At 35.7% G+C, this 67392-nt stretch overlaps 3 protein-coding genes across 4 annotated transcripts; 1 reads left to right on the top strand and 2 right to left on the bottom strand.

Annotated features, from left to right (window-relative positions):
* Window positions 1-7350: 7350 nt before the first annotated feature.
* Window positions 7351-10019, bottom strand: LOC127842593 (heavy metal-binding protein HIP-like). 2 transcript variants are annotated; one of them, XM_052372184.1, is made up of 3 exons: window positions 9761-10010; window positions 8248-8301; window positions 7351-7798 (listed from the first exon to the last, which is right to left on the bottom strand). In XM_052372184.1, the coding sequence occupies exons 1-3, from the start codon at window positions 9927-9929 to the stop codon at window positions 7395-7397; spliced, it is 627 nt and encodes a 208-aa protein (XP_052228144.1). In that variant the 5' UTR covers window positions 9930-10010; the 3' UTR covers window positions 7351-7394. The 2 variants fall into 2 exon arrangements, with proteins under 2 accessions (XP_052228144.1, XP_052228146.1); XM_052372186.1 differs by lacking the exon at window positions 8248-8301 and having other exon boundaries at window positions 9761-10019.
* Window positions 10020-14834: 4815 nt separating this feature from the next.
* On the bottom strand, window positions 14835-21119 carry LOC127842504 (uncharacterized). Its single transcript, XM_052372034.1, has 2 exons — window positions 20898-21119; window positions 14835-16097 (listed from the first exon to the last, which is right to left on the bottom strand). The coding sequence occupies exon 2, from the start codon at window positions 15651-15653 to the stop codon at window positions 14955-14957; it is 699 nt and encodes a 232-aa protein (XP_052227994.1). The 5' UTR covers window positions 15654-16097; window positions 20898-21119; the 3' UTR covers window positions 14835-14954.
* An 11072-nt stretch (window positions 21120-32191) lies between these two features.
* Window positions 32192-60495, top strand: LOC127842942 (multiple epidermal growth factor-like domains protein 10). The gene is made up of 13 exons (XM_052372741.1): window positions 32192-32374; window positions 38970-39185; window positions 39435-39632; window positions 40277-40411; window positions 41278-41415; window positions 43322-43459; window positions 44803-44940; window positions 53557-53691; window positions 54816-54929; window positions 55460-55496; window positions 55664-55695; window positions 55967-56067; window positions 56653-60495. Exons 1-13 carry the CDS (start codon window positions 32305-32307, stop codon window positions 56944-56946), a joined length of 1746 nt encoding a protein of 581 aa, XP_052228701.1. The 5' UTR covers window positions 32192-32304; the 3' UTR covers window positions 56947-60495.
* Window positions 60496-67392: the final 6897 nt, after the last annotated feature.

Consider the following 67392-nt stretch of genomic DNA (forward strand, 5'->3'; position numbering starts at 1 on the left):
CCGCCTTTTCACCCGCACGCATGCGCAGAGTGCTAGCATCCCTATTCAGCCCTAATAACCCCAAATAACCCCATAAAATCCCTAAAAACCCCTAGACGGGATTGTTAGAGGTTAACCCCTAAAAAAAACCGGATTGTAAGAGATTAACCTAAAAAAATATTCGACCCTAAACAACCCCTTATTTGCGGAACAAAATCCCTAACCCCACTGTATATCGCATGATAATAATTTTCTTCCGCCAGTATTGTCGCCAAGTTAAAAATGCTTGCCCCTTTTAAACAGTAAAGCAAAGTTTATCGCGACTAAAATAACAGGTCGTCGTGTTGTAATGGATATGGTGTCCGCCTAACGACCGGGAGGTGACGGGTTTGATCTCCACTGTAGGGGCGTTTTTTAGTCCCCCAAATACATCAATAACTTGTTCTAGGCCCAGAAACAGACTCGAGAGTGTTTCAAATAAGTAGTAAGCTTTTGTTTAAATGCAATCGAGCTAAAATAAATAGGTTTAAACTTAAACTAAAACAAACCAACTAAAACAAGCCGTTCGGCAGCATTTTAAAAATCAGTCTACACAGTATACACTTGGATTTTATTTGTATAAATACAATGTGAATGCAAGAAAACATAATGTTATACTATCATATTAAAATCACAGTCTACACTGCATTCACTTAGTTCGTATCTGTATAGTAAAACGTTGAATGCAAGAATACATAATGTTATGCAATAAAATCACAGTCTACACTACATACACTCAGTTCGTATCTGTATAGTAAAACTTTGAATGCAAGAATACATAATGTTATGCAATAAAATCACAGTCTACACTACATACACTCAGTTCGTATCTGTATAGTTAAAAGTTTAAAGCAAAGAAGCCATAATGTTATGCCATAAAATCACAGTCTACACTGCATACACATAGTTCGTATCTGTATAGTTAAAAGTGCAAGAATACATAATGTTATGCCATAAAATCACAGTCTACACTGCATTCACTTTGTTTGTATCTGTATAGTTACAATTTGAATGCAAGAATACATTATCTAATACCAACCAATGCGAAAGACATCGGACCTCGGACAAATCCGATAAAATTCGACGAGGTCCGATAATATTTCCCAAATTGTCGGACCTCGTGTCCGACAAGAAAAAAAAAAAAAACAATATGTAAAACTTTGATTAAAAATGAACACGAAACTAGGAATATTAAAAAAAGGTCTAATTCATGTTTATTTTACTTCGATAGATTATTTAACTTTAAAATCAATTTTCCAACCAGTCGAACTGGCTGTCTTTGCTGGTGACGTAACAAACTCCAAGCGCGATTCTTAGAACCAGTTAAATATTGCACATTGTTTCGTGACGTAGGCGACGCATCAATGACATCATGGTTGAATTAAATTTTACTGGTTTCGAGCATTGTGATGATCGTAAATAGAAAGCGGGGAACCACACGACCGTTGCCTGTCCCGTGTCAAGATTTGATGAAGAAGTAGATTAGCGTTTAATTCGTACTAATATTCGCTCTATATATCGACTTTACTTGCTACGGAATTTCTTAGCTGGATCACAAAATTACAGCTCCCGCGAATAAAATTCGTAGCGAGTCAAGTCGAGATATGAAACTAATATTAATACAAAATAAACGCTAATCACTTTCTTACTGATATCATGATATGGCTGGAAAGTGAGCGGCATTTAAAATTTAACAACTTTTAATAAAACGGCGAAACATACTTGTCTCGGCACGGACGAAAAACGAGGTCCGATAAAATCTGGCGAGGTCCGACAAATTTTAAAAGTTATCGGACCTCGTGTCCGACAAGATTTTTGCGTCTTTCGCATTGGTTGCTAATACCATCATCTTATAATCACAGTCGACACAGGATACACCTAGTTCGTATCTGTATAGTTAAAAGTTGAATGCAATAATACATAATGTAATGCCATAAAATCACAGTCTACACTGCATACACATAGTTCTGTATAGTTAAAAGTGCAAGAATACATAATGTAATGCCATAAAATCACAGTCTACACTGCATTCACTTAGTTCGTATCTGTATAGCAACAATTTGAATGCACGAATACATAATGTTATGCCATCATCTCATAATCACAGTCGACACTGGATACACTTAATTTGTATCTGTATAGATAAAAGTTGAATGCAAGAATACATAATGATAACCTATCATATTAAAATCACAGTCTACACTGCATTCACTTATTTTGTATCTGTATAGTTACAATTTGAATGCAAAAATATATAATGTTATGCAATCATATTAAATTCATAGTCTACATTACATACAATAAGTTTGTATCTGTACAGTAACAAGAAAACATAATGACATGCCATCATCCTAAAATACCCAGTCGACACTGCATACACTTAGTTTGTATCTGTATAGTTACAATTCAAATGCAGGCATACATAATGTTATGTCATCATATTAAAATCACAGTATACACTTAGCTTGTATCTGTATAGTTACAATTTAAATGCAAGAATAAATAATGTTATGCCATAAAATCGCAGTCTACACTGCATACACTTAGTTTGTATCTGTATAGTTAAAATTTGAATGCAAGAATACAAATGATCACCCATCATATTAAATTACAGTCTACGCGGCATTCACTTAGTTTGTATCTGTATAGTTACAATTTGAATGCACGAATACATAATGTTATGCCATAAAATCACATTCTACAATGCATACACTTAGTTTGTTTCTGTATAGTTACAATTTAATGCAAGCATACATAATGTTATGTCATCATATTAAAATCACAGTCAACACAGTATACATTTAGTTTGTATCTGTTTTGTTACAATTGGAATGCAAGAATGCATAATGTTATGCCATAAAATCACCGTCTACACTGCATACACTATTTTTGTATCTGTATAGTTAGAAGTTGAGTGCAAGAATACATAATGTTATGCCATCATATTAAAATCACCGTCTACACTGCATACACTATTTTTGTATCTGTATAGTTAAAAGTTGAATGCAAGAATACATAATGTTATGCCATCATATTAAAATCAGCGTCTACACTGCATACACTTAGTTTGTACCTGTATAGTTACAATTTGAATGCAAGAACACATAATGTTATGCCATCATATTTAAACCACAGTCTACACTGCATACACTTAGTTTGTATCTGTATAGTTACAATTGAATGCAAAAAAAGATAATGTTATGCCATAAAATCACAGTCAACACTGCATACACTTAGTTTGTATCTGTATAGTTACAATCTGAATGCAAGAAAACATAATGTCATGCCATCATATTAAAATCACAGTCTACACTGCATACACTTAGTTTGTATCTGTTTAGTTAGAATTTGAATGCAAGAAAAGATAATGTTATGCCATAAAATCACAGTCTACACTACATGCACTTAGTTTGTATATATAAAGTTACAATTTGAATGCAAGAAAAGATAACGTTATGCCATAATATTAAAATCACAGTCTACACTGCATAAACTTAGTTTGAAGCTGTAGAGCAACAACTTGAATTCAAACAAACATAATGTAATGCCATTCATATTTCTTCAAAAATACATTATAGTAACACATGCAACGAATCATATGAGATTATATATATAAGTCAATCATCGTCTTCCTACGCTTAGACGCTAGCACAGGCATGTTTATGATGTATGTATGGCGAAAAAAATGCTTGACATAATTTATTTGCAAATAAAAGAATTGTAACACAATAAATATTACTAAGTAAAGATAACACTGTCATAAACTTAACAAAACATGAACATACATAAAAACAACTATGGGATTATTTATTTATGTGTCATAGACGGTTTAATGCATGAAAAAAAAAGTATAAATCAGTATCGTTTTCAGTTTTTGCGGAAAGATATCTTATAAGAAACTCAATTTATATGTTTAATAAATCATGCTTTTTTACAAGCGTATAAAAACATTTATCATAGAACAACAAGTAACAGCCAATTTAATAATTACACAATAACAAAGACAGCATATTCATGTAAAAACGGAACAAGCTAGTTGCAACAGTTAAGAATCGCACTGTCTTACTCAAAATAATCAAAATACAGTGGTCTAGGAACTGAGTGATTTTACGTACTTATGGTTATTTTTATATCAAGTTTTACATTTATTTTCATGCGCTGACCGACATACACACTCAATTTACATGGTTACTATCATATTTATTCACTTTGTTAATTGCTTTTAGATTGTTCATTTTCCTTCTTTTTTCAATTTTACACATCTGATTTCTGGTATGCAATAGCTGATTGTTTACATATCGACAGTGATAGAATCTTCATAGATCACTTATCAATTAATCTATGTTCCATCCAATTAAATCAACACAGCCGATTAAAAAGATCGCAATAATTTTAATAAAGAAGAAATGTGATAAAAAAGACAAAATCACTTATTGGATCAGATTAGAAAAAATCACTTCGAAGGTGACATTAAATATAAAGAGATTATCCACTGTATACGCAGGTACGACATAATATATTGGCCTGGTATGTCACCTTTGAGGAACAGACTGCGTCGCCGTTAGATGATCCCTAATCCTTTTTTCTTCTTCAGGTTTTTACCAAATGTTTAAAGATTATCGCAAAAAGCATTTTGAGTGCTGACCAAGTATCCTCAAGACTGAGTCATAAATGGTGCCTAACGGATGGAAATATGGGTTTTTCAAGATAAAATGTTGTGACCTTATTTTTGGAAACACGCTAGCAAGATTTAAACTCGTCTAGAGATTGTCGCGATAAAGATTCTGGTCAAGTTTCATCGAGATTGAGTAAACATGGCAAAAAGTTTGTTTTAAGATTTGACCTGGTGACCTCGTCTTTTACTCGCGTAAATCTAGCTTCAAACCCGGCGAAGATATTTTCAAAATAATCAATCTGAATAACTTTCAAACAGATTGAGTGATAACTGTTGCTGTCGCACAATACCCAATTCAACCTCGGCCGAGATATTACAAAAAAAAAAGTTCATACCAGGGTTCAGCACGATTGACACATAAATGGGGCGTCATTTAGCCGTTGTTCTGAGCACTCTGGTTTAGCGGGAACCATTAAGCGGGACTTGAGGACAATTTCATTACCTCAAAAACGTGTTTTCGTCTGCAATAAAATTCAGCATCTCTCGAGTCATTATTATGTTCTTTATTTTGTGTTTGATTTGTATCGAATGTTTAGGGCGAAAACATATATATTTTGCATCTTACAATACATAAATCTAATAAAATAGGCAGGCTAAATCATAATATTTTTTAGCATTTTGTTATAACCATGTAGACACACCTGATTGTTTAGATAAATATATACCTGAAGTATTAACATATCTATTAACATACTTTAAATGAACTCTTGGCAAACAATTGCCGTTGCTACTTTGATCCTTAAATGTGATACACAATTTAATTGTTCCTGTGAAAATATTCAACCTTAAAATATATTATGGTACATTTATTATCTTTGAAAATTATTCAATCTTTAAGAGTTTTCAATACCTCTCAAAATTGGTTTCCCTTCCCCAATGACTTCTTTTGCGTTATAATATATATTAAATATATTTAGTGATAGCATTCTTTGATCAAAGATAGTAGTGAAAAAATAACCATTGAACCTTTTATTCTTTCAACTTTTAACACATGTATTCGCAGCCCTTATAAAACGTCTGTTTCATTTTAAAAGAGCTGCGTTTAGTGATAGCATCTCTTTACGTACATAACATAAGACACCACCGCTTGTCATCTTCAAATATTAAAACGATCACAAACCATTGCTTATTTAAACTTCGAGGATGCCATGCCAGATAAATAGTGCGCAACACGCACTACATGCATTTAAAAATATCTTATGGGTGGTCATCTGATAAAAAAATTGTCTTTGATAGAGATATCAGTGATTCAATTTGTTTTTAAAAACAAAGTAACTTAGGTAATGACCTGGTCGGGATTAATCCACTTTCTGTCATGAAATGTGTTGATTGCTCTTGTTTTATTTATTGTTAATGTCAATGACCTGCGTCGATAAATAAAACAGTGTAAATGTCAAGTTGATACTAGTTTTGTATACATGATCATTTCATAATAGGCGTGGGAAAGCCAACTCAATACCTAGCATAAGATACCATATAACTAACAGTTTATACACGAGAGACAAAACAGTTCATACAACACAAGTTATATGGCGTCATGTTTGTTTGTGGCAAAATATTTTGTCGAATCTTCTTTCTTAAATAAAGTGAAATGTTTTTACTTATTTAAAAGGTGTGTAGAATTTAAAGTATTTCTATACTAACGTGTATTTACTCTGTATATTACACGTTTAATTTACATTATATCCATTTTAAAAAGTAGACCTAAACGATGACGGTGTTTGTTTCGCAAACGCCATCTATGACATTAAAGGAAATCTATCCGTGCTATTTATATGTACGAGTATATACTGACATTATTACTATTTATAACACTGGAGCATGTAATAAGGCGCATGTGGACATTCGCTTGGAGCTAATATCCCAAATCTTACCTGTTGTAATCTTTCCTTGCATAATATAAGCAATACAAATATTCCTAAAGTTTAGTAAACACTGAGATAAAAAAAAATGTCGGGATATTACAGCTTTCAAGAAATGTTAATATATCGTTAACAAAGAACATTGTCAGCAAGTTTCAACAAACGTTTAACATGTCGATATAGTGTGTCGCAATCATGCACCTAGAGGTCAATCGTAAAATTTGACAACATGCAAATTACTCGTCACAATTTCTTTGCAATAGTACTTTTTCGAATTACTTGTCTTTATAATGTACACATGGCGTTTAGCGGAACGTAAGACATGTATCTCCAGCCTTTAAGGTCCAGTTCACACGTAAGAGGTCAAATTAATATATACCCATGATGCTGTAACTTCGTCCGTGATCAGGGTACGTAACAATAGCCTGTCGAACATATTTATCGGTTGCTTTATTCGTCAGACACTGCCGAAAGATATGCTCCAAATGATATTCGTGTGATACTGATCTTTTTTGCAACGCATATGTCTCTAGTTCAGATATACGAGATAATAACCTTCAAAATATAGACGTTGAGACATAATGGCTGAAGACCGGAACTTTATCATTCAACCAGCATTTTTTAAAACATGCCTCACATGTGAACCCTGTTGAATAGAGTTATTGCAAAAATGCAAGGGTCCTATGTCCAAAGGTCAAGTTAACATTGAACTGAATAATTACTCAATTAATAGCATTTTTAAACGAAAACGACATATTGCAGAGAGCCATTAGGAAATAATGAATTAAAGCCACGGACTGTTTGAGAGTTTAATCAAGTTGTTGTGCCTCCAATAAAAGCTACAGTATTTGTAAAAGTACACCGGTAAAGCTGTTAAGTATATTTTGATGAGCATTAACATAATCTCCACTTGACGCATGATGCTGAACATACACTTCGTCCCCTGCATTCAGTTCCACAATTGAAGTATCCGAGGAGCAGTCGTTGTAGACAGAATCCCCTGCTAGTACCCTCCCAATAAGGCCGGCGTTTTTCATCAAATCAAGTACTATATAATGACCATTGTCCGAGCAGACAGAAACCGAAAACAGGTAGGTGCCATTCAAAGGTGCAAGGAATCCGCCTAGGTGTCGATGATAGGCGTTACCGGTGTTCAGTTGTACGTCATCAAAAATGATGCGCTGGTTTGCACCTGGACTGATAGGGGAAGTTAGGTGTGCTTTAAATGCCACCGGCGGATGATCTGAATGAATAGGCATGACATGAATTACTTATAGAAAATGTTTCATTCAATATATCATATCGATAAATAGGTTACACTTAAATTTACTACATTTTTCGAATATAACGTACATATGTGTTCAATGTATGTGCAATTATACCTTTTAATAACGCTTAAATGATTATAAGCATGACGTAAGTGCACGCAAATTACCTAACTATCAATTCTGCACTTATCCAATTGATTTGCTTTGCCCGACCAATAAAACTGTCGCTCATCCCATTTTTAAGCAGACAGTTTTTACAAAATATACATTGTAGTTATTACGTATGTTTACACATGACGTGAAGCCCTTGAACCTTTCTTGAGATCTGCATATAAGAAATGTGGTGTTTCCTGGATGAAAAAAGCATTATTTGTTATCACCCTTTCACCGCTTTCGGTCAATTTGTGTTAAAACTATCACTTACTGCATTTGACTTGCAAGTAATCATATTTCCGTAGAAGGTCTGCATTCTGCAATTCTGTCATAAAATCAAAATAAAAAAATAACACAATGTATAACCAAAATGAAGCCAGTGTGTTGAGCTGTAATAATATATTCATTTAGACATGGAACGCAGATAGAGTTATGCATGTATAAATGTTAGCAATATAAGTATGTATAAATATAAATATATAATATATCATTTCAATGTCGCCGTGGTGTAATGGATATGGTGTTCGCCTAGCGTTCTAAAGATCTCCCTCAAACACACTAAGTACTGGCCCCGGAAAGCGTTACAATAAGCCTGAGGCTTTTGATTCAATCGAGCTAAAATAAAAAGGTTTAGACTGAATATAAGCCACAAACACTGTAAAAAGCTAATTAAATGCATGTAATGACAAAATGTCAATAACAGTTGGCAAATGCGATGCACACCAGTTTAATCCACTGCAATAAAGACATAAATGTGTTTTTGTTTATGACAGTTAACTATCGACGGCCAACGGCAACGGTCACGGATAAACAATGGGTAGGAATTACATCAGTGGCACAAGAAATTAATAGCTATGCTCCACCCATCGACGAAAATTTGCATTCAATCAGGCGTATAAATGAAGTCATCTTAAAGGGACCGTCAACCACAAATGACCAAACAGAAAAGTTCTAAAATATTGTATTTGTTTACAATTATTAGTTTATATTAATTAAAATATCACGACTGGTATATTACATTACTTGAAAAAAAAATCATATTTTCAGTATATACGGTAATAAAATTTCGCGATGTGAAATCGAAAGTACATCACGAAAGTAGGTGACATAACGATATTCACACTATACATAACGCAAGTAGATTGATCATTATATATATATATGATATAAACAATTCAATACGCATGCACATTTTGCATTCCTTGACTTACCACGCGACGATGATGATCTACTTGCGTTATTTATAGTTACCTGGTATTTGTACCCAATAAAATTTATTACCGAATATACTAAACATATGAAAACTTAACAACTTTCTTCAAGTAATGCAATATACCAGTCGTGATAGTTTAATCAATATAAACTAATAATTGTAAAAAAATACAGTATTTTAGAACTTTTCTTTTTTCGTCATTCGTGGTTGACGGTCCCTTTAACATGAAACAATACAACATCAATATTATTCATCAAAATCTATCGCAAGATGTCAAATTTATTTGTTAACATCAAATTATATAAAATAAAACTAATAACATAATCAACAATTTACCACAAAAAAAATGGAAATAGAAAGCGGTTCTTATTTATTTACACACACTACATTTAATGGACACGAGAAAGAAAATAAAAAGAATAAAACTGGATTGAACGCATTGGAACGGTTAAAACAACGCATGGTGTGTTAAAACAGGTTCTATAAGTCAACAAATCTTACACTTGCCTCGGCGTTATTTGTGAAAGAGCGTTATTAAAAAACACATATATACTAGAAGTGCATTACTTACTTAAATCATTCACTGTACTTGTCAAACCATCCAATCGCTGCAAAAGTTCCGGAAGATCGACCTCTACAATAAACCGTTTGCTCGGCACGGTGCAGTCAACAGCCAACACAAGCAGGAAATAGACAGCGACGTTCAGCATAATGATTTGCAAATTAGCATAACGTAACATCTTTCTCTTTAAATACTCTTCGTTTGTGGAATCGATTCCCGCTACCTGTTGCGTTCACAGACACGTGCGTGTTTTATCTTGACTTTCATCGTTTTTGTTCTTTGGGGTTAAACGAAGTCAAACATAGTTGGACTGCTAGGTCCTCAACTGTTTGTCGAATATTTAAAGGTACATTGTTTCCTGTGTGCAAAATAACACTATTCATTTTAAAATGCACACAACATTCACGTATTGATATGTCTGCCCGTCTCCTAGCCGTCAGACCGACCAACACCACAAAAACACCGAAAGCTTAAAGGGGCCTTTTCACAGATTTTGGCATTTTTTTAACTTATTCATTAAATGCTTTATATTGATAAATGTAAACATTGGATCGTAAAAGCTCCAGTAAAAAATCAAGAAAAAAATTAAAAAAAGGAAAAGAACATTGCCCGGAGCAGGTTTCGAACCAGTGACCCCTGGAGTCCTGCCAGAGTCCTGAAGTAAAAACGCTTTAGCCTACTGAGCTATTCCGCCGAGTACACATCGTTCACGTATTTTATACCTTATATAAGCAATCTTCGTAGTTTCACAAAATTTAACGACAAAAACAGAACTCTCCAAATTATTCAATCGTTTCGCGTTGCAACGCTTTATATTTCTAAGGTTTTAAAATCGTCAAAAGATGCATATACTGGCTATATTAGAGCATGGTTAATGTTTAGTATTACTATTTCCTCACAAATATCATAACTAAAACGAAAACTTACGAATCGGAAACAACTTTTTTCAATTTTGTCAATTTACCAAAGCGTGAAAAGATCCCTTTAATACATGAAAGATCTCTATAAACCAAAAATTAACACGTTTACAATTTAAAAAAAAATTGAAAAGGACAGAGGTGGCTATTTTGTCAAAAGAGTACTTTCAAAGTGCAAATTGTGTCAAAATGGCACTTTCGAGTGCACAGTCGTATCTGGAATGATCCTCGTTGCATATTAATTTTTATGTTATAAATAATTGTTAGGATATATTATTTCCATTATTATTAAACCATGCAAATAAAATGTCTAAAATGAGGAATACTTTAATTACAATGTAACAAGAGATTTATAAACAATAAATATGTCTTTAAAATATATTTATATACTATGTATATTATTTTTTATGAAAAGGCAGGGCGGAGCATCAGAAGGGCAGGGCGGGGCTTCGGAAGGGCAGGGCGGGGCGCCCTTCCATGTAGGCCTAGCTGGAGCACTGCAGTGTCTATGTAATGCCATTATCGTTTATGGGGAAATATCAATGAAAAATAAATCATTCTTCATTTAACCAGACCTAATAATTTCTGTTGCAGCTTTCCTTGTGATAATATTCAACTCTCGGCGTTATAGAAATCCGTTAATTTGTAAATGTGTGTGCTTCTTGTTAGAATGTAGCAATCTTTCTTGTTTTTCAACGTGCCTTAACGTTACAAAAATTCCTAAAATAAAACAATATTTCTAAACAATAAAGTAAACACATATACAGCCAATGTCCCTTATAGAAATAGCCAAAGTTTTAACGCTAGATGTGGCCTGGTAACATAGATTTAAAGAGATACATAATGCTCGTTCTAATTTGTGTGCGGAGCACTTTATTCCATTTTAATTTTCGGCACCGATATCTATTCATACGACACACGAAAACTAACTTGTTAAATGAACATTTGTTTAATATATCATCCCGCAAAAAAGAGCATTTTATATCTTGTAAATTCTATGTTACCAGACCACATCTAGCGTTGAAATCTTTGCTATTTCTATAAGGAACATTGATTTGTTATGTGTTAATTTTATTTTTTCGAAATATTGTACACAATTTTCGTTGATTTTGAGGGTTTGTGGGCTTTCAATGTATTTAACAACAGATTCCATCAAACTGCTTTGTTCTATATCGCTTGATAACATGGTGAATATTACATCCGTCAATTTTTTTAAACGCATTGTTCGATATTAATCGTTGAATTCTAGCATATAAAACATGGCGAGTTTAGAACACAAATACATGGTGTCAAACAATTTATAAAAATCTGTCGAAGAAAGGAACGGCAAATGAGATAAGACTGGTTTATAGGTGGTGCCATTGCAAGGGCATAGCTAGCATTTAAACATGGTGACGGAAAACATTTTTGATGCTAAAAAGTACACACACAATCACAAAGCAAAGGTGAATTGCTTTGAATAAGATATTTTGTTGTATTTGCGACATTTTTCGCTTAATCTAAGAAGTGAGTCTATTTAAACATTCAAAATATATAAAGCACCATGACTAAACGATTTGCTGACAAGGCTGTCCGGTTAGCCCTGTGGTGGGCCAATGTGCTACTCACCTAGGCGACCCGGGTTCAATCCCATAAGCATATTAACTCTTTAAGAGCTGGAACCGAATTTTAAAGGCCTTTGCAAACAGTTTGGACCCAGATGAGACGCCACAGAACGTGGCGGCTCATCAGGATCCCAACTGTTTGCTGTTCTTATAGTATTCTTTGCACAAAAAAAATCGAAGAAAATGCTAATTTAAGGAATTCAGCAGACGACATTTTAGCAGACGAAAAATTTTCCAGCATGCAAAGGGTTAATTTGGTTGGTGGTCACCGTACCTGACAGGTGGGGTTTCCTCAAGGTGATCCGGCTTCTCCCAAACAACACAAAATCGCACCAAACACTAAAATCCGTTAAGGAAGGTGTAAAAAGCTAGCAATGGCAGCTATAATTCAACATTCACCCAAACTTGTGTGCGTCTGATAAATTAATTTGCTTGGAGTGCTGAGTCAGCTTCCACACATAATGCATCCTCGAGCGCAGAAATACATATATACACATCAATATGGCAAAACAACATGAGCACAAGTGTTTACAAACTCTTCCTAAATATTCTCAATTGCGATTCAAAGACCCTAAAAACATATTTACATGGGCTTTAAATATATATATATATCTATGTAAATGGACTGTGGACTGCTTCTAAGTGATGGACGCCCGAAGATAAGTCTGAAGTCGTTTAAGAGTTTAAGGCGATATCTTCCTCGATGTGTGATAGCCTTCTAGACCGTCATTACCTGATTTTTACGGAGTATGAATATGACATCTTTTTATCTACGCATAATTAATTAGGTCAATGTATAGTTATCTAATATAAGGGCACAACATGTGCCAATTAATCGCCAATAATAATAATTGTTATATATCAGAGATGCGTATAAATAAGAAACAAATGTGTATAAGACCAACCTCTTATTGTGAAAGCAATTGCTTAATTGGCAATTTTTACTCGGTTCAATTATATGTTTAACCAATTTGTACATTTAAGTGACTTTTTGAGGTATGGACGATTCAGCATCTTTGTTTGAGTCTCGCTCGGGGAAAAACCCGTACTTAAAAGGCCTTTTTAAAGATTTTGGCATGCACTACAGGTTGTCAGTAAATGCTTCATATTGATAAATGTAAACATTGGATTTCAAACGCTCTAATAAATACAAGAATAAAATTAAAAAAAGAAAAAAGTAACCCTCAACTGGGCTCGAACCACTGACCCCTGGAGTAAAAGTCTATCGCTTAGACCACTCGACCATCCTTCATCATACTATAATAGTTGTATTTTATATTTTATATAAACAATCCTCGTAGTGTCACAACATTTAACAACATAACTCCCCAAATTATTAAATCGTTTCGCGTTGCAACGCTTTATAATTTCAGGTTTTTAAATCGTCAAAAGAGGCATATATTAAAAGGGTATTTTAGATCATGGTAAATGTTCAGTATTACTGTTTCCTCACAAATCTATTCTGCAAAGAAAATTTGCGAATCTGAAACATTTTTTTTTAATTTTGTCAATTTAACATAACGCGAAAAGGCCCCTGTAATGCATGTGACTAAAGTGTGGTCACAGATTAGCCTGTGCAGTCCTCACATTTTAATTATGGACGATATTTTCGGTCTATACTGGATTTTCGGTAAGACGAGACTTGTTTTAAATGAAACATTCCATAAAAGCGGAAAGTGTCTAACCTGATGATCCTGTGCGGTCGATACGGCACGCGCATGAATTATATAATATAATATTATGATACATTAAATAGTACACGCTCGCTTTAAATAAACATCCATACACATATTCAGAAAACAGTATGATATAATACATATTTTTACAATTATATATCTAGTGTTCCGGAACGAGTTTATTTGAAACTAACCTTTCAAAGCAAAGATTTTTTGTCATAAAAATTCAACATTTAATTCGAAATGTTTTACGTAAGCTTCTCAGAGCATGTGCCCTTAGCCTTCAAGTAGTTTAATTTGATCCCATGTGTCATTTGCGACTTTAAATCGTAAAATAAAGTCGTTGTTATTACGACCTTCTTCTGTAGTTGACTCACCCCTCCCCCACATTGCTACAGTCGTTGGTTTTGAAAAACTTGTTCATCAGTAGAGTTTTTCATGTTTGTATCCAAGCAACATGAAAACACAAAACCAGTATCATAACATGTTAAATCAAAGTATTTGCAACTATGGGTTTTAAATCACGGATGTGTCCATCAAAATCTTTGATAAAAGCAAAATGGAAAACCAGTTTTTTGTTGTTTAGTAAACCCTCGTTCGTTTAATGCCTCCCAGTAATAGATTAAGTTGTTCAGACGTGTCTTTATGCTGATAGATTGAAGATAAGGACTGCAATTTTCGTGTAGAGCCAATAAATAACCGAACACACGATTCGTATGTCAGATTAAATTGTCATAGTTATTTGTTTATCTTGATATGGAATTATCTTTAGGAGGAATGGTGCATGAAAGAATTCTCATGATCGAGTGGGTCGTTGGTGAAACTAATCACACTGATTGCATGATAAGCGATAAACAACAAGTTATCAACTTATTAATAAATGATGATTTATTAATAGAGGATTTAACCGCTGCAAACCAGGGACCTACACTGTTTGTATAGGTCCCTGTGCAAACTTAACAAAAATATCAACAAAATAAACAATCACATCGCATCAAAATGGGCTTCACAATGTTTCCTTGATCACGTGTCCAACTGTGTCCCGATGTCCAATAGAAACAACGCCTTCTGGTTCGGATATGACGTCACTGTTTTCCAATGATGAGACGTTCATACTTGAGTAACACGAGTCTATTGAACTATCGTGGCTGGGATACGCGAGTCGATAATTATTTGCAGGAACGCTTAAACCATCGGAGTATTCTCGAGACAGCAGGTTTTGATTGGCAATGGGTGAAACACCAGGAGTGTTCAGCGGGTATGACGACAATTTCCTGACGTTATTTGCCCTCACAGGTGTAGACATGTTATGTTCTCCGGGCATCTGATTTCGGACACATCTTTGAGGAACTTTCAGCGCCATGTGTAAATGGCCACTTATTGCGCTAATCGTCTTAGGGTCTGCATATTTCTGATTGGTGAGGTACGCTAATACCTCCCTTGCACAAGCCTGGAACCCGGATGTGTAGGCTATCGACTCGGTTGTCTTGGATACTGAATTTTGGCGCTGTTGTTGGTGCTGCAGATGGAAAACTGTGAGGTCTAGAATGTCAGCCTTGTCTTCACGCGTCATGGGAAACGTATGGGGATACGAATAAAAATTGTATTGTGCATTTGGGAAATATAACAAAGACGTATAACAATGTTTATGTATTTTTGTATGTATGATATTTATGCTGATTACCGGTTTTTGTGGATAGTTCATGTAGGCTTCACATCCATAATAATTTCACAAATTAACTTCACTGTATGATAATGTAATACACACATATTGTACTAATTTTGAGCCCTTTACGCCTTGCCTGTGCTACTTGTATGTGTACACATAAGACTTGTATTCAAAAACATACTTGGCCACATGCAAAACAGGTGCAATTTGCGGTGATGATGACAGAGATAATGACCTTGTCTTAATAGTTACTTTTATTAGAAATATGCTGGTGTTGATTGAGTAACTATTTCCGCAACAAATACCGACAGTTGGTCCGTTATGTCTACATTACACATACATCTTGAATTTTTAACTAAATAAGTAATAACATACATGCGTTACCTACTCTCTAATGGTATCCGCTATGAACCGCTTCAGTTGGTCGATGCTGTGGTTCATGCGCTCCCGTCGCTGCTTCTCCACCAGCGGCTTCCGGATCTGAAAACACAGGATCCCATGGCGTTATTGTTGGAGCTATATAAGATGCGTGAATAGCAAACCATGTTGAATTATGCAAATTTTGAGTTTAATTCTATGATAATGGTAATATTTCGTCGGTAGTTAATTAATTATTTACATATGTACAATTCTTTCTGTAAATTCACCTTTTGTGATGTACTGAACAACACCGTTCGAGTATGAAATTGCAACTTGTCTTGAACCACTTGCAAAAATGCGTTGTGTATAATATTAAATGCGATCACGTTAAAAGCTGACGTTTTTAAATATGTATTATTATAATATGCCACTGCTTCGTTTGGTATTTACGTAAAAAAAACTTCCAGAAAAATGTTAGATGGTAATGGATATATTTCCCTTTTGAATGGTCAACAGATGTAGTCTACAAGACAGTTTGCAGTATGTAAAAACAAGTTCCATATTAAAATAACATTCAATTTATATTGATCTTTGATCGAAGCTCGCCTTTTTCAAATAGCTGGAGTTCTCCTTTCCACATTTGTGCAATCCAGACATTTTCATCGTGTATGGAAACAGCGAAAGTAACTAAAGAGAAAATCTACTATTTTGTTACTACGAGTTATGTATCAAGACTTATATACTCCACTTGCAAGTGTCAGTTAATGGCACGAGTTGATCGTCATTAACACGTCACGTGGATATCCTTAATTAGCAGCAAACGTGTAATAAACGCGTGACAAAAACGTAACACTTTAGTTAAACGAGTCAACGTGAGTATGTATCAATTAAAGACCAATTGGTTATATAAATGAAAGAAACAATTAAAGTATTTTTCCAATAAAATAACACTATACTCAAGTTAACTGATATTTTGTCGGTGGATCGAGTAGAAGTATGGCACATGGATTTAATAATAGTTATTATTTTCTGATTCATGTAATAAATACTGGTGTTCTCTCCAAACTTGTCAATCCAACCTGTTCGAAGCACCCGACATATCATATGTAAAGCGACTATGTATAAGCATCAATTTAAAGTAATACATACTATTTAAACTTTTCCATTTATTAGTTATTTTTAACATATTTTAACATAATTCATTTTGATTAATTAAATTAAGTTAATATATTATAAACTGTCTTATAAGCTATGCGTTATGTGAGTAAACAATCAAATATTGTGGCCATTGATTTGTAAAACAAAAAAGAACTGTTAAAAAATAAGCTGATATTTTATTTAATAAATACCAGACGTTAAGTACCCTTCATAAGCCCAAAACATACTGAATTGAAAGTTACAGATAAAATATACCATTTTTTTATGCTTGTCGGTACTTATTAAATCTTTTTATTACAACCTATTTTGAAATAAAATTGTATTATTTTATTCGTAAGCGTCATTTAATTTTGATCTCATACGCCTGTCCAAGTAAACATAAACATATAAAAATGTAAGCATTTTCTCTGACCAAAGGAGTAAACAAATCATGTTTATTAGAAAGTAAACAACACAGCTTATACAGAGGTTTATTTTTTACTTGAAGTCTTGAACAAATACTTACATCGTATGTCCATCTTAATATATCAATAAATGTACGAAACATATAGTATCTTATATGAAGCGGATGTATTTATGACAACATACTTTATGAGCTTCCGTCTCTTATAAAAGAAATATACAAAACGAAATAACACACCTGTGACCACATAAGTTTTTGCACAAGCATGTATATAGGGACTATGTTTTTAAACTTTACAAACAATAAAACAAACAAATATTAATGTTATATATAAAACTTTTTCTCAGGCATAATGTCAATATGGTAGAATAAAACATACATCTTTGATTTACACTGTTTATGTATAATTTTATAATTTAAATTTAGAATAATTATTGCTTAATACTTTTTTCAAAATATACCAAAACAGTCCAAGAGACCTTGATATTTTCCGTTGTGATTCTCTTAAACTTCAAATGGTAGCCTTCACCATACTGTGGCTTAATAGTTCCATCCTATGTATGATATAAACGTCATGAAAGTTTAGTGAGAACTTATAGGACATATACAACAAAATTGAAAATTCATGCTAAAAATTGGACCTTGTAGCACTGACCTGGAGTTGGCATGACTGGCGTCTGTACATTGTATGCATCATCAAAACACTTGAGATAGGGTTACATTATCAAACTTTTAAGAGCATATGGGATCGTCTATGAGCCGAGCGGACACAATTACTGTAAATAAAGGCTAAAATGGAACCTTGATGACTGGCTTATAATGAATTCATTCATCATAAGGTCCCAATGAGCAAAACAAATGATCAAAGTTTCACGTCGATTCTTTTAAAAGTATTATGGATATGAAGACAAAAACATAATACATTTAAGTGTGACCTTAACCTAAGGTTAGAATGACTTCTTTTCTTAATTACCTAAACACTTAAGGCAAGTATTGTGTAAATAAATCCTTCAAAAAGTACAGGTATGTTAGATATCGAGTGAACACACAAATGGAGGCTCAACAACTTAGGCATTCACGTTTGACCTTGAACTTGAGCTGGCATTACTACTAGGTACATATATTTCATTCAGTATCGTTAATATTTAAGCAGTTTTCCTGAAAATATGCAAAGGGTAGAGTATATATTTATCCTACTGAGAAGACTGACAATGAATGACAGTCCTTAAATCTCCCCCGTAAAGCTTTGCGATGGGGAATTATAACTGACGAACATAGAATATAATTATGTATCAAATACATAAACACGTACCGACATTCTAATCACTCTCGTCAACACCTAAATAACGCTCGATTGGTCATTGTCGGCTCGGGTACTACTTGCATGTATCCCGGGTACATGTAATTATACCTACATGTACCGCGGGTACGGTAAATATACTCAAACGTACCCGGCCAATATTTTACTCTGCCCGAGTTTTCTTCACGCCCAAAAACAGATGTCGTAAAACGCGCTACCGATTACCGTAATTACGAAGCACACTTCTTATTTTATCTGCATCAACATCCTTTTTGAGTATGAGTTTCGATAATATAGAGACCATTTAACAGAAAATTAACATAAATATGAAAATTAATAAGTAAAAAAAATAGCCGACAGCGACTGATTTAGCGTTAAAATTCCCGGGTACGTTTTAGTATATTTACCGTGCCCGGGGTACATGTTAGTATACATAAGTGTAACCGGGGTACATGTAAGTAGTACCCGAGCCGACAATGACCAATCGAGCTTAACTAGTTCGTTATTTTGAGGGTATAATTATGCGCATTGATTTTCCGCTTTGCGCAGTATCAAAATCGCAAAATGCCAAAAAATGTAGGTTCGACATTTGAAATGGGAACAATCGATTTACTTTATTATTTGAAACGAGTTGGCAAAAAAAGGTAAAAAAGTAGTCCATTGTTTGGATAAAAGGCGCAATGCCGAAACGTTAATATATGGAGTAGAATAAGAGGATTGGTTATTATTTAATGTCCATTAGGATAATTACACAGAACCTAAAATAGTGTACAGTTTAAGAAATAATAGCTAAATATTTGATCAAAATGAGATATACAGAAGTTAATGATATTTAAAGTGTTACAATAAAATATATTTGAAGATGTTTTGAACAAAGAATTGTATATTCAAAAACTGTACTCGTTCACTATATCGAAGATCTATCAAATAGCATTTTAATTTAATTGCTAGATGTTTGAATGCGCATATGTATCATATAATTATTTTTTTATATAAGCTGTATTCCTTTCTGCCTCATAATCAATACTTTATTTCCAACATTTTGGTCTTAGATATATCAATACACATTTATTGGTGGAACTTCGCTTTGGCTTATATCAAAGTCTTCTACCAGTAATAACATATTTTCAGAGAAAAGAAATACAAAACAAATGTTACACGCGTAAATATCGAATGTTACAAAGATCTACGAATAAACTTCGATCGATCTCTGAATGGTGCGGCAAAGCGGTAAATGCATACATTTGTATCAACACGAAACAATGTTACTAAAATAAAATGCTACATAGTTTTTTAACTTGATTAAAATAACCATGATTTAAGTTAAGAGAACGGGTGAAATGGGTAAAAAAAAAACTCGTCATATTTAAATGAATAGTGTAGCTAAAATGACCCGAGTCATGCGAAATTGGTCCTTTGCCATATGCATCCAGCATAACACCACACAACTCTGCGAGTCCGCGAGTCCGATCAGAAGCTACGCTGTCGGATATAACCCATTTATGCCTAGTGGACTCTCCCATCTTTCTAAATTGGATCAATGTATTTCCAAAATTACGGATGTCTAGTACATTTATTTCTATATTTAGACTATTTCTTACAGAAATTCCTTTAAGCAAACAGCGCAGACCCTGGGTCTACGCTGTTTGCCAAAACCTTTTTTCTAGACGCTCGGCATAAATGGGGAAAAACTACACAATAGTTTGTGATCAATTAAGTGAGCATGGGTGGCTCTAGACTAAACTGCTCGCATGCGCAGGCTGATCTTTATCTACGCTGGCTTTAAAATGCATTTTACCCATTTTCGCATGACGCAGGTCAAAATGTGTCAATTATTACTTCCTATTGATAATTGTTTGTTTTTCATTGATATTGATATTGAATATAAATGGTGACGATAGTGATTATGGAGGTGGTGGTTGTGGTGACGATGATGATGACGATGATGCCGACGACGACGACTTCGACGACGACGATTATGATGATTATGATTATGATGATGATGATGATGATGATGATGATGATGATGATGATGATGATGATTATGATGATGACTTACTTGCTGTTCCGTCCAGGCAGCTTCTGTAATTTCGATACATGTTTGTTCACTTGGCTCGGGGCGAATCCTTGCTGCACTAATAAAAAAGTATAAATGTTCACTCTTCTTTCACTGCGGAAAACTAGCCTTTTGAAGTTAACAATTACAGTCTGTACACAATGTCTGTTTATCAAAAATACTTTCACAACGCCTGATAATATTGACAGTAACCACCCAATTATTGAATAGATTTGTAAAATCGATCACGATATCGGAAACATAAATCGCAGTCTAAATATAGTCGCGAATGAACTAGTTCACGGTTGAATAATCAAGCGATATTGATCGATTGATCTTAGGCTGAGCGAGTCCAAGGTTAGTTTAAACCAATTTATTTGAGCTCGATTGCATCGAAAGTCCCAGGCTTATTTAAACGCTCTAGAGGCCGTTTCCTGGGCCTAGAAGCAGTACTTGGTGTATTTGGGGGCGATCTAAAGAACGCTCCCCGAGTGGGGATCGAGCCCATTACCTCCCGGTCGCTAGACGGACACCATATCCATTACGCCACGTCGACCTCAAAGGTAAAAGTGTTCAAGGTGCTAAGTGAAAGTATAAAAATATGTACGCCGGATTAAACGATAAACCAAGTATAATTGCATTGCAGAAGCAAGCTAATTATGTTCACTATTTGATACGGTGTCAATTTATAATTGTAATTTTTTTATTAAAATGTAAGCGAACAAAATAATGTTATTCAAGCATCAGTGAATTTCTCAACCCAGTGAAAATATTTTAAAGAATATAATAAGGGTATAACGAAGAACAAAAATAAGCATTTGTATCGCAATATACAGATCAACAGGTTTCCCCCGAGTATATGCAATTATGTGCATGCTAAAAATCTCGGCGACGCGAATTTAATTTCATTTAAATTATGTTTTTCAATGTTAACGATATTTGAATGAAAACACTGTCAACTGTGTTATAAATATCATCTGTTGGTAATGAGTTGTACATTTCGTTAAAACGGTCTTCACCTGTCCCGCTTAAGAAACATTTCCATTATATTTATTATTATATAAAACTATATTCCTAAACAGATATCCGTCGTTTACATCGGCAAAGCCAGCCTATTTTACTATGGATGTACATACGGCAGTTTGAATTATTTGTTGTTGAAGTGATTTGCTAATAGATTGATGGAATGAATATTTGAAATGAATGTCCAATTTTTGTGCCGTAGAGTGAAGTAAACCAACCACTAAGGCCCGTTAACTTTTCTAAATAATATTTCCCTTAGCTAATCATTTTTTGCTTTTTTTTATTTCTCCGTTTGCACTGCTGGGTGAAAAGAGTAACTGCACTTGTTCCCAATTGAAGAGCATTCAGTCTAATTTCGCGTCTAGAACGATTCCCTCTTATCACTTCACTTCTCAAAATGTTTTTCCATTACCTCTTCTACTGGTTTGATCGTCAAAAGAAGCTTCGTTTATTACCTTTCACATACTTCCTGATAACATGTGACAATGTGTAGTCAGGGTAAGACCCCGTCCTCATTAGACATACTACATCAAACTTCCATTCTTCGGAATGCTTACCTTCAAAACATGGCAGAGTCCGTATGCCCACTTTATGAAGTTCATTTGTCATTGCATATTTTGTCAAACCTTCTTCTTTTGTTATAATTCTTATAAGATCAATTTCTGTTTGTTGCAATATTTCTAAAGGTATATTCCCATTTTCTTCTCTCATTCTTCGTATTGTTATTTCTCGACCCAGCATTTCATTTCTACTATGTTGCTGTAGCAAATCCTTTCCGTTCATTTTGACGTATATATCTGCACACTATCTGTTTTGTGGTAATTTCACCTTCTGCGGCGTAGTCTTTCGCTCATGTGGTCCACAACGATAGTATAAGCCACGTCATGCGAAAATGGACTTAATGCCGTATGCGCAGCTCAAGACTAGTCTGCCCATTTTGCATTATATTCGTCAACTACCATGTCAACTATAAAATCACTAAAAGTATCTTGTTTTTCTCATTAGTGAACGATGAAGCTCCTGACCAGACTGTGTGTGTTCGCATGCTGGTCTTAAGGTACACTGGCTGCAAACGGCGTTATATCCATTCTTTGAACGACTTGGCTCGTAATTCTATCCACCCCAACCAAAGTAGTTTTGTGGTACCGTATTAACTCTAGGCATATGTTCTATTTGAATTGCCATTTTCTCTTAATTCACGTTATTACATGTCTTTATGCACTCATGCCCCATGCTATCCGTGCGTTTTATTGATTCGCCATAAAATTATTCGTCAATAGTGTTCATGTTTCATTAAATCCTTCCCCCCCCCCCCCCTAACATTCGGTATCTCACTCTGTAATGCTCAGTCAAACCGCTTATTATCCTTTCGTTTAATTCCTATTCCTCTTTCAAATATTTGATTAGACTCAAGCGCGTTTTCGTAATATCAGTGTGTATTGTTAATGATGGACAGCACATACAAAGTGAGAAATATGTAGGCAATGTTTTATCATATACACATCAAACTGTACATAATGTAAAACATCGACTACTCTTTTGCGCTGTGCTGTATGGTGTACGGACAGGTCCTAAAGACTAAACCGTATGATACAATCGTAACAGACGGTTTAGCTAAAACCATATCATACGATTTTGCGATCATAAACCGTCTAATACGATCGTATCAGACGGTTTTTACTTTTGGACCGATTGTACGCTTAACTGTTTGATGCGAAACCGTATTACAAGATTCGTATCAGACGGTTTATCGTAAACCGTATCATACGATTTACAATGAATAAATTAATTTTTAAACATTGAATCTTGAATAATATCCGTCATAAACCGTCTGATACGATTCGTATCGTACGACTTAGAATCATACGGTTTAACGAACGAACCGGTCCAAAAGTCTTGAAAGCGTATCGTACGGTTTAAATCGTATCATACGGTTTATTAACCTTTTGATACGATTCTAGCTGAACCGTATTATACGATTCAGACTTTTGGACCTATCTGATTACCATAGAGCTGTGCACCTGACACTGACAATATGTGTTATACTCGACAGTTGTTGGCTTATATCTATCAATACATTCTTTACTTAGAAATAGACTATTATTATATTTCTATCTTTATTGTATTACATCAATATTATATTGTTACGTTCCACCTCTGAACGCTTGTGTACGTACGAATAGTGCACTGTCTTTTCAGCCGTCCATGCTGCACTTTTTAACATATGAGTAATGCAAACAACACTGTTTGAAAAGTTACTAACTTTTATTGTCGCACGGTGAACCGAAAAATCAATTCTGTATGCAACTTAAAAATCATTACATTAGTCAATGTATATATATTCTTATAAAAGCAGTTGGTATATATTCACCCGAGCATTAGATTTCTAACAGTTCATTATTTGAAGTGTTACAAGTTTACTTGTTTAACTTATTTCTTATGAGTCTTTCACAATCGTTAAAGGCACCAATTTTTTTTTATGCACATACAAAATCAATAAATGCTTCAAAATGTCGTGATGAAATAGCACAGGTAAGCACTGTAAGTATGATGTTAAATGGCTCTTTCGAATAAATATAACTGAATAGAAAGCTTTTGCTGTTTATTTTATAAAATGACTTGCTACTAAGTTTTCGTGATGGAACTGAGCTCATGATCAAACATTGGTCGTCCTTTTATACTAGCGTATGGGCAAATGTGGCCAAACAAGGTCATTTAAGGCCAAAACTGGTCATTGAGCACGCCGGTTGGCCATGGGCGGTCCAAAGTCTCCAAATCGGGGCGACCAACTGGCCAGAATTAGAGTGCTCACAAAGCAACGTCTAGTACTAGAGAAAATGGCTTCAAAAATTGAAAATAATCAGAGTCGTTATGTCTCTTTAAACGACAAATACCAAGGGTCAAATGCTATGTAAACATTACCGTTGATCTAAAATAAGACATCGTGAAGATTGCTATTGGTTAAAGGGGCCTTTTCACTTTTTGGTAAATTGACAAAATTGAAAAAAGTTGTTTCAGATTCGCAAATTTTCGTTTTAGTTATGATATTTGTGAGGAAACAGTAATACTGAACATTTACCATGCTCTAAAATAGCCATTATAGGCATCTTTTCACGATTTAAAAACCCGAAAATTCAAAAGCGTTGCAACGCGAAACGAATTAACAATTTGGAGAGTTCTGTTGTTGTCGTTATATTTTGTGAAAATACGAAGATTGCGTTTATAAAGTATAAAATACATCTAACATTGTATCCGGAAGGATGGCCGAGTGGTCTATGTGGTAGGCTTTTTACTCCAGTATTCCAGGGGTCAGTGGTTCGAGCCCTTCTGAGGGTTACCTTTTTTTCTTTTTTAAAATTATGTTCTTGATTTTTTACTGGAGCTTTTTATATCAAATGTTTACAATTATTAAAATAAAGCATTTAATGGCAAACTTCAAAATATGCCAAAATCTGTGAAAAGGCCCCTTTAAAAGAGATGACTCATCCGACCATAAAGCACTGCGACAAATTGCTATGAACCGGCGTCTCATTGACAAGTTAAGTTTTATCGTAAAATAACTGTTAATATGTTACTGTGGTAATTATTACTCAGCAGTAATGTAATATACATATACATGTTTTGCATAGTTCTAAAGATGAGCTTAAATAGAAATACAACAACAGAAAACATCACGAGGCAGGTGACAGCACTCGAACTCGGACAAGTAATACGGATACTAAATAAAATAATCCACATGCGTACAACCAGAATTTTGTTTATGTGTAAAATGGCCGTGAATAATACGGGCCTTAATATATATGTATTATATGTTTTGGCTGTCATATGCCCTGTGTAAATGCTCAGGTGAATAAAAAGGAATTATACAGATGCACGACAAATTAAAAGGTAACAGTTAAAAGACCATGTTAAAAGTTAGTGTTTGGTTTTAAAGTTCATTGTCATTGTCCTGATATGCAGCGCATATCGATATTAATAGCAAATACGAGATTCAATATACTAATGCTAGTATACGAAATAAATAGTATAAACGCATAACAAAGATGGAATAAAAACTACAGTTTCAAGAAAACGAACATTATGACGTGTATAGGCGTTTACTTTGAACGATAACTTACATGTAGACAAGTAAATTAAAAAAAAAACTTCAAAGAGTTATCACTGAAATTAAAGATATAACGACCACAGAAAGTACTGTGACACCCACAATGGAAACTATTCCCGCCGGTTAGAAGTTTTTTTCATGGACAACACATATACTCGCTCAAAGTATGACTTTCACAATTGGCGAAAGGTCCATGTGTATCTGTGTAACAACCAAATCAACTTGCTTTTGTTAAGCAAATGTACGCAGTTTAAATCTGACTACTCGCACATTTTGAACTAAAACCTTAATCGTTTCGTTTTCCGATAAACGTACCACACTAATTTTAAAATTTTAAAAGATTAACAGAATAAAAAAAACTTGATACCATTTATCATACGTGATAATTAACCAACGACGGACTGGGGCAAAACTATTTACGATGCGGCGTTTACGTAGTATTCATGAACATGAAATGTTATATTATAATTACACTCGTTGTGTCATGTAAGAAATAGATTCAAAGAAGTTAGGAAAAACATGCATGTTGAGAAATTGTTTTGCGAATAGTTCAAAATACGTTAAAATCCTTCAAAACAACTGTTGGTTATTACGGTATTGATAATTACATGTATGCTTAGTAGTATTTTAGATTTAAACAGTCAACGTAAGCAGCACACATGGTGTATAGCTAAGTATAAGTTGGATTTCTTTTACTAAAACACACACATGCGGACAATTATGAATTTGACATTTAGTCAAATATACATGGAATACATGGAAATAGTTGAAATAACATAGATCGTCTATGAGCTCACAAACGTGTGACGGAACCAAGTTCCTATTTTGAGAGGACGGCGTCGACGCCAGATGGGATTGGACGTATTTCAACACATTTGTCGACAGAATATTACAGAAGTATGCAATAACACTTCTAACGCTGCCTTTGACAAACCAGAACTATCGCCAATGGTGAGTTGGTGATCGCCGTTGGAAACGTACCGCATGCAGGTGCTTACAGCGAGAGCGACCGGAACTGGAAAAATTATCATATTTGTATTGATTCTTCAACACAACTGTTCCTTGCATATTTTACATATAAAATTAATTACATGCAATAAGAAACGAAAGCAGTTGCAAAGCAAAATACCCCTAACAATTCCATTGTTTCGACCGATCAAAATATGCTCTTTTTCATTCGAAAAAAAAACGCAAGTACCGTCGTGTGGCGGCCATCATTAATTCCGACTCTACGAAGCTTATACCATGATTGCAAATTTAGTGGTGTATACGTGTATTTATTTCAGAAATATTTTTAAATCAACGGTATATTGTTTCGTTTCGATGAAACACGCGAAAAGGTATTTCCGATTCGATTGATAGATTTTGATTGAAAATGCAATAAAAAAGTGATCCCATGTGCAGATTAGTACAGCCGATTGAGATCTAAATGAAATACTTGCCTTATAGATGGCCATTCCATTGACCACATGTTGGAAATAATAACAACAACAACAAAAACGACAACAATAGCAACATTTATTTCAGAAAGAATGCCTACAATAAAGCTTCTAGCCAACAATTGTGTACATAAAAAAAACAATATTCACTTGAGTTTAACTATCGAGCGTCAATCTTTACTTAGCGAAATGTTACAACTGGATTTATTGGTATAAAGGTCCGCTTGAAAATACTACCCCTTTATTAAGATCAGTAGCGGGTTTTCAAACAGTAGGTTAATTCAGTATGTCTGCGCAAGAAAGGATTGCTTTGTTTATATAAACATATATATTCACTCTTGACTTGGCCATGCGCATGTTAAGTTTCAAACTTAACATAATTATCATTTTGATGTTGCTCATTATTTCCTTCATCATGATTATTATAGCACTGTTTTTTACTAGTATTCACAAAATTACTTATGCAACTTCTTTATTTAGTATTGTTGTTGTTGTTGTTATTGTTGTTGTCAAGGTAGTGGTAAATAGCTTGTGCACTTTATATTTTATCCAAACGCTTACATAACACAAGCATGTCTATTCCAAAACCGGGTATGCAAGCTAAATAAGATAGGTCAAACTAACATACACATGAAAATAAATGTCAAAATTAAATGTGTTATCGATGCGATAAGACATGTTTACTGACCGGAATTGGTATCAATTAATCTAATTCAGTCGTACAAAGAAACATTGTTTATTCTAACAAATCCGTTATCATGTAACACGCAATTACATGAAAAAAATATGCATACACGTTTAAGTTTAAATGCAATGATTATAATCAAAGCCATGGCACTGAAGTTGTTCGCTGTTGTCGTCCTTGATTAGCTTGTGCGCATTGAACAGGCTAATCAGTGTGCACAGGCTAATTTTATTTGACGTGCATTAAGCCCCGTTTTCCCTGAAAGCAGCCAATATGTACAAATTTCAATGATTAACACAAGACTGGCCAATGTCGTCTTACAAGCTTGTATATACACTCACTGCTAGAGCAGAATCATTTGTCGTCTGCTGCAGACAGGCAGCGGTAATCGTTCCTAAAGGAGTGAGTTGCGGTTCTAACCGTAGCTTGGGCTTCTAAGCACATACTGATTTGCAAAATATGCTCTTTAAATTTAGTCGGCCGCTAACGCGACCAACTAAAAACCAATGGACAATTCATAAAGCAATAAGGTAATGTTGCGTCATATTGATATGCTAACACCTGTTGGTTCCAAATTAAACGCTGTTTGATAAACTGTATCCTGTAATGACTAAATTTTCGGACGATAAAAAGTTATTACATTGTTTCATTCCGCAAACTAAGATACACAAATATAGTTCCAGAAGTTGGCTTTTACTCGTTGGTTTCGTTCATATAAAGACTCATATCTTCGTTTTTAGTAACCATGAAACAGAAAAATATATACTATCTACATACACAATCGCCAAATCGCAAACATTTATCCACGCGCTATTGTCATTTCTGTGTGTCGTTAGTAACAGTTAATGTTTCTCGTTTCGGAACAGGTGTGTACGGAATTTAGTGTCTGTATTCGCGCGGAATTCTTTAGCAACGTTCGAGGGCTTTGTTTAACAACAACATGGTGACTTTGTTCAAATTTGAGAATTTAATAAAATAACATTCATTTAACTTTGGAGACATTTTTCTCTTTCTTTGCTGGCTTTAGCTTCGCTATGAAGATATATTTATCTGTTTTTGGACAGTGTTTAATTAACTGTGGATTATATAATCTGTTAGGGTTATCCACTTTACTATGGTTATAATTAATCAACGGCTTAACTTTGAACAACTGGGCTTCTGTAAATATATAAAGATGGCCATTCAATAAAATTTAATTATACGGACAGAAGTTCAGTATATATTAGAGATTGAAATATTTAAATGTGATTGTAAATGTACTGATTTTTTAAAATAGCTCTATTATTTTTCTTAACGCAGTTCACAGAGAGGAATTTTCCCCACAAACCCCTCTCAGTGTCGAAAATTAGAGGGTTTTTTACCATTGACGATGCAACAGCTATTTCCTGAATGCTTTGATGCTAGGGCTTCGCTTTGTAAGCAAACAAACTGTCATAAGAACACTCGACCATTCTTCGGCAAATATAGTTAAATGTACTTACATTACATTTTCTGTAATTGATGACCACGAATAAAAGTGAGCCTTGCTTGGGAAATCGGATTTGAATTCATGTGCATCAAGTGTCGTCCCAGCTTGTGCGACCGCACATGCAAATCAACTTTTGCATCAACTGGAATTGCTTTAAGACTTCTTTTAAGCAAAAAATTCCATGAAAGTGGAAAGAGTTGTCCCTGCTAAGCTTGAGCGGACTGCAAAAGGTGCAAAGACACAATACGTATATGCAATCACAGCAGTTTTCACAGAACGAGGATCACATTTGAAACTCCGTTAGAATGGTAGCTACATTATATTTAATTCCTAAGTATAAACAGTTTCAGGACATCATTCAGCTACGCAGTAGGTCAAAGTTATGTGCCAATGTCATTGACCTTAAATGATCCCACCTAAAGGCATGTTCACACTTTCAAAGCGATATCTGTAGTTGTGTGATATAGATATGGACTTGTTGTATCAAACACACGTTGAAGTCGGTAGCGTTTCGGACCAAGATATGTGACTAGTTTACGATTGTCACGCCAATTTACGCTGTATTTGTTGTGCGGTTGTTATGCATCGTTGGGTCGACGCCTTCTTTTTTAAATGGTATGTTATTACCATGCGTTGATGTTGTATGGACTTCAGTTGGCAGTTGAGTGCACATTTGTTTTTACGGAAACCGTGCCCACAATATGGTCACACGAAAATCGTCGAATTTCTAACTTATTTGATGCAAGCGTGTCTCGGTAACATCTCCGAGTTCATGATTTATCATCGCAGAGGGCACAGAGACATTTGTCGCACAATCATCGCATGGTCTGCTTATGATAAGCGAGCATGCAGCGTTCGGTTCTACATACGATATATTTATTAACCGACTCATGTTTGAAGATGTTATAAAATCATTATAAAAACATGAAGAGTCTTATGCACACGTGAATCCCAAAATCACGTTCAATATGATGCACTGATCACCTAAGTTAAATCGCCTCAGTAAGGACAGAATTCATGTATTAAGGACTGATCGAAACTTCGGCCTTGTGATTAAAAACTTTTAATTTATTGCATATTAATAAAGATATATGCTTACTATGAATTAGTAGAACACAGTCATAATCAAGTAAAAGTTTACATTAATAACATAGTATTCATTTGGGATTAAGCAAAGCAATTTAAACAATGCCTAATACAGGAAATGTATATTTGTCGAGCTCAATGCTGCGCCATACGTTTACCAACATAACCAGGTACTGAATAAAATTATATGAAAATGAAGTCGGGGAAACATTTTTGCATATTAAACAGCCACTGTTCAGACGCGCTTTGGGAGAAATTTAAAGTAGGTCTACATTATAAACTTAAACTTAAATCCCAGTGATCGGAAGGTTAATGTCGAAGTCGGCTGAAAATGCGTTATCGAAGCAGACTATAAACCGCTCTTTTAACCTTTTATTATAATACAGTTATCGTTTAGCTCTTGTTATATGCTGCATCTAATAGATAAAAGATGTTACTGAGTCTTTCTATAAATGTATTGTTTCCTTCTGTTACAACAAAATTAATGCATATTGATAATTGCGCGTACTCTTTTCTGGTATCGTCACTGTTTTCACTGCATTGCTTGTCTTGGTTATTGTACACAATGTAAACACCTCATCATGTGGACAAATGATATCTAGAAGGGAATGTACGCTGTATTTTGTCTCTATAATACGAATGCATGCAATTCATGTGCAGGTTGTAAGAACGAACAATTTCTGAATTTAACTTCAAGAAATACAAATGAGTTCGAATCGAGACTTAAAACATGCTGTACTAAATGTTTGTTTTGTTGTTAATCTTTTCTAAAAAGATGCATGTTGCTTAATGGCGAAAATATTTAACCCACTACATTCTTACACCTTATAACTGTTTCCAATAAGGAAACGGGAACAAGAAACACACTTACTGTTGGTTATTTCGAGTATGTAAGTAATAACCAAAGTACGATTTCAATTACAAACATCGGATTGTTTATTGTACTTGCCCATCCGTTTTCCTCAAACTTTTATATATTGAAGTCTTGTAACCCTGTTTCAAACCCTTTCACGGTTTAACCCTTTTTCCGTTATGCACAAATGGTACTAATTTATACATTTGTAATAATGTCATTATTTGCTTTTGGATATACAATATGTGTAAAGTAAAGTCAAATAGCGTGACTTTTGTACGTTTTGCAAGATTGTGATCGTAAAGTAGCTCTTTGTCAGTTATTCTTGTTAATGTGACGCAATTTCAAAACCCATTTTGGCCATCGTAAAATTATTTTCAATTATGATTCGATTGCTGGACTCTTTTCGACATAGATATGTTAAATATAATATAATCAATGTGAAACCACAGCTTCACAAGCAGGAGAAAAGCCTTAGTATAATATGATGTTCGTTAATTATCGTTCGATCAAAAAGGGACACAAAACACATGTATTTGACAAAACACATTTACAAAAACAGTACAAAAAAACGTGAATAAATGTACACTTGAGATTGACTATCAAGCTTTGATCTTTACTTGCTGAGATGCATTTCTACTGGGATGTTTTACAAGCGGATGTTTCCGCATATGAGTTTGCTTGAATATACTCGACCTTTAATAAGACGCTTTATAAGATCAGTAGCGGGGTTTCAGCAGTAATTTGATTTATGATGTCTGCGCAAGAAACGATTGCTTTGTTTATATTAGGATGTTTACTCAGGTCATGGACAAACGCAGGTAAAAACTACTACTACTACTACTACTACTACTACTACTACTACTACTACTACTACTACTACTACTACTACTACTACTACTACTACTACTACTACTACTACTACTACTACTACTACTACTACTACTACTACTACTACTACTACTACTACTACTACTACTACTACTACGACTACTACTACTACTACGACTACTACTACGACTACTACTACTACTACTACTACTACTACTACTACTACTACTACTACTACAACTACTACTACTACTACTACTACTACTACTACTACTACTACTACTACTATACTACTACTACTACTACTACTACTACTACTACTACTACTACTACTACTACTACTACTACTACTACTACTACTACTACTACTACTACTACTACTACTACTACTACTAACTACTACTACTACTACTACTACTACTACTACTACTACTACTACTACTACTACTACTACTACTACTACTACTACTACTACTACTAATTTAGCACTGTTACACAATCCAAAAATTAGCAATTAATCTCTAATGGCGATATTGAAAACTTAAAAAAAAAACGTGAATAATACGTGTTTGCATTGCCACATTCACCCGAATTTGCGCTTAATAACAATTATATTGCAAATTGTTTAGATTCAATTTATTAATTTCGAAACAGGTTATGATGTTTTATGCTTCGATGTTTGTTATCATTATTTGCAGATATTAATTGAAACCATTTGCATCATGGTTTGGTACAGGCCGGATTTCATCGCGCAGAAAACAAAAACGGAACGTAGGAAAAGAAAACAATATATGGTTTCGCTTTTCCTCGTGTAGAAAAAATGTAATAAATCAGACACAGTTACTAAAGAATTTTCGCAATAAGCATGATACAACCTGGTCGAAATTGATAGTAGCGGTAGAATGATCAACAGTACATATGACTCGTGCTTTTTAGCTTTATCGAACATATAAATCGCAAACGTTGAAAAAGTGGCTGCGCTATTAGAATAATACAATAGGGTCCGTCGTAGCTAAATATTGAACACAGGTGCATATGACTCGTTCATAATGCATTATGCGATCGAAACATAAATCACATGATTTTTTAGCATTCTCGATCATACATGAATTATCAAAGAAAACCTTCATTTTTCATGCTAAATATCAAGTTAACTGGACTGTGACATATTTTTTGTGCAACTTCTATTTCTAAAAACAATCCTTCACACTAGTAACACGTTTTTATGGTGTTATTGTGTGCTTTTAAAAATAGAGTTTAGTTGTTTTGTCAGTCCAGACAAGCAGTTAAGGAAACACGTTCTATCTAATACCGGTATGAAATCCGTTTTATAATGAGTAATTTCCTCGATGTTCGTATATAAAATATAATCTTAACCCTAACCCTGTTTGACAGGAAGTAAATTTAAATGCTAATCGTGGACGACAACATCCACTTAAACCGGATTTCGCTAAGAAGAGACTTCAATTGAACGAAGAAAAATAATAAAAGCGGAAAGAAAATAAAAAAGAAGTAGAAGTAGCTCCTGAGTGAGGCTACATTAGTCAAATAAATCACTGTTAATATGCCAACTACAATCTTGCTCGCAATTTATTGTTAAATATTCGTGACCTCAGCTTAACAAAATTACGTTACTGTAACGTTTACGTAAAAAATGCATATGATGAAAAAATATAATTAAGTATACTATGTGTTATATCAGTTATGTATCAGTCAGAATACAATCATTTTGGTGGAACTGACTTCATACATACATTTTAAGATAACTTATAATTCGTTAAATCACTTAAATAAAACATCTTCAATAATAGTGCATGATTAAAATAGCCATGATTATCCAGAACTGAAATTCGAGGCACAATGTCTGAGAGAAACGTCAAGCGCTCTTTGTCCGGTTCTGTTACACACATGTCTCCAGCAGGTCAATATTAAACATATTTAATAAAGGAATATATTTCATTGGCTTCAATCCTCGCTTTTGTTTTAAAGCAAACTAAATAAAACATAACGCATGTACAAACTTTGATTAAAAGGAAGAGCATTTACAGGGAGTATTTTCTTCTGAGAAGTCTCCTAGAAGTATTGTAGCAGCAGTAGTAGTAGTAGTAGTAGTAGTAGTAGTAGTAGTAGTAGTAGTAGTAGTAGTAGTAGTAGTAGTAGTAGTAGTAGTAGTAGTAGTAGTAGTAGTAGTGGTAGTAGTAGTAGTAGTAGTAGTAGAAGTAGTAGTAGTAGTAGTAGTAGTAGTAGCAGTAGCAGTAGTAGTAGTAGTAGTAGTAGTAGTAGTAGTAGTAGTAGTAGTAGTAGTAGTAGTAGTAGTAGTAGTTGTTGATGTAGTAATAGTAGTAGTAGTAGGAGGAGTAGTAGTAGTAGTAGTAGTAGTAGTAGTAGTAGTAGTAGTAGTAGTAGTAGTAGTAGTAGTAGTAGTAGTAGTAGTAGTAGTAGTAGTTGTAGAAGTAGTAGTAGTAGTAATAGTAGTAGTAGTAGTAGTAGAAGTAGTAGTAGTAGTAGTAGTATTATTATTATTATTATTATTAGTAGTAGTAGTAGTAGTAGAAGTAGTAGTAATAGTAGTGGTAGTAGTAGTAGTAGTATTAGTAGTAGTAGTAGTAGCAGTAGCAGCAGTAACAGTAGCAGTAGAAGTAGCACTAGCAGTAGCAGTAGCAGTTTCAGTAGTAGTAGTAGTAGTAGTAGTAGTAGTAGTAGTAGTAGTAGTAGTAGTAGTAGTAGTAGTAGTAGTTGTAGTAGTAGTAGTAGTAGTAGTAGTAGTAGTAGTAGTAGTAGTAGTAGTAGTAGTAGTAGTAGTAGTAGTAGTAGTAGTAGTAGTAGTAGTAGTAGTAGTAGTAGTAGTAGTAGTAAAAGTAGTAGTAGTAGTAGTAGTAATAGTAGTAGTAGTAGTTGTAGTAGTAGTAGTAGTAGTAGTAGTAGTAGTAGTAGTAGTAGTAGTAGTAGTAGTAGTAGTAGTACTAGTAGTAGTAGTAGTAGTAGTAGTAGTAGTAGTAGTAGTAGTAGTAGTAGTAGTAGTAGTAGTAGTAGTAGTAGTAGTAGAAGTAGTAGTAGTAGTAGTAGTAGTAGTAGTAGTAGTAGTAGTAGTAGTAGTAGTAGTAGTAGTAGTAGTAGTAGTGTACCTACCAGATACGGTGTCCATGAGAAATTTCTCATTCTATACCTACCAGATATTGTGTAAATGAGGAATATCGCCTTCTATACCTACCAGATTTTGTGTGATTTAGGAATACCCCATTCTATACCTACCAGCTACAGTGTTAATGAGGAATATCACATTATATATCTACCAGATACATTGTCAATGAGGAATATCTCATTCTATACCTACCAGATACAATGTAAAATAGCAATATCTCAGTCTATACCTACCAGATACAGTGTCAATGAGGAATATCTCATTCTATACATACAAGATACAGTGTCAATCAGGTATATCGCATTCTATTCCTTCTAGATAAAGTTTCTATGAGGAATATCTCATTGTATACCTACCAGATACAGTGTCTAAGAGGAATATCTCATTATATACCTACCCGACACATTGTCAATGAGGAATATCTCATTATATACCTTCCAGATACAGTGTCTAAGAGGAATATCTCATTCTATACCTACCAGACACAGTGTCAATGAGGAATATCTCATTCTATACCTACCAGATACAGTGTCAATGAGGAGTATCTCATTCTATACCTACTAGTTACAATGTCTATGAGGAATATCGCATTCTTTACCTACCAGATACTTTGTCAAAAGTGTATACAAAAGATATCCACAATCCTAACTCTGTTTTACTAATTGTTAAATGTACATATTTTTTCCACACTAGCTCTAGCACAATAACTTCTTAAAGACGTTATTCTGCTAGAGCTAGTGTGGAAAAAATAACTCCAGAAACAATTACAAGAAAGAAACGTTTGTTTTCACCCGCTAGTCTTTTAATTGAGACAATTGCCTAAAATATATATGACATTGCACACAGTTTAAAACTAATCCTGACAATGATTGACGCTGGTTACCACCTTAGAATGGTCAATCTAAAGCATTGATGGTTAACGCAGATTGAAAGTAACCCCCTGCTTTACCCAGAACCAAACGCAAATACATGCGTGTTAATGAACTGTAATAGTATTGCCTTGGAATTCAAATTAAAAACCAAGACAAGAGCATAAAAGATGTTTACAATAAACTGAGCAACACAATAAGAACTTGATGATGTTATGAATGGAAACAAGCATCAATTTAGCATCGTTGTTGTCAAATTGGGAATATGCATTTGCGTAGTGACGTCCCAGATTACCCTGTGCAGTCCGCAAAGGCTAATCAGGGACGACTCATTCCGCTTCAATGAATTTTTTGTTTAAAGAAGTCTCTTTTAAACGACAATGCTGTTTAGACGGAAAGTTTGGTCCCTTATAAGCTTGTGCAGAATGCAAATAATTATCTGGGACGACACGTTACTCAACGACAATGCTGTTTAGGCGGAAATTTTGTCCCTTATTAGCCTGTGCGGAATACAAATGCATTACGCCCAGTTTTCCCACAACGAGGCTTAGATAAAACACCGTCAATACGCTGTCAGTAAACTGGCTCGTAATTAGTTTTAATATTCGTAACATATATGTACATGTAAGTTAAAACAAATCCTATATGTTAGCGTTACCATTTCATATGATTCGAAAAGATGATTATGTTTAAGTTATTTGTTATGTTACATATGTTTTGGAATATAATCATTATTGTTGAACTGACTTCATATTAAACGGATGTTAAGACATTTGATAACTTTTTTTCATTCAGTCAAAAATCGTTTTAAGCCCTAACGATAGAACGCGCTTCTTTGTTTTAAAACTTCCTCTATTATTAGGTCCTGTGTCACACCTATTCTTATCGACATTTTGTCTCACATACATTATATAGTGTTAAAAGCATGTTCAAAACATGCCCCTTCTTTCAAAACTGTTCCAACCAAAGAGGTAATATGTTTATAATTGTTGGATGTAAAATCATGCAAGCGTTTTCTTGATGTTTCATAACAAAATATATAATAAGTTTACTTTGCCACCCTTTATGTTCTGTTCATCATAAGAGTAGGTCCTATTAAAATAAATAAACATCCTTTTTGTAATCGCTATGCCATTGCATGTTTAACAAGAATTAAATCTGTATGACGTTTTGCGTGACGTCGGTTGAGCATGCAGATTCCATTTATGACTATTTTTTTATTTGCTGAAGCGTTTTCATTTTTTGTCTCATTTGTAGTCGATCCCAATTATAAGAGCGTAATATCACTGACTTTTATAAACGCCCACCGCCATGATAAAAATAGACACCTTTGTATCAGACAATCGTTATCGTAGTGGTACGATAAAACAGTATATCGTATTCTTTTCTCCTATTTCTCATTAAAAGGATTATTAGTATTTATAATTAAGTCAGTTATTGAGTAAAACTATCAAATCTTTTATATGTTCAAGAAAAGTAAAAAAAAATCGTCAGCCGGAAAGTACTCTTTCGCTTTTGCGATATTTTGAATATGTTTTTTGGAGGAATTACCGCTTAAATAATGTTTCAACAATGTTAAAGGCTTCATTTAAAGTGTCGAAATCATTGAATAAAGAATAGCGTTCTTTATATATTTAAAGCAACTTAGTTTAAACATAATTACATATTTAGATTGAGGTGGCAGTACGAAGCGTGACTTGGTATATTTCAGGTTGAACAAGTTTCGACATACATAAATCGATCGTTTAATCATGAGTATGTTTGTTAGTGTATTTTGAACCCACACAGGCCGATTACAAGGTGGTCATATAGCCCGTACACTGCACTGATCCAGACAATTTATGTAATAATTTAAACATTTAATTCCAGTGTAACAAACTGTGAGTGAGTTATCTACGTCTACGTCGCATGCTATATATTGTTTAACACATTGACAACATTATGTAAATAAATGCAAAATAAAATCGTATTTTTTTCATTGTCTACAACAAACCAGTCGCGGTTAAAGGAACCAAGCACAATATTATAATTGTTCTACCCTGGTATTCAATTAATTATTTTGATAATGTTAGGTTTGGTGTTAATACATATACTATTGCTATACAAAATATTTTTTGAAAACGCACATACTGCAAACAGTAGTCAACTTGACAATATACGTACACATATTATGGAAAAGAACATCAAAACGTAAAATATGTTAACAGGAAAGTTCCTAAAGTTGTTATAATACGCGCAGTAAAAGTATCGTGTCATTATTACACCCGACACAGTTACACTTTAGCGACATATTGTATTTTAACCGCTTTTCCGAAGTCATGTTGTTTAGGTTCCGTGATATATCCCTGTCTTTTAATAAGTGATTAAATAAAAACAAACTGTTTTTGTAAGTGCAGCACGTGTACTTGTGTAGCTTGCAAACATAAATTGAGCAAAATACTTTAATTTGGTTTTAAATATCTTAAGAACATTTCAAATAATAACAATAGTCAAACTAGCATATCGGAAACGTTGCAAATAACGTACGATCGTGTTTGTTATATAGCAATTATGTCGTTCTTTATTTCCATTAAGTCTCCATCCAGGTCCCTATCTCGGCCATCAATGTGACAACAAATGGTTCTCAATGGTATGACTGGACCGCAGATAAAGTCAACCAGGGCGATTTACGTCACAGAGCTGACGAATGTCTATGTTGCACTGCACTACACAGACCATCTTGGGTGCAAATGGGACTGAACAAGCCTTATATTGTGGAAAGAGTGCTTGTTTTGGGCCGTACAGATCAACGTATGCATACGTTGTGTTTGTATAAAATATGAACGTATTGGTTTTGAAGCACGCTTAAGCATGCATTATTTTTGTACACGTTTCTTTTTATTTAATCGTTTACGTTTTTATTATAATGAATAAAAGACATTTCGGCGCTGTGCTTGTTTTTCATTATATGTCATGGAGTTCCGATATTAACATTAAAAAGACTTAATAAATGTTTGTATTGTCATTAACATGTCTTACACACTTAATGCTTCTCTGCAGGTGGCCAATTTGACAACATCAACATGTCAATGGGTCTATGGACAGAATCCCTTCAAGATGAACAATTCACATTTAAAAATGGGACCATCGCGGAGATGAGGCTAACTCCCCCTCGTGAAATACAGTTTGTACGGGTTATGGGGAATGGAAATTCCCACTTTCTTGTGATATGTGAGATATTGTTATACCGACAAGCAGGTAACGTGTCTTGTTTATTGAATATATTCATGTATTAACCTTGCATGTTATGTGAACAGCTAGGGTATTTAGTTAAGCTTGCATTTATTTACAATTTTAGCAAAACAATTGCAGTTATTGTGTGTTTCTGTCTTAATCACAAATCAAACACTAACACTCAATACAAACACAATCAAGTTACCAGAAGATCCTCTTAACAGTAAATAACAATTCCTCAACCACAACCATATATATATATATATATATATATATATATATATATATATATATATATATATATATATATAATATTCTTCATCCAAAGCACACAAATGGTATTTAATGTCATGAAAACTTTAAACCGATAAATATGCTTTTTTATGTTGTTATTACAATACATACTTTATGGTGAAATCAGAAATTTCAAGCTATTTGCGTATCCAAAATTTAAGTATTACTTTAAAATGAAATGAGCATTTACAATTAAAATATTGGTCGTAGTTATTATTGTTGAACATACTTCCAAAACCTTTTTTATATTGAATGTGTTTCAAGAGAGTATCCTCAAAAAACGTACGTTCAAGCGAATATACGCATTTAAGAAACATATTTCGTCGTTAACCGTTTAATACACGACAATTTAACGCACTTCTGTTTGTTATCAGACTGCCCACTCGGACGCTACAGCGTTAACTGTTCCAAACAATGCCATTACCGTATGGGCTCATGCGACAGTGTTACAGGTGCATGCGTGAATGGGATCTGTGAAGACGGATGGATTGGAATGACGTGCAATGAAAGTAAGTTCTCATTTTATATGAAAGAAATAAAAACTCAACCGTTAAACAAACAATATATGTAAACACAGAATAATCTGCAAATTACACTCACGAACAATATAATTATTTTGACTATTTTATATTTATTTCAAACGTTATGTAATGAATACTATATTCAATGATCCCTGAATTAATGAATGATTTTTATGTTTATGTTGATTGTGTTTATGGATTTAACAAACAGATAGCTATTGCACATAAGAGACGCTACACTACGGTCCATGTACAATTTGATGATGTTTGGTTAGTTTTTATTATCATATTGGTTCCGCAATCGGATTTTCATTTTCGTATATTGTACCATGCATTTTAATCCGAATAACTGTATATGAACGAATGCACAGTCAATGTTTGCACCGTCAATGAGTTTAACAGCATAATTATTAATATAAAGCTAAACTTTCAAAATTTCGCAACAAAAAACTGTATACCTTGTGTTGTTTTCTAACTAAAAAATCTGTGTCTTAAATTTTTAATAATAAATCATTTTCAATGCATTTTCGTTTAATACAAACCAGTTTCAACATCGGAATACAATTAAAGGCTGTTTCACAGTGCAACCGGATGTTAAAACTTCACTTCACAAATACTTACCGAACCGTAAAATCTTTATTGCATGTATCGCATTTGACGACCCTAAACCGGTCGGTTAGATAATGAAGGACATATTAACATCAGGTACAATATACAGCATTATGTCTGTGTTTGTTCTAAAACGAAATACATCCCATGATGAAACCATACTTCTCGAAACACATCACTGGCCGTAATAAAAATTAAAACAGAACGTATTCACATTAATCCTTACGGTTTTTCAATACTTACAGCATGCCACCCAGGCACATTTGGTGCTAACTGTTCATCCATATGCCGCTGCCACAACAACATGACATGTAACCACTTTAACGGATCTTGTCCAAATAACCAATGCGCTGCAGGATGGAAGCATGACAACTGTAGCGTAGGTACGTCTCAGCATTTAATTGAGTCTCATTTTGAAGAAACGGGGCTCAATGCATGTGCGTAAAATGTCGAACACAGATGAACCTGTGTAGTCGGCACATGTTTATCAGGGACGACATTTTCCGCTTTTGTTTGGACATGTTCGTTTAAAGGAAGTATTTTCTATGTGAAAATCGAGTTAAGGTAGAAAGCGTCCATGAATAGCCCATGTAGACTGTAAAGGCTAATCTAGGACGACACTTGACGCACATGCGTATAGCCCATGTAGACTGTAAAGGCTAATCTAGGACGACACATGACGCACATGCATTAAGCCCAGTCTTAATAGCCCATGTAGACTGTAAAGGCTAATCTAGGACGACACATGACGCACATGCATTAAGCCCAGTCTTAATAGCCCATGTAAGACTGTAAAGGCTAATCTAGGACGACACTTGACGCACATGCATTGAGCCCAGTCTTAATAGCCCATGTAGACTGTAAAGGCTAATCTAGGACGACACATGACGCACATGCATTAAGCCAAGTCTTAATAGCCCATGTAAGACTGTAAAGGCTAATCTAGGACGACACTTGACGCACATGCATTAAGCCCAGTCTTAATAGCCCATGTAAGACTGTAAAGGCTAATCTAGGACGACACTTGATGCACATGCATTAAGCCCAGTCTTAATAGCCCATGTAAGACTGTAAAGGCTAATCTAGGACGACACTTGACGCACATGCATTAAGCCAAGTCTTAATAGCCCATGTAAGACTGTAAAGGCTAATCTAGGACGACACTTGACGCACATGCATTAAGCCCAGTCTTAATAGCCCATCTAGACTGTAAAAGCTAATCTAGGACGACACTTGACGCACATGCATTAAGGCCCGTCTTAATAGCCCATGTAGACTGTAAAGGCTAATCTAGGACGACACTTGACGCACATGCATTAAGCCCCGTCTTTCCCAGAGTGAGCTGCATTTCATTGATGAACGAAACTGCAATTTTAATAGTTATATTGAATATGCATGTTTTATTTGAAATTAATAAATGGTTCTTATTTTAAACGAGCACTGTTGTAACGATTTATAAATAGGACGGCTATATCGCAAAACTGCATTACTACACATTATAAATTATACGCTTAAACGTTGTCCGTGTAGATTGTTGTTAAACCATTAAATGTAACACAATATTTTTTTAAACAAAAATCGGTCGTTACAAGAAATGATACAAGGAGTAGAAACTTTATTTTCTTCGATATTGTATAAACAGTTCAATAGTATTAATGTTAGAATGCAAGTGGATGTAGCAATTAAAATAAATAACATACATATATGAAACGTCTATCAAGGCAAACAATATATACACGCTATTTCCTCAGTCCTGTTTTCAGTTTCGTTATTAAAGCTCATTACTTTGCAGATATCGGACACAATACTTTGTGATATAAGTCCACTCGTATAAACATCTTAGGTTATATCTTCATTTAAGTACGCGGTGATTTGATTTTTATTATTATATTAACACACATGGGATAGCGATAGCTTTAAAATGATACAATTAAGGTGTCGCATTATATGCAGGCCTACGGGCCCTTAGCTGATACTTTTTTACGACAAGCTTTATGACTTGCATTGGGGTTTATAGTTTTAAATAGTACATTACATGTAAGAAAAATACTGCTTTGTTTGAATTAATTTAATTGCAAGCCTTTAAAAAATCCGATTCACACTTAACCAAGATTTGTTGTAACCGATAAAAGTAAAGTGTTCAAACAATGTTTAGCATATCAAGAAGTCGGTGTCTCAATATAAAGCTGAATCAAGATGGCCTTACCAAATTATATGTAGTTTGTAAAATAAAAACGTTTTCACTAATTTATTAACTTAAATATTCTTTAATTGAAATGTGGTTTACAGCATGCGGTCAAGGCAATTTTGGCCTAAACTGCACCTCCCCCTGCCATTGTCTACAAGGAGCAAGCTGTGACCATGTGTCTGGCAACTGTCCTGGTGACCAATGTGCACCTGGTTGGACTACTAGTAACTGTAGTGTTGGTAAGATTCAAAATTGTCGATTGGTGTCGGATAAATGACCGAGTATCTGTCTATTATCATGTATACACAAAACAACCTTTTATAACGATGTCTTATGCAACGCAAAGTATTCGTTTCAAATTCTGATCAACTCAAACTGCTTCCATATAAATAGCACTGTTATCTTTTGGGTGAGACTTTCATAACTTGCGATCCAGGCATGTTTGGTACAACTGCCTCTCTGTCTGCAATCGCCTTCATGACGCTATATGAAACTATGATTCCGTTTACTGTTTTAATAACGAAAGTGGTGCTGGGTGGATTAATATCAACTGTAGCGGTGGTACAAAGGTAAAATTCCAATTTTAACGTTGGTATGAATTTTACGATGTTGCATTTGCATGCAACGCAAATATATTTAATGTTATTTACAGGCTTACTTTACAACGGCATATTAAATACACATAACTACCATATATACCACTTGAAGCTACTAACACTACCTCTTTTACAACAATTTGCAACAATACCTTCATCATCACATTTTTGCTGCACTTGATCCTTGTAGTAATGAGTATTCTGTAGTGCAAGCAAATGCGATAGCAATAATTCCCAAAATACTTGAATTATTCTAATTGTGATTCTTTAAACAAAAATCGGTCGTTACAAGAAATGTTACAATAAGTAGAAACTTTACTTTCTTCGATATTGTATTAACAGTTCAATAGTGTTAATGTTATAATGCAAGCGGATGTAGCAATTAAAATAAATAACATACATATATGAAACGTCTATCAAGGCAAACAATATATACACGCTATTTCCTCAGTCTTGTTTTCAGTTTCGTTATTAAAGCTCATTTCTATGCAGATATCGGACACAATACTTTGTGATATAAGTCCACTCGTATAAACATCTTAGGTTATCTACATTTAAGTACGCGGTGATTTGATTTTTATTATTATATTAACACACACGGGATAGCGATAGCTTTAAAATGATACAATAAAGGTGTCGCTTTATATGCAGGCCTACGGGCCCTTAGCTGATACTTTTTTACGACAAGCTTTATGACTTGCATTGGGGTTTGTAGTTTTAAATAGTACATTACATGTAAGAAAAATACTGCTTTGTTTGAATTAATTTAATTACAAGCCTTTAAAAAATCCGATTCACACTTAACCAACATTTGTTGTAACCGATAAAAAAAAGTGTTCAAACAATGTTTAGCATATCAAGAAGTCGGTGTCTCAACATAAAGCTGAATCAAGATGGCCTTACCAAATTATATGTAGTTTGTAAAATAAAAACGTTTTCAATAATTTATTAACTTAAATATTCTTTAATTGAAATGTGGTTTACAGCATGCGGTCAAGGCAATTTTGGCCTAAACTGCACCTCCCCCTGCCATTGTCTACAAGGAGCAAGCTGTGACCATGTGTCTGGCAACTGTCCTGGTGACCAATGTGCACCTGGTTGGACTACTAGTAACTGTAGTGTTGGTAAGATTCAAAATTGTCGATTGATGTCGGATAAATGACCGAGTATCTGTCTATTATCATGTGTACACAAAACAACCTTTTATAACGATGTCTTATGCAACGCAAGGTATTCGTTTCAAATTCTGATCAACTCAAACTGCTTCCATATAAATAGCACTGTTATCTTTTGGGTGAGACTTTCATAACTTGCGATCCAGTCATGTTTGGTACAACTGCCTCTCTGTCTGCAATTGCCTTCATGACGCTGTATGAAACTATGATTCCGTTTACTGTTTTAATAACGAAAGTGGTGCTGGGTGGATTAATATTAACTGTAGCGGTGGTACAAATGTTAAATGCCAATTTTAACGTTGGTATGAATTTTACGATGTTGCATTTGCATGCAAAACCAATATATTCAATGGTATTTACAGGCTTACTTTACACCGGTATATTAAATACACATAACTACCATATATACCACTTGAAGCTACTAACACTACCTCTTTTACAACAATTTGCAACAATACCTTCATCATCACATTTTTGCTGCACTTGATCCTTGTGGTAATGAGTATTCTGTAGTGCAAGCATATGCGATAGCAATAATTCCCAAAATACTTGAATTATTCTAATTGTTATTCTTTAGAATGTACCTCATCATCGCATGTTATTCCTCCATTTGTACAGCATGCGGTCAAGGTATGCTTGGTCTTAACTGCTCCTCCCTCTGCAATTGCCTAAAAGTTGAAAGCTGTGACCATGTCTCTGGCAACTGTTCAAATGACCAATGTTCGCCTGGGTTGATTGCTAGCAACTGTAGTGTCAGTAATTTATGAGTCTTGTTCTGTAACAACGGGGGTTTCATGTATGTGCGTAAAATGTCGTTTCACTTTAGCCTCTGCAGTCCGCTTTTATGCTGTTTTTGTTTAAAGAAAGTCTCTTTTCAGCAGATATCCAGTTCAGACGGAAAGTGTCGTCCCTGATTAGCCTATGCTTTAATACGATTTTCGCAACTATCTATTCGCATAATTTCGCAAGTCATTGAAACAGTAAATGTTGCTTAAAATCTACAAAATACTTTTATATGTGCCACATAAAGCCGTTTACCTCGGGTACGTATGCTTTACGTATTACTGCTGTTACAATTCTAAGCACATGTGATGCTCTATCGACATTTAAAGCATGCTACCGATGGCCTCAAGTGCTCCTCATCATGTAATTGTGACTTCCCATCAATCATGTTTGTGGCCATTATCCGGATTTGATCCTGGGTGGAGAGACGGTATCTGTTGCATGGTTGAGATTGACATGTGCGTCCCTGGGTGGAGAGACAGTATCTGTTGCACGGTTGAGATTGACATGTGCGACCCTGGGTGGAGAGACAGTATATGTTGCACGGTTGAGATTGACATGTGCGATCCTGGGTTGAGAAACAGAATGTGTTGCACGGTTGAGATTGACATGTGCGATCCTGGGTGGAGAGACAGTATATGTTGCACGGATGAGATTGACATGTGCGCCCCTGTGTGGAGATACGGTATCTGTTACACGGTTGAGATTGACATGTGCGATCCTGGGTGGAGAGACAGTATATGTTGCACGGATGAGATTGACATGTGCGCCCCTGTGTGGAGATATGGTATCTGTTGCACGGTTGAGATTGACATGTGCGATCCTGGGTGGAGAGACAGAATCTGTTGCACGGGTGAGATTGACATGTGCGATCCTGGGTGGAGAGACAGAATCGGTTGCACGGATGAGATTGACATGTGCGCCCCTGTGTGGAGATACGGTATCTGTTGCACGGTTGAGATTGACATGTGCGATCCTGGGTGGAGAGACAGAATCTGTTGCACGGATGAGATTGACATGTGCGATCCTGGGTGGAGAGACAGAATCTTTTGCACGGATGAGATTGACATGTGCGACCCTGAGCGGAGATACGGTATCTGTTGCACGGTTGAGATTGACATGTGCAATCCTGGGTGCAGAGACAGAATCTGTTGCACGGATGAGATTGACATGTGCAACCCTGAGCGGAGAGACAGAATCTTTTGCACGGTTGAGATTGACATGTGCGACCCTGGGTGGAGAGACAGAATCTGTTGCTCGGTTGAGATTGCCATGTGCGACCCTGGGCGGAGAGACGGTATATGTTGCACGGATGTGATTGACATGTGCGACCCTGAGCGGAGATACGGTATCTGTTGCACGGTTGAGATTGACATGTGCGATCCTGGGTGGAGAGACGAAATCTGATGCACGGTTGAGATTGACATGTGCGATCCTGGGTGGATATACAGTATCTGTTGCACGGATGAGATTGACATATGCGTCCCTGGGTGGAGATACAGCATCTGTTGCACGGATGAGATTGATATGCGCGTTCCTGGTTGGAGAGACATTATCTGTTTCACGGTCGAGATGGACATGTGCAATCCTCGGTCGAGAGGTAGTATCTGTTGCACGGTTGAGATTGACATGTGCGATCCTGGGTGGAGAGACATAATCTGTTACACGGTTGAGATTGACATGTGCGATCCTGGGTGGAGAGACAACATCTGTTGCACGGTTGAGATTGACATGTGCGACCCTGTGTGGAGAGACAGAATCTGTTGCACGGTTTAGATTGACATGTGCGATCCTGGGTGGAGAGACAGCATCTGTTGCACGGTTGAGATTGACATGTGCGACCCTGGGTTGGGAGACAGAATCTGTTGCACGGTTTAGATTGACATGTGCGTCCCTGGGTGGAGAGACATAATCTGTTGCACGGTTGAGATTGACATGTGCGATCCTGGGTGGAGAGACAGCATCTGTTGCACGTTTGAGATTGACTTGTGCGACCCTTGGTGGCGAGACAAAATCTGTTGCACGGTTGAGATTGACATGTGCGACCCTGGGTGGAGAGACAAAATCTCTTGCACGGTTGAGATTGACATGTGCGATCCTGGGTGGAGAGACAGCATCTGTTGCACGGTTGAGATTGACATGTGCGATTGACATGTGCGACCCTGGGTGGAGAGACAAAATATGTTGCACGGTTGAGATTGATATGTGCGACCCTCGGTGGAGAGACAAAATATGTTGCACGGGTGAGATTGATATGTGCGATCCTGGGTGAAGAGACAGTATATGTTGCAAGGTTGAGATTGACATGTTCGACCCTGGGTGGAGAGACAAAATCTGTTGCACGGTTGAGATTGATATATGCGACCCTGGGTGGAGAGACATAATCTGTTGCACGGTTGAGATTGACATGTGCGATCCTGGGTGGAGAGACAGTATCTGTTGCACGGATGAGATTGACATGTGCGACCCTGGGTGGAAGACAAAATCTGTTGCACGGTTGAGATTGATAAGTGCGATCCTGGGTGGAGAGACAGTATCAGTTGCACAGTTGAGATTGACTTGTGCGATCCTGGGTGAAGAGACAGTATCTGTTGCACGGTTGAGATTGATATGCGACCCTAGGTGGAGAGACAAAATCTGTTGCACGGTTGAGATTGATATGTGCGATCCTGGGTGGAGAGACAGTATCTGTTGCACGGTTGATATTGACATGTGCGACCCTGGGTGGAGAGACAGAATCTGTTGCACGGTTGGGATTAACATGTGCGATCCTGGGTGGAGAGACAGTATCTGTTGCACGGATGAGATTCACATGTGCGCCCCTGGTTGGAGAGACAAAATCTGTTGCACGGTTGAGATTGATACGTGCGACCCTGGGTGGAGAGACAGTATATGTTGCACGGTTGAGATTGACATGTGCGTCCCTGGTTGGAGATACAGTATATGTTGCACGGTTGAGATTGACATGTGCGATCCTGGGTGGGGAGCCAGAATCTGTTGCACGGTTGAGATTGACATGTGCGACCCTGGGTGGAGAGACAGTATATGTTGCACGGTTGAGATTGACATGTGCGATCCTGGGTTGAGAAACAGAATCTGTTGCACGGTTGAGATTGACATGTGCGATCCTGGGTGGAGAGACAGTATATGTTGCACGGTTGAGATTGACATGTGCGATCCTGGGTTAAGAGACAGAATCTGTTGCACGGTTCAGATTGACATGTGCGAACCTGGGTGGAGAGACAGCATCTGTTGCACGGTTGAGATTGACATGTGCGACCCAGGGTGGAGAGACCGAATTTGTTGCACTGTTGAGATTGACATGTGCGACCCTGGGTTGAGAGACAGTATCTGTTGCATGGTTGAGATTGACATGTGCGACCCTGGGTGGAGAGACAGTATATGTTGCACGGTTGAGATTGATATATGCGACCCTGGGTGGAGAGAATAAATCTGTTGCACGGTTCAGATTGATATGTGCGATCCTGGGTGTAGAGACAGTATCTGTTGCACGGTTGAGATTGACATATGCGACTCTGGGTGGAGAGACAAAATTTGTTGCACGGTTGAGATTGACATGTGCAACCCTGGGTGGAGAGACAAAATCTGTTGCACGGTTGAGATTGATATGTGCGACCCTGGGTGGAGAGACATAATCTGTTGCACGGTTGAGATTGACATATGCGATCCTGGGTGGAGAGACAGTATCTGTTGCACGGATGAGATTGACATGTGCGACCCTGGGTGGAGAGACAAAATCTGTTGCACGGATGAGATTGACATGTGCGACCCTGGGTGAAGAGACAGTATATGTTGCACGGTTGAGATTGACATGTGCGATCCTGGGTTGAGAGACAGAATCGGTTGCACGGTTGAGATTGACATGTGCGATCCTGGGTGGAGTGACAGTATATGTTGCACGGTTGAGATTGACATGTGCGATCCTGGGTGGAGAAACAAAATCTGTTGCATGGTTGAGATTGACATGTGCAATCCTGGGTGGAGAGACAGCATCAGTTGCACGGTTGAGATTAATATTTGCGACCCTGGGTGGAGAGACAGAATTTGTTGCACGGTTGAGATTGCCATGTGCGTCCCTGGGTGGAGAGACAGAATCTGTTGCACGGTTTAGATTGACATGTGCGATCCTGGGTGGAGAGACAGCATCTGTTGCACGGTTGAGATCGACATGTGCGACCCTGGGTGGAGAGACAAACTCTGTTGCACGGTTGAGATTGACTTGTGCGACCCTGGGTGGAGAGACAAAATCTTTTGCACGGTTGAGATTGACTTATGCGATCCTGGGTGGAGAGACAACATCTGTTGCACGGTTGAGATTGACATGTGCGACCCTGGGTTGAGAAACAGAATCTGTTGCACGGTTGAGATCGACCTGTGCGTCCCTTGTTGGAGATACAGCGTCCCTGGTTGGAGATACAGTATCTGTTGTACGGTTGAGATTGATATGTGCGACCCTGGGTGGAGAGACAGTATCTGTTGTACGGTTGAGATTGACATACGCGATCCTGGGTGTAGAGACAGTATCTGTTGTACGGTTGAGATTGACATGTGCGATCCTGGATCAGCATCTGTTGCACGGTTGAGATTGACATGTGCGACCCTTGGTGGAGAGACAGCATCTGTTGCAAGGTTGAGATTGACATGTGCGACCCTGGGTGGAGAGACAGATTCTGTTGCACGGTTGAGATTGACATGTGCGACCATGGGTTGAGAGACAGAATCTGTTGCACGATTGAGATTGACATGTGCGTCCCTGGGTAGAGAGACAGTATCTGTTGCACGGTTGAGATTGATATGTGCGATCCTGGGTCGGGAGACAGTATCTGTTGCACGGTTGAGATTGACATGTGCGACCCTGGGTGGAGAGACGGTATCTGTTGCACGGTTGAGATTGACATGTGCGACCCTGGGTGGAGAGACATAATCTGTTGCACGGTTGAGATTGACATGTGCGATCCTGGGTGGAGAGACGGTATCTGTTGCACGGTTGAGATTGACATGTGCGCCCCTGTGTGGAGAGACAGTATCTGTTGCACGGTTGAGATTGACATGTGCGACCCTGGGTGGAGAGACGGTATCTGTTGCACAGTTGAGATTGAAATGTGCGATCTCGGGTGGAGAGACAGTATTTGTTGTAGGGTTGATATTGAAATGTGCGATCATGGGTGGAGAGACAAAATCTGTTGCACGATTGAGATTTATATGTGCGATCCTGGGTGGAGTAACAGTACCTGTTACACGGTTGAGATTGACATGTGCGAACCTGGGTGGAGAGACAAAATCAGTTGCACGGTTGAGATTGATATGTGCGACCCTGGGTGGAGATACACATAATCTGTTGCACGGTTGAGATTGACATGTGCGATCCTGGGTGGAGAGACAGTATCTTTTGCACGGATGAGATTGACATGTGCGATCCTGGGTGGAGAGACAGCATCTGTTGCACGGTTGAGATTGATATGTGCGACCCTGGGTGGAGAGACAGAATCAGTTGCACATATGAGATTTACATGCCTTAGAATGCGATCCTGGGTTGAGAGACAGTATCTGTTGCACGGTTGAGATTGACATGTGCGACCCTGGGTGGAAACACGGTATATTTTGCACGGTTGAGATTGACATGTGCGACCCTGGGTGGGGAGACAGTATATGTTGCACGGTTGAGATTGACATGTGCGACCCTGGGTGAAGAGACGGTATCTGTTGCACGGATGAGATTGACATGTGCGTCCGTGGTTGGAGAGACAACATCTGTTGCACGGTTGAGATTGATATGTGCGATCCTGGGTGGAGAGACATTATCTATTGCACGGTTGAGATCGACATGTGCGACCCTGGGTGGAGAGACAGTTTATGTTGCACGGTTGAGATTGACTTGTGCGACCCTGGGTGGAGAGACAAAATCTGTTGCACGGTTGAGATTGATATGTGCGACCCTGGGTGGAGAGACGGTATCTGTTGCACGGTTAAGATTGACATGTGCGATCCTGGGTGGAGAGACAGCATATGTTGCACGGTTGAGATTGACATGTGCGATCCTGGGTGGAGAGACAGTATCTGTTGCACGGTTGAGATTGATATTTGCGATCCTGGGTGGAGAGACAGTATATGTTGCACGGTTGAGATTGACATATGCGATCCTGGGTGGAGAGACAGTATCTGTTGCACGGTTGAGATTGATATGTTCGATCCTGGGTGGAGAGACGGTATCTGTTGCACGGTTGAGATTAATATGTGCGATCCTGGGTGGAGAGACGGTATCTGTTTCACGGTTGGGGTTGACATGTGCGATCCTGGGTGGAGAGACGGTATCTGTTGCACGGTTGAGATTGACTTGTGCTATCCTGGGTGGAGAGACAGAATCTGTTGCAGGATTGAGATTGACATGTGCGATCCTTGGTGGAGAGACAGTATCTGTTGCACGGTTGAGATTGACATGCCTTAGAATGCGACCCTGTGTGGAGAGACAGAATCTGTTGCACGGATGAGATTGACATGTGCGACCCTGGATGGAGGGACAGCATCTGTTGTACGGTTGAGATTGACATGTGCGATATTGGGTGGAGAGACGGTATTTGTTGCACGGTTGAGATTGACATGTGCGATCATGGTTGGAGAGACAGAATCTGTTGCACGGTTGAGATTGACATGTGCGATCCTGTGTGGAGAGACAGTATCTGTTGCACGGTTGAGATTGATATGTGCGATCCTGGATGGAGAGACAGTATCTGTTGCACGGTAGAGATTGACATGTGCGATCTTGGGTGGAGAGACGGTATCTGTTGCACGGTTGAGATTGACATGTGCGATCCTGGATGGAGAGTCCGTATCTGTTGCACGGTTGAGATTGACATGTGCGATCATGGGTGGAGAGACAGTATCTGTTACACGGTTGAGATTGACATGTGCGATCCTGGGTGGAGAGACAGTATCTGTTGCACGGTTGTGATTGACATGTGCGATCCTGGTTCGAGAGACAGTATCTGTTGCACGGTTGAGATTGACATGTGCGACCCTGGGTGGAGAGACGGTATCTGTTGCTTGATCGACATACTGTATAATAATGTTACCACCAATGAATATGATTAATATTGAAGTTGATATTTCATACTTTTTTAGCGCTAAATCAGTATCTTACATTTTTTTACAATTGTATGCACATGAGAATAAAATCATGATTGATATTAAAATGAGTAAATTTGTATACATATATTTGTTCACTGAACAGCGAGGCCATGCATTTTATTGTTTTAGCTTTTTATTGGTACATTGTTCTTATTCTCGAACTCTTATAAGGTCAACGTCAACTCTTGTACTGAGTGTGGGTGTCGAGATTTAAGTCTTATTGGTATGCTATTGCAAAATGATTTTTTTAAATTATTATGGAGTTGTTACCCAATATTAGTACCTTGTTATCAATGATTTATTTCTATGATACACTTCTTATCAAATGATTTTCTTGAAATTGTTTTATGCATGCATATTAATATATTAGCTGGGCTTAATGAATGCGCGTTAAGTGTCATCACAGATTAGACTGTGCAGTCCACACAGGCTAATAAGGGACTACAGTTTCCGCTTTACGAAATTTTTCCTTTAAAGGAATAATCTTTGAACGGATAAAGTGTAGGTGGAAAATGATGTCCTTGATAATCCTGTGCAGACTAAACATGCTAATCTGGGACGACACTTGACGCACATGCATTTAGCCCAGTTTTCCAAGAACGAGGCTCATATTTATGTATCAATATTTTATTGTAGCCTGCGAATCGGGATCATACGGACAAAACTGCGCCATGGACTGTCACTGTGACAAGTGTCATCACATCAATGGATCCTGCGCAATGTCTTCTCAATGTCACGATGGGTACAAAATGGATAACGGTTTCTGCAAACGTAAATATTCATTAATTTCATTTTTCACTTTCCTTGTTCCATGCTTATTTGCATATACCAAATTACGCACATACACACAAGACAGAACACATGCAATAGATTATATGTTATTTTCTAGATATACTAGTGAATTGCAGCGCAAGAAGAGACAAGAGGGATTAATACCATCATGATCGCTGGCGTTGACTACTACTACTTCTACTACTACGACTACGGCTACTGCTACTACTAGGACGAGGACGACAAGGACTTCTACGACGACGACGGCGACTACGACGAGGACGACGACGACGACGACGACGACGACGAGGAGACGACGACGACTACGACGACTACGACGACGACTACGACGACGACTACGACGACGACGACGACTACGACGACGACGACGACGACGACGACGACGACTACGACGACGACGACGACGACGACGACGACGACGACGACTACGACGACGACACGACGACGACGACGACGACGACGACGACGACGACGACGACGACGACGACGACGACTACGACGACGGACAGCGACGACGACGACGACGACGACGGACGACGACGACGACGACGAAGACGACGACGACGACGACGACGACGAGACGACGACGACGACGACGACGACGACGACGACGACGACGACGACGACTACTACTACTACGACTACTACGACATACGACGACGACGACGACTACCTACGACTACTACTACTACTACTACTACTACTACTCCGACTACTATACGACTACTACTACTACTACTACTACTACTACTACTACTACTACTACTACTACTACTACTACTACTACTACTACTACTACTACTACTACTACTACTACTACTACTACTACTACTACTACTACTACTACTACTACTACTACTACTTCTACTACTACTACTACTACTACTACTACTACTACTTCTAGTTGTACTACTACTACTATTACTACTATTACTACAACTACTATTAATACTACTACTACTACTACCGTTTCCAAGTGTAAATCGAGTGGTGCTAAAGGTTTGTAATCGCATTTCGCTGATATTATTAAATGAAATGACTTTATCAGCTGACATACTTTATGAAGTCGTAGAATCAATAAAAATTTATAATTAATGTCTTAGCCAATGAAGATACTAAGCAATCGTTGACAATTATATGGATTGTAACGACATTGGGGCTATGTCTGCTGGTAGTTGGCGTCACCATTGCTAGCCTGTGTATCCGAAGGAAGAAAAGTAAGAAATATCATTTTAATATATACTGTATAATAGGTTCTAGAATCTTGTTAACAAGAAGGTATTTAGGTGATATTTGTATTTATTTCATTTCATCGTGAATCCAAAAAGTTTCGATTCTGTTGCTCTTGGATATTGTACCCGATTAGTTATCTATTTGTAAGTAAATCATTTTTAACTTTAACTATTGTATTATTTAAATTTTAATTGCGATCCTATGATATTTATGTTAATGTACGCACGTGTGTTTTGTTTATGCTGACCAAATGCCGAGGCCAAAGTTATAATCTGTGTTTTTTGTTAAATGTTTGCATCTCATGTTGTGACCTGTATTGCATAGGCGATCGGGGAAAATACGGTTAATGTATGTTAACAAGAAATTCTCTCCGAAGTTTATTTTTCATTTCTGTGCGATGTGTACGCTTGGTGTAAAAACAAATATGCCCATTTGACCAACTATTTTATTTTCTGAGCAGAATTTTCATGAAAATCAATGTTATGAAGTAATCAATATGTTTTATTTAACTTAGAAGAGGCAAAAAAGAAAGCTCTGCAAACCGCTCAACAGTAAGTGAATGCATTTTTGAAAAAAAATAACGTTTTGTTCAAATGTTGAGATTTAAATATTATAACTAAAGTGTGAATATAAAATGACAAACATGTACTCAAATCACCGTTATCGACAAAAGTATATAGTATACAAAATATTGATAACTATGTTATTTCATGTTTAGGATCGAATTTCAACCATCGAATAGAGCTCAAGGTTAGTGCTTGATATCATTCCATTACCAAGTTATATTTAGTAACCCATACGTCATTTCTTAATAAATATATGCTTCATATCATTTGTCTCTTGGTGTGCACGGAGGCATACGCAATGTGTGAAAAACGTATACATAATGGTATTCACAATATTATAAAAAAAGAGGTATTAACAAACATATGGGGTGTTGATAATCTCTAAATGCATTCAATGACAGTTGTGATAAATGCTATTTGTAAAATTTGTTACATCAACCTCGTTCATTATGAAGTCTTGCCCGACGACACTCATGACGATAACATCGTGCAATATGAGGTCGTCCCTGACGCCATTACAAAGCATGGGGCGACACCAATGTACGAGTCTCTCCAGGTTAGTAGTAACTTTTCATAGGTTGATGCATATGTTAAAATATACCTAATACATTGAATTCCATTCGTTTTATCGTACAGCGTTTGATCTAGATGAGTAATTATTAAGAATAACTTTAGATAAGATCTTACTTACGAGAGTTGTAAATGCAAGAAAAGGTCTTCCTGATCTTGTTTGGATTGCCAACCGTATTATGTTAACTTGTCTAAGAGCAATTCAATATAGCATGCCCATTAAACGGAAGCCTACTAAGTGAGTTAAATTAATGATAACACTACAGCTGATGCAATAGACAACATTTTGAACGATGATCACTTTTAAACATACACACGTTCAAGTGCATACGTAATTGAAGTTTCACGGCTAAGTGCGAGATCTAAATTTCTTAAAACCGTTTTATTCCAAATTGTCCGGTCAAAGAATGTGCAACAAATTGTATTCATTTTAGGCCCCGTGTTTTGCCTTTCATACTGCAATTGGAAGCTTCAAATTAGTAAAAGACTTGCTTAAGGTCGAAATGTTTTCTTTTCTAGTGACACCTAATGAGTTGCATTATTCCAAGATTGTATTCAAATTAATCCACAGATGGCAGATACGCATCTGTACTCTGGTTTGCGGGAAGCCATCCCCATGTCCCCAGCACCGTTTGATGTATTGGGCCTAATTGCTGAGAGCAAAACTCCAGTTAGAAGGCATTTTGCAGTGGCAGAAGAACTGGACAATGCCACTACATTCGAGTCAAAGTACACGACGGCCGAAGATGAGGAAAATGACAACGCAGCAGAGACAAATTACGCAGACTTCGAACTGTTAGAGAATGACAGTGAAGAAGGAAAAAACTATGAAGCCGTAAACAAAGAGTACCAGTTTGTCAAATAGGGTACACATACATGTATTGCTTCCGAAAAGGCATATTTGTACATAGTTTGAACTTAATATGAATCAATTTTAAAGCCCTCAATTCGAATTAACATTTAAGGTTTACAGGTATAAATATTTGGCCCCGTCATCAGGGGTGCTTTATAGAAATACACGCCCGAGAATGAAATCCCTTAGTTTCAGCATATTCGGTATACAGCCGTCACGCTCATTATTAGGACGTAATTTTGTTTATTAATATGACGTCAATTGGTGTTGATTGTGCTCTTTCGTTGATTTGTTTTTGTTAACAATTAGTGGTGGTGGTGGTGCTGCTATTTATTGTTATGTTTTAAATATATACCGAATATTGTGAGAGTATTATACGATCAATAAAATACCAGGTGTAAATGTCGAATACCAATACGTTAATTTGTTCGGCATAAATATATGTGCCTACAACAAAGATTCATGGTTTATGTTTTTAATGCTTCGCTAAATGAACTGTTATCAGCCCATTTCCTTAATGAGTTTATGAACTTTGTTACAAGCAGTGAGAAAAAATCTGCATGCATATTTTGAATTCCGATGACATGCTCAATAAAATATAGTTGGAGATGAGGACGGCTGGTATATCTTTTTATGCAATCCTTTTCAGCAAAAGAACAAACCATACTCTTACCAAAACTTTTGATAAACACTTACTGTTAATAATAAAGGAAGTTATCTTATTTGATGATGATGTTTGGTCATTTTGATTAATGATTATCATACGTATCGCCAATCATGCACTGTAAACCCTTTGAAAACAAAAACAGTTATCATAATACATATTTAAGAAGAAAAAATACGTATTTTTGATATTCGTATTTCAAAGGTAAAAATTATGTGTTTGACATGTTTGAGGTTTGTCAAACGCAACCATTTCAAATTGCAATGGTTTGTTTAATTTTCGTATTGTTTACATAAACTATTAAAATATACTAATTTTTATGTAACAATTGAATTTCTCTGTAAAGTTATGGAATATAGTACTACAAAATAAATTTCGTTCACGTTTCTGAGATAAAAATGGCATTTTTGACGGTTGAGTTGTGCAATTTAAGTATGTTGCCATGTTAACTTCTTTGGTTCAAGAATTATTGTTGACATTAATGTTATGTCTATAAGTCTAATAAAGCTATGATAGTGTATACTATTATATATAAAAATATATTTGTATGATTTGACGTTTACTTATTTGCGTAAGTGTTCTGGTACTAAATATCAATTTTAATACACGTGATATGATTGCTTATAAAACTACGGGATGACTATTTTATATGGACGAGAAGGTTTTATATTGTACCTGGGAATCGAAAATAAAAATAAAGTGTAAATAATCGAGCACAATAGCACTGTATAATGTACCCAATGAGCAAAGCTTTTGTATTTTGTATGTTCCCTAAGGGAGGAATATAGTTTCCGCACTGTCCTTCATTGCGTCAGACAGAGTCGGTACGTTTTGGTTTTCCCTTCATATCTCAATAAATTTTTATTCGATCACACTTGGTGTTTTGGAGTTATGACTCTTGGATTTCTCAATCTAGCACTCTTGTTGAAGATACAATTTGTACAGAGGATATCTCGACAACTTAAAGAGGTATCTTTTTTGAACTTTATTTGTAAGCATTTTTTATTAAGATGACGTGCAGTTCACCATGAATCGTGCTTTTCTATTCTGAGTGTAATTGTCCGTTGGTAACCCATGCTCCCCTAGTTTAGCGTCATTTCCATTTGGTATTTTTTCCATTAAATTTTGTCCGGAACATAACTGAAAGTGTCACGTCGTGTAATATATAGTGACGATGACGTAATGACACAATTGTGTAATTCGAATCTATTTCTAGTTTATTCATTTGTGTTGTCGCATATGTATTCATAATTTAACAATCGATGTTTGTTTTTCCAACCATTAGCCTTTTTAAGATCATTGTCATTTTTACCATGTTAATGGTAGCCGTCTTTTGCAATTCATTTATTATTCTGTTCTAATTTACTCGTTTTTGACAGCATTTTGTTCAGAAACACAACTATAAAATACAAATATCATATAAACAGGATCTTGCACGAGTTGTCATATCATACCATATTTTATTAAATGAGTTCAGGAATTAAGCCAAAGCCAAAGCTCGCTTACACACGAATTTCCCGGACGAGTTTAATAAAATATGGTATGATATGACAACGAGTGTCAGATCTTTTTTATCACATGCTTTTAAATGAGCAAATTAAATAAATATTTACGCAAAAATAATGATAAATCCCGAATGTTGTTTACATGTCGTGACGTCATTTGACGTTGCAACGTCATTTTAGCAAAATAACAAAATGCGATTGGTCAATATACAAAAACTAAGCCACTGAAAACGCTTAAAATGTATATTAACATATCTAAGATAAAAACCTATGTAATGGCTATATTACATGGGTAACAGGGTATGGCATGTGATAAAAACAAATATAAGCACGAGTTAATGTCAAAGCCGGTTTCAAACTACAGCATTATTTGATGTTGAATGTTTCTTTCATCAATTGAAATGACATTGTAGTGAACTAACGAAGCAGTCGAGTATCGAACATTTTTTCCGCATGTTATCCTGATTAAGATTAGAGTTTTTACATATTTTGTCTGAATCTGAATATTTGTTTTGCTATTTAGGATATCGTTCAAACCCTCGCTGTTATTCTCTAATTTATTGTTTGTGTGATATTGCTAGAGAGTGCATTTAAGTTTTGTTCTCAAACACATTTTCACATTCTCTAATGAACATACTGTAATATCATGTAGCAATAATGTTTTGCTTCGAATATTTAATGACTGTTTAGTTTTGCATTTATATATTCTAAATATAATGAATATTCATAAATATATATATCATAAATATTCTTACATTATATATTCGGGTGGTGTTATATGACAGTGTGCATAATCTGCGTAAGGTATCAAGGAATGAGTAGCTAAATTGCTCAACTTGACATGTTACATGAAAATCCATCTTTTAAAAAGGAGAACATCCTATGTTTAAACGCCAATGTCCTTATTGCATGATTGTAATTAACTCCTTCTACAATTTTGTTTCTGAGACGCGCGGATGTAATTATGTGCGTCCTTCCTGTTTGTTTTGGTGTGTGTTTAATAGATAATATGTATTGTCGTTAGAGTTTTGCGCTAATAGAGACAAATTTCTTGCTATCGGAGCGGTTATGCAATTTTAATTTATTTTTGTTTTGTATAGCAGTATTTTCTCTTTACATTTAAAAGCATAAGTATTTCAACAATAATAGTTACCGTTATTGTTCATTATCCGATTTAAACATGTTTCACCAAATAGTTGTTCAATATTACTTTAATCATTGATCTGTACCTTTAGCAAATACTTTTTTGAATATCTCAATGCTAATGGTAATACATTATTTGATGATATGTCATATATCATAATGCTGTAAAATAGCACACAAAGTTTTGATCTTATATAAATATATGATATATTCTTTATATGTTGTATTGCATGTATGGAAATAAAAATATAGTGAACACAACTGGTTTGGGATTTGTGATAACTTGGGGGGTAATTTGTCTTTGCATTTTCTATTTCCAATTATCTGACTTTTGTCTGAACTCACCAATCGGCCTTCACAATGCATCTGTTATATTTCTTATGTCCCATAATATATTCAATATCATATTCATATCGTTTGTTTTTACGAATATATTTTGTTATTGATTTATTGTACATTTGGTCGATGATTTTAAAGATATTTACCATGTTTTTTTTTTTTTAAGGTTTAAACTCTTAAATCGCTTATTTCTTAAATCATTTCAATCAAATATAACGGTATGGCTCTATAATACGTGTGATAAACAAACGTTGACTTTTCGAGACCACTTTCATTAAATTCGATAAATCGGTCGAAATGGTTGAGTGTTTTTGCAAGCTTGAATAAGTACAATCTTTAATTTTAATCATTATCAGTAATCATGTTTTTAAAAATAATTGAAAGTAAATAATAAAAAGTTCACTATGTGGAGACGGTGTGACGTGCAAAATCATTATACCTACCCCTTTTTCGGACACTCTCTGTTTAATACAATCAGACTATACAATAATAAATGCCGAGGCAGCGTGTTAATATGAAGAAGTAAATGTCAAATCTGGACATGATGAATCCTTCCCGAAAAATACTGCGTTTCTGAAGTAGCCTAACAACAATATTCTCCATTTAAAGACGCCGAAACGCTTGCAAGAGCCGTTTGCGATGATCGACCGTCAGATTTTTGGTTTCAAATGTCAGCTTTGAACAGCTTTTCCCGGAATTTAACTTTATCACTCCTCGGGTAATAAAAACATTTCACAAACGTCAAGATCAAACGTACAGGGTTCTTTTAAAGTGTGGACACAATACAGATTTGTATTGCAACTTCATTCATCAAGTAATTGTTATATAAACTTGCATTAGCAACGCAATAAACAGTGTAGGAAATCAAATTATCATTTCATAATGAGTAAATATTCAATTATTAAATGACTATATACTATTGGATAAACACATATGTGCGCTGATTTCATATGAATGCATGAACAGAATAAGGTAGGAATGTATTCCACAATTCAATAAAGTCCATAATACTCACTGCATAAAACATATACAGATGTTAAACTCCAGCTGCTGGAGCAGCATTGCATTGTCATTATGTACAATTTGTTGGTCCTTCATTTAAGGCGGGTGAACAGTTCGAAACAGCACAATACGAAACAAAATACACACAAAGAATAATAAAGCTGGGGTCACCGCCTTCGAAAGGTCAATGCAAGCATTAGTGGTTTAAGCCGGTTTTAAAGCGCTCAACATAACACTTGGCCCAGCAATATTCATGAAACATATAAGTGTAAATAAAATTTAACCTGATAGCATGAAAACTCAGATTAAACAATAATAAAAGGAAGTAAAAAGCATTCAATTTGATTACCATTTAATAACTCAATGGTAAGAAGGAGACCAGAGCAAGAGAGTTACAATTTTTTGAGGAACGTGGAAATGAAATTTCAGTTGAAATGAAGTGTCAACTACATCCCTTCTTTTAACAGAACGATTTTAGAATATAGCATCTTATTATTAATATTTCAGATCATCATCGTGCAAATACAGGAAGAAGCAGCAATATTGGGTGTGAAAGATCCATATTACATAACTTGGTTGTTTATGTAACTAATAAAATAAATCAACCAAGAAACGCCCGTCAGAGAGAAAATATTAACAAAATTTCACGATATAAACCCGATGACCTATGCATGTAGCCGAAAACAATGAAAGTGGATCGGATGACGTAATTTAAGAGCGATGACACGATGACTTCAACAAAATCCAATATAATTTAAGGGGCAGTGCTGTTAAATAAAAAAATATTAAACGGGCAGTATTGTAAAATCGAATTACTATTAAAACCAGCTTTGCTTATTGAATATTTTAGAATCAAACAAATAAAGTGGTCAATCCATTAATAATTCCAAATTTTGAGAGAAGAAAGGTATAGTGAATCAAAAACTCACAAGCATGTGTTTTTAAGTACGTCAATATCATATCCTTTTTGATAAAAATGGGGAAATCAAATTGAAAAGTTTATTATAAATATTTTCTTTTAAATATTTAAATTTGCGAACACACTTTAAAACATCTCCTTAAAATAATGGGTGGGAAATTCCATAAGATAAATGCCATTTTAAAGAAACATTATATTTTGAAAATAAATCGCCATATTTTGAGTAAAATGTAAGGAATTTACGTCGTGGGTTATTATACAAAAAACCTTGTTTTAGCAATTTCTTCGTTAACATATGATAACGATCATTAAAATCATTAACACATGAACATGCTCTGGCGTAACGTACCAACTGCGAAATGTAAATACCAGAGGATGGATCTTTAGGGATGTTACCATCTAGGAACGGAAAATCACAATTTTAAAGTTAAAGTCATGCCGTTTGTCGTATACACTTATCTTAATCATATTATTATTATTAATAGTTAGATGTAAGTCTAAATACGCAGCATTTGTATTGGATTGACACGATCTATTTAAGACTAGTTCTTTTGTGTAGATTTTGTGAATATATTGTTCACAGAGTCACGGGGTGGAATCATTGCGACCATAACGCTCTTGTTATGTGCGTAAAATGTCGCAATGCAGCTTCCGTTGTGGTGGCAATTTCAAACAATGGATTCAAACGGTGAGTACGCTTTTGTTTTTTACGTTTCCCGAAGACATACAGACCTTTATTTAAAAATCGGGGAATGCTATTCGATACGAATATTAATATTGTTTACTATTCTGGCTAAATTCTTGAGAAAAATCCGATATCCTAACATCAAGGACTTTACAAAGGTTGGTTCATGTGATGTTGACAATGAACAAGTCGCATATTTGTACGATATTACTATATTTTTGTACAGAAAATCCCATTTTATATTCGTTTTTTTTAATAACTACGCTCGGCTACAAAAAATATCGTAACCTCTTCTGAAAAGAAGGCGTTGTACCTGCTGTTTTGAAAATGTTGTGGTCGCGAGCACATGTTGTGGTCGAATTGTATTGTTGTGGTGCTGATGTGAAGTAACATATATAAGAACAAACGTAAGGGAAGTAATGTAACATAAGATCAAAGGTTGGTAATTGTTTTATTGAAACAACTGAAACAATACAATTATGTTGCATGAAAACCTCGCATTACGGCCACTCATAGTAAAGATTATTTTTATTATTTTTGTTGTATTGCAGATGTGAATATTCAAGGGAAGACGAAAGAAAGGATTGTTCCCATCCATTATCAAACGGATTTCATACAGTAAAAACGTCCTTGGAAAAACATCTTCAAATCGGACGTTAAATACCAGTACGCCTGTTATAAACGGTGGTGGAAAACGACTTTGTCAAAATAGCTGTCGGAAAAACTATTTTCTCCTGCATTGAAATTGAGTAGAATAGTGTCACCAATCCCCAAAATAAGTGATATTATTTCAAAACTCATAAGGCATAAAATCATTTCATATATTGTCAAAGCTAAAAAAGAATTAGCTTTTAATTCACTTTAACGATCAAATATTTGATTAATAAATGATGCCAGTGAAGAAACATATATATATACAGTGATGGTGCCCATACACCATCTTTTCGACAAGGTGTTAGACATCTGAAAAGAACACAATGTGAAAGCGGACTTTGTAATATTTCTGACGTTGGTAGCCCAAAAGTTTCCCGATGGGCAATATTGCATTTATTTTGTTCATAGATGTTGTGAATTGGTTTCGAAAACGATACGCGCGCAATGCGTTACAGTGATACAAGTTTTAATTTGTTTTGGTTGGGCAACCGATTATTTGAGGAAAGTTTATGAGTTTCATGGGCGGACCAAAAAAACGAGTCGCAATTTCTATGTCGAAACAAGCAGCTGTCTCCTGCAGATTCAAAAATTAATTTTGACTGTCCGTCTGAGGTTTTATTGGATAACAATCCTGTGCACTGTGACCTATCAGATGGTTTAGATCTTGGTGTTATAGACAGAATGATAACTCTTGTAGCCAACAATATTAAAGTGTCTTTATTATACGTTATAGTGTTTTATGGAAAAAAATAAACGTGGAACGGACATTTTCTTAATCGGATTTGAATCCGAAACATTGGTGGAGAAAAAGTTAAAATTATACCTTTATTTTATGCAAAATATAACATAGTTATACATAGAATTAGATTTTATTAAATAAACTTCTATTCTTATTATGTGTTTTGTTCTTTGTTTTAAATTCATGACTCTTGTAAGAAGTGTTCTCTACAAATCATGTGTTTTTTGCTCTTTTCGATATTTTATTCAAAATACAGGAACATGAAACATTCCTTTTGAAACCATTTAAAATATGTAATTAAGGTCCAAAAATTAGTTTGTTTTCCATTTACCCGACAGATCCTAATTTTTCGTTCCGACACGTAATTTGTTAGGTCATTGGAAATCAAGTTTACGGCGAATAATTCATTATTTGTTTAACTTGATTATTGTTATCAAAAGTATGACTGTGCCATCTTTAAATGTTATATAATTAATGTTGCAAACACAGATAGATAAGATAGTTTATTAAAGTCTCAGCATCATGTACCTAGTAAAACATATATAAAATAGCTTTAAAACATAGTACATAAATGCCACTCACAATTGAGTTATAAGAGACTATACATATTATAAAAATACAGTTCAGCATCTATAGCCAAAACTTTATGAACATATTTCACTTCAACAAAGGAGAATGTTGATCAAGTTTTCAACTTCAAATATCGGTTTTAAGTAAAACAAAATATATAAGAGTAAGATAAATCTTACATCTTATTGCTATGGGTATTATACAGATAATTTTGCAAATCTGGTGCCAATATTACTTCTAATTGGAGCAGAAAACACATTTAGAAGAACTTGCTTAGTTGAAAATATCTTGCACAGGTAAACAACGTCAAATGAAAAAAGTTTCGCTGACCTACCTTCCCTACGTTTTGGCAATGTTAGTGGAAACAATAAAACTTACTACGAGTGTGGTCAAATTTCAACCTTGAATTGCATTTTGATATGTACGTTAAAATTTATTAACTGATAATTTAATCAAATATCAGAGGGGAAAGAAATAAAATTATTGAGCAAACTTTCATATATGTTATACAGTTGAATCTAAAGCATTTTTTTTATCTCAATAGCATAAAGTTTATGCAGTTTAAAGTAAAACAAAAACAAACAAATTGTCTTTAATTACATATAAAATATATACTGAAGCAAAACATATTAAGCAATTAACGTAATTAAAACATGCATACAATGTAGTCGTTACATAAATAAAATCAAACAGCCCGTTGGCCTCATTTCATTCCCAACATGCTCTTTGAACTTTTCACATATGACCTCTGGTTTTTGTCTGCCACACACAGCCACGTGTCGTTCAGTACTTCGTTTGTACGCATACTCCTTGCACCAATTTTCACACTTGTATTTGTATCCGTTGCCATGAGACTTGCTCATATGTTAGTTAATGTCTCGCCTGCAAGCAAATGTTTGTTGCATACAAAACACGTATGAGGCCCTTTTTTCAAGTGGACGACGCGTTGATGTCTTTTCATGTTTAAAACTGTGCTACATGTTTTTACCGCCGACAAAGCGAGTTGCGAGTTGTTTGTTCATGGATGTTTTTGATATGGAACGAGACTATGACTTCTGCACTAAAAATCCTTCCACAGAAGTAGCAGAAACACTTTTGGCGTTTGTTTGATGTCGGCATATCCACGTTGCGACCTGAAACATACCAAATTGTTATGGGTATATAACGTGACAGTTTAGCAAGAAAATATTGAATCAGGACGAGACAGCATATATCGCCCTTGATTTACAACCATTGTGACATAACAGGGTTTTTTAAGTACCGTCAGTGCATTACAGTTATAGCAGGGTCCCGTTTTGGTGAAATGTTTAATTTCTATTTATGCATACCAAATTTCATAAGAGTAACCGGTTTGTACTTAATGATATACCGCATTATAAAGTTTTGCGGAAGGACGGACAGAAAGACGGACGGACGGAGGACAAACCTATTTGCATTTGAGAACTTGATACTCGGGCCATAGAACTGTTCTGCGTAAATATAAGCAAAGGAATTTTAATACATTTCTACACATGGAAATGTAATGTTATAAACATCATAATCACGTAAACAAGTTAATCAACATATTAAGTAATCTATATTATCTTCATGAGCATTTATCAAGTGAAGAACTTACTTTGTATTAAACTTGTATTTTTAATTCCAATAATAACGTTTGTAGCAAATTAAAACTGTGCCGCGTTTAAAAAGACCTGGCACTGAGGTAATTCATCTTCACCTGCTATAACAAAATGGATATGTTAACTTTAAAAGTCTCGTTTGTCTTCTGGAAATCTCATTGTGCCAACATAAAAAACAGCAGTGCACACAATAGCGCATTTGTTAATAAGGTAAATAACTCTGTAATCAAGTGCGTTTCAAATATTTCAATGTTTATACTGTTATTCGACTTCACATAGAGATGAGCACATAAATGAAATTCATAACCATACTAAATGATGAACATATACACAACAATTTAAGGGATTCGGTTATTTGCTTTCTATATTTAACAATATATTTATTTAATGAAATGCAGAGTGATTCCTCAAGTCACCAGCACCAGATTTCGAACATGAGCCAGTCTGGATAAAATGTAGATTGAGTAACAATCAGACGGACGGACGGACAAGGACGGACGGACGGACAAAGGGACAGACACACATACACAGCGAAAGACAGATTGACAGACAGACAGACAGACAGACACAGAAACAGACAGACAAAGAGACAGACATAAAGATTCAATTATCCGTCTGT

The sequence above is a fragment of the Dreissena polymorpha genome, chromosome 8 (genome assembly GCF_020536995.1).
Source record: "Dreissena polymorpha isolate Duluth1 chromosome 8, UMN_Dpol_1.0, whole genome shotgun sequence".
NCBI lineage: Eukaryota > Metazoa > Mollusca > Bivalvia > Myida > Dreissenidae > Dreissena > Dreissena polymorpha.

Excerpts from the sequence above, each read along its gene's own strand:
- LOC127842942 (XM_052372741.1), top strand. The coding sequence starts at position 32,305 with ATGATGTCTGCGCAAGAAACGATTGCTTTGTTTATATTAGGATGTTTA. Across the intron at positions 55,497-55,663 it reads GCTCTGCAAACCGCTCAACA|GATCGAATTTCAACCATCGA; the intron begins GTAAGTGAATGC and ends TTTCATGTTTAG. Across the intron at positions 56,068-56,652 it reads CAATGTACGAGTCTCTCCAG|ATGGCAGATACGCATCTGTA; the intron begins GTTAGTAGTAAC and ends ATTAATCCACAG.
- LOC127842593 (XM_052372184.1), bottom strand. The coding sequence starts at position 9,929 with ATGTTACGTTATGCTAATTTGCAAATCATTATGCTGAACGTCGCTGTC. Across the intron at positions 8,302-9,760 it reads AAGTACAGTGAATGATTTAA|AATTGCAGAATGCAGACCTT; the intron begins GTAAGTAATGCA and ends ATTTTATGACAG. Across the intron at positions 7,799-8,247 it reads TTACTTGCAAGTCAAATGCA|ATCATCCGCCGGTGGCATTT; the intron begins GTAAGTGATAGT and ends CTATTCATTCAG.
- LOC127842504 (XM_052372034.1), bottom strand. The coding sequence starts at position 15,653 with ATGAACTATCCACAAAAACCGGTAATCAGCATAAATATCATACATACA.